Source organism: Nomascus leucogenys, chromosome 8 (genome assembly GCF_006542625.1).
Source record: "Nomascus leucogenys isolate Asia chromosome 8, Asia_NLE_v1, whole genome shotgun sequence".
NCBI classification, from domain to species: domain Eukaryota; kingdom Metazoa; phylum Chordata; class Mammalia; order Primates; family Hylobatidae; genus Nomascus; species Nomascus leucogenys.
Genome location: NC_044388.1, coordinates 59,941,519 through 60,013,607, shown reverse-complemented (window position 1 = coordinate 60,013,607; position 72,089 = coordinate 59,941,519). Strand labels below are relative to the sequence as shown.

General features: G+C 39.9%; 1 protein-coding gene across 1 annotated transcript; it reads right to left on the bottom strand.

Moving 5' to 3' along the window:
* Positions 1-25,480: 25,480 nt before the first annotated feature.
* On the bottom strand, positions 25,481-71,244 carry TMEM170B (transmembrane protein 170B). Its single transcript, XM_030817291.1, has 3 exons — positions 70,594-71,244; positions 43,394-43,564; positions 25,481-33,578 (listed from the first exon to the last, which is right to left on the bottom strand). Exons 1-3 carry the CDS (start codon positions 70,688-70,690, stop codon positions 33,448-33,450), a joined length of 399 nt encoding a protein of 132 aa, XP_030673151.1. The 5' UTR covers positions 70,691-71,244; the 3' UTR covers positions 25,481-33,447.
* Positions 71,245-72,089: the final 845 nt, after the last annotated feature.

Here is a 72,089-nt window from a genome sequence, read left to right as displayed (position 1 = left end):
TTAATTATTACTTTAATCAGTAAGGCTGAGGTTCCTTAAAGGGCAGCTTCCTTCCCTTAGTTTTTTTCATCCCACTGGCTGCGCTCACAGCTGACTGTTCTGAGCACGGTCCTGTAACGAGAGGGCACATGGCCAACTGGATCTTAAACCAGCTTTGTGCACTGTAAACAAGATGTACTCTAATTATAAAAGAGGGTAAATGGAAGAGCCCAACAGGCGGAGGAAATTAAACATGGGTACAGAGTCGGTTGACTCAGAGGTTAACTACCCATTGAAATGGAGTCTAAAATGAGAAGTGACCTTTCTTCAGCACGGTTTTCATTCCATGCTTGATCCACAAAGGAACAGATACTCCACAAGATAAAGGCACCCGTGGCTAGCGGACAGCCTTGACTTGGTTCGTTGGATTTTCACAAGCTTGCCAAAAAAAACAAGGGGGTGGGCGAAGAGCATCTGCTTTTTACAAAGAGACTGAAATGTAAAATTAATGTTCCAGGTCTTGTTTTAGAAACATGCACCTCAGAGCAGCTAGGCTGCACTGTTTCTGTCTGAAAGGTTAGGATGGCTCATTTCAACGACCCGTCCCACCCTCCCACCCTGCCCCAAATCCCCGCATTCAACCCAGGGCAGCTTCTAAATAAGCCTCTTTGTACAAAGCCAGCTTGCCTTGCTTGCTCTGGGCAAAAACTTGATAGTAGTGGCTTCCCTGCTCTCTGCCCAGTCGCATTTCCGGAAAATGGATTTTCAGGTTTCAGTTTCACCCAACTCTACCCAGGGCTTGTTTTTCTGGAAGTTTCAAGTTTTCTTTGCAGATTTTTCCTGGGAGGCCTCAACTCTTTCCCCAGTCCTGATAGCTTTAAATTCTATTTTCAGCCTCTGCACGCGATTACCCTTTTTGTTCTCTTGGAGCCCTCATGCTGACACGATGCCCTTCCTCCTTTATAATCTGTCTGTCTTTCCATATATTTATCTCCACAGGAATGTAGCACCAAAGAAAGAAAAGTTAGTAACAGAGTTTACTCCCTGCAGCCTAGTTGGCTGTTTATGTCTCTCTATACAAAGTATTCACCCCAGAAAGGAACGTGTACAGCTCTGGGCATCCCAGAAAACAAGCCATCCCAATGCCAGGTAACTCAGTCAAGCACAGAGGGAACTCATAACAGATATATTTTTCTTCCTTTGTTTTAGAACAAATGATGCCCGTAAGTGCTCAAATGTGAGTGGGGAAAAAGGAGGGTGTTAGAAGAAACAAACTGGTGTTGCAACCGTGTTTTCTTCCTTTCCCAGGGCTCTGTGTGCACCCCACCCTCATGGCAGCCCAGCCAAGAACAGGAGATGATTCTTGACTGAAGGCTCCAAAATGAGACCCCTGTTTTTTTTCTTTCCTGGGGTTCTCTGGGGACAGTGGCTGCCTGAATAGATTCTCCAGTGATCAAGAAGTCCTGTCTGTGGTGTTCTGATGAGTTCTTTGTACTCTGTTATCCATTCCAAGTTCCTAAAACGAAGGTGATGCATGTTTAACTGAGTACTCAAAAAAAGAAGCTTCTGGAAGCTGATAAAAATTGACTACTGTCAGTTTAGAGGCAGAATTCTTAGTTTGTTGTTTCTTCTTCCTCTTCTTCTTTCTTCTCTTCCTCCTCCTCCTCCTCCCCCTCCTCACCCCTCCCCTCTTCTTCCCCCTCCGCTCTTCCTCCCCCTTCCCCTCCTCGTCCCCCTCCCCTTCCTCCCCCTACCCCCCCACCTTCATCCTCCCTGTCCTCCTCCTCCCCCTCCTTCTCCTCTCCCCTTCCTTCTCCTCTCCCCTTCTCCTCCCCCTCCTCCTTCCCCCTCCTCCTCCCCCCCTTCTTCTTCTTTTTTTTGCTTATATTCTTCCACAGAATCTTTCACATATCTGTGATGAAATTTTGAAAGTCAAGAATGTGTCTAGGGACCCGTGTAATAGTGAAAACCAGCTGATTAGGGCCCTCCTGCCTCTAACCATGACAAAATCCACAAAATCGTATGTATGTATGACTTGCCCAAAGCGCAAATTCTGATCCGTCTGTCGTCACCCCTTCCATCTCCCTTCCCTCCTTCCCACTTTACCAGCTAGTTTAAGTCACCCTGGTATTACTGCTTTTGCCAGGGGATTAAATTTCTTACTGGAATAAAACCTTCTCTTCCATGCTACCCTGTGAGGAAGCACCCATCCTAACTGCATGGTCAGCCCCATACCACCCAGCTGATCTCCTGGAGATAAGCATCAACTCTCTGGTGCTGACAACTTCCCCATCCTTCTGTATCCAGTCCATCAGCCCCAGACAGGGTGCCCTGCACAGTCAGTCCTGCCACCACAATACTTTAGGTCATTTGGTACCTTGCTCCAATTTAGGAGGGCGACTTCTTGGTTACTCTGTTACTTTTCTCTCTCACCTCATGCCCTGCAATCTTGATGAACTGACAGGTGTTCTGGTCCAGCTTTCTAGGGCATGGCCCTTGTCATGTGTCTCTCTAACTACTCCCTGGTTGGGTCAATCCAAGATTTTGGGAATTCAAGACCTGGCCATTACCAAGCCTACTAACTTTTTGGATGAGCCAGTGCTCATGGGAACCTGGTTTGAATTCTGATAAGGATACTTGGACCTCAGCGTCGGTGAAGCCTTCAGGATGGGACTTGAAAGGAATGATCTCAGAAGGAAAACCGGATTCTCCATCACCCTTTTCTCATCTGATCTAAGAGCCTCTGCTCCTAAGATTCCTCTGTAGAAAGGCCTAGTCTTAAGAAGTGACTTTGGTTGGCTGAGAGACCCCAAGAAGTAATCCTCTGTGTTATTTCCAAATGGTAGAACCAAACTCAGGGTCCCAGTCAACCTCGCCTGGCACTGGAAAAAGGATGATTAGCTGATTGGCTGCTGCTGCTGGAACTCACACAGATGTCCTCTGGGTAGCTCAACATTGCACATGAGCCCAAATAAGTGCAGGGATGAAACAAAGTCAATGCCTTCTGCAGCAGTCATCCCAATGCAGGTGGATTCAGTCAACATGTATCCCATGATGGGTACATATTTTGAATCACTACAGGAAATGAAAAACCAATAGTCATTGCGGAGATAAAGACAGACATACACAAATAATAAAGGGCAGAGTGTACATTATTAATAATGATGTGTAATTACAGACCCAAATAAAGTGCTGTAGGAGCACAAAGAAGGAAGAAGTGACTTCCATTGGCAGAGAGGAGTATAAGAGAGTGGGGAGGTGGGCTTTTATCACCCAGGCCTTGTGAGCAGGATCTCAAAGAAGCAATTCTTACTAAATGAACTAAATGAAAAGTCTTTTGAGTGGCTATTTTTCTTGACTCATAGCTGTTGCTTCAGAACCTCTCCTGTCTTATATAATTACAGACTTTGAGGTATCCTGGAGGAAGGACTCCTAGGCAGGACAAATATTCTAAATATCAAATAGCCAGTAAGGCACAGACGATAGCCATGGAAATGGGCATACTGTGAACAACTGGCACAGCTGGCTGGTGCACACCCACTGATATCATCCCCACTTCCAGGGGCAGCAGGTGGGAAAGAAGAGAACAAGAGGTCAAAGAGGTTTGGGGGTAAGGAGAGGTTTAGGGGTGAGGGGTCATGGCAACGTTACAACCACTCTAGTGCCCGTGGTCTTTACTTTTTGGTTTTAAGGGAAACTTTGGATTCCTTCTAATGAGTATGTCTTGTTTTTATTAGAAACAAAAATCAACTGATTTTAAAAGAATATAAAGATTTCCATTTCTTTATATTCTGTGGAACCATACCCACAAGTGTGGGTGGCTACTATCTAAAAAAAATAAATAAATAAAAACAATCCAGAAAATAACAACAGTTGGCAAGGATATGGAGATATTGAAAGCTTTGCATGAACTGTTGGTGGAGATGTAAAATGATACAGCTGCCATGGAAAACAGTATGGCAGCTCCTCAGAAAATTAAAAATAGAATTACTGCATGATCTAGGAATCCCACCTCTGGGTATATACCCAAAAGAATTGAAAGCGGAGACTTGAAGAGATATTTGTACACCCATGTTCATAGCAGCATTAGTCACAATAGCTACAAGGTAGAAACAACCCAAGTGTCTGACAACAATGACTAGATAAACAAAATATGGTACGTGCATATGATGGAATACTATGCAGCCTTTAAAAGGAAGGAAATTCTGACACATGTGACAACATGGATAAACTTTAGGGACATCACGCTAGGTAAAATAAAACAGTCATAGAAGAACAAATACTATTTGAATCCACATATACGAGGTGTCCAAAGTAATCAAATTCAGAGAGACAGAAAGTAGAATGGAGGATGCCTGGGGGTGGGGTAGAGGGGAAGGGGGAGTGTTTAATGGTTACAGAGTCTCGGTTTGAGAAGATGGAAAAGTTCTGGTGATGGATGGTGGTGATGGTGGCACAGCAATATGAATAAACTTAATGCCACTGGACTGCACACTACAAAATGGTTTCAATGGCCAGTTTTATGTGTATTTTATCACAATTTCTTTAAGAGAAAGAGAGCCCATGGAAGAGAAGGGTGTCCCAGGAGAGGGAATGGCTTGTGCAGAGCCTGCGGGTAGAAAAGCAAGTATGTGCCTGCTCCTGTCATGGCAGGTGCAGGACCTTGCTCCGACTACACATTAGAAATAGATTGTGAGGCCAGACACAGCTTATGCCTGTAATCCCAGCACTTTGGGAGGCCAAGGTGGGTGAACCACTTGAGCCCAGGAGTTCTACACCATCCTGGGCAACACAGTGAGACCCTGTCACTTAAAAAACAAAGCCAGGTGTGATAGAATGCATCTGCGGTCTAAGCTACTCAGGAGGCTGGGGCAGGAGGATGGATCACTTGAACCCGAGAGGCTGAAGCCTCAGTGAGCTGTGCCACTGCACTCCAGCCCAGGCAACAGAGCGAAACTCTGTATCCCCCGCCCCTCCCCAAAAAAATAGACTGTAAGAGGGAGAAGTTGAAATTTTTGTTGGGTCAGGTGGTGGGGGTGCAGGGCATCGGAGCTGGCCACATTGTTCTCTGGTTGGCTGATGGTTTTTGAGGAAGGCGGGGATATGATTCAAGATGGACCTCAGGCAGCCATCACTAAGCAGAACCATGTGGGTTCATCCAGCGAAGAACAGACTGGAGGTCTCAGCCGAGCGTGAAGGATTAGAAGAACAAGAGGCTTTTTAGTGGAAATGGCAGGAGGGGAAGGATAAAAAAGAAGTTGCTCATGTAGAACAAATGTGAGGGGTGAGTCCGGTGTGGCATTATAGAGACTTGGGGAAAGAACACATTCTGATGGTTTTTCCTGAGAGGGCAGCACGGAAAGGGTAGGAAGAGGTCATCAGTTCAATCTGAAACCTCTCGAGTTTGAAGTGTCTGTCACTAGGGGCACCTAGTAAGTTAGCGCTCTGACGAAACGAATGAGAGATCAGGAGATGGCAAAATGCACCAAGCTCCCTCGCCTAGCTCCTCCAGATTCTGTCCCGAGCGTTCACCTGACCCTTCAGTTCTCCTCCTGTCTCCTTCTAAATGCCAGTTTCTTAGGGAAAGGCTTCCTCACCTCCCCACCCCATTCACATGGAGGCATCCCCGCTAGGTGCTCCCACAACATCCTGTACATCCCACACCACAGCACTTACCAGGCTACAATGGAATGGCTCCTTCCATTTTTTGGTACAGTGGCTAGCCCACAGAAGATGCTCAATAAATACTCATTGAGAAGCTGGGAGGAAGGAAAGGGCAGGTGAAAGAGGGAAGGAGATGGGAGAAAAGAAGGGAGGGAGGTTAGGAGGGAAGAAAAACCTGGAGTTTGGAAAAGAAGTGAGGTCTATGAGTGCCAATTTAGAGGCCATTCACAGAGGTAACAGATAAAGTCCAAAGAAGAAAGAAAAATAAGGCTATAATGTACATATAGAGAAAATGAACAAAGCTCATACATTTGGAAAGAAGCGGGAGTGGGAAGAGCAGGAAGATTAGGAAAGAAGACACAGGAATGATTTCAAGGGTATGAGAAAAATCAAGGCAGAGAAGTGCCACTGCAGTCGGGGAAAAACAGTTTGAAAAAGGGGAGGCTAACATGGCATGGGGAGGGGGAGGATCATGATTGAGGAAACGCCCTTTGGTCCAGGCATCCAGGAAGGCTGAGGTGGAAGAAGTCAGTGAGACAGAGTGAGGGTGAGGCTTCTGCAGGTGTGGGCTGGGAGTGGACACTCCACCTCTAAGAAGTGTGGCCCTGGGAGGGAGGAGGAAGATGTGCTGGCAGCTCAAAGGAAGAAGGGGGCTTGGGTTTTCTTTTTCCAGTGTAGGAGTCTAGGGAGATGTGAGACTATTCATAACCTGTAGCGAGAGAGTCACAGTGCAATGGAAGACACAGGTCATGGGACAAGATCAACGGAGACTGTAGGAGGACTAATGCTCAAGTTCAGGGACAAAGGGGACATTCTCCTGTAAGAGGAAGAGGAAGACATCATTCCTTAAAAGATAAAGGAGAAAGGGACAGGTAAGAATAGCGAACATTCAACGTGGTGAGACAGGTTGCAGAGTCCCTCTTGGATGAGTCAGAGGCATTTGCCAAGTAAAGAGGTCAGGTGAGGGGCAGCAGTAGATGTGCGCTGGGTGTGGCAAGAGTGAAAAAGATTTGGAAGTCCCTCTCTGGTTAAACAGGAGAGAATGTGAATATACGTGGGAGGTCTGGACCCCACAGAGCCTTTAAAATAAAAGCACACATGCCCCGAAGGCTCACTAGTTTCTAACAGCTTAACTTTGAGCGTCCAGGGAAGAGTGAGCACAATAAGACTAAGACTTTCTGAGAAAAGGAAAAGACTTGTATCCATTCCAAGAGTTGGTCCAACAGCAAAGTCAGACCTCCAGGTTGCTCCCTGCAGGGACAGCCTGCCCACTCCCAACCTTACCTTTGTAACCTGACACCTGTTCCCCCAACTAGCTTTCAACCCTGAAGCCCATGCCCCAACCCAGCTGTGAGTCTCTTGGAAGTCATGACCCCAGGCATGGCTGGAGCCAGCCTAACAGAAAGGAACAGCAGGGAATTCCCTATATGATGGATAGAATGAGGTGCGTGCAGAAAATATGTTACTACTTTAGAACTTCTTATTTCACTATTAGAAATGCGCCTTTAAGGCTGGGCGCGGTGGCTCACGCCTGTAATCCCAGCATTTTGGGAGGCTGAGGCAGGTGGATTTCCTGAGCTCAGGAGTTTGCAACCTGCCTGGGCAACACGATGAAACCCCGTCTCTACTAAAATACAAAAACTTAGCCAGGCATGATGGCGGGCACCTGTAATCCCAGCTACTCAGGCAGCTGAAGCAGGAGAATCGCTTGAAACCGGGAGGTGGAGGTTGCAGTGAGCCGAGATTGTGCCACTGCACTCCAGCCTGGGTGACAGGGCGAGACTCCATCTCAAAAAAAAAAAAAAAAAAAGAAAGAGAGAGAGAGAGAGAGAGAGAGAAAGAAAGAAAGAAAGAAAGAAAGAAAGAAAGAAAGAAAGAAAGGTGCCTTTAAAATCCAAATGGGAAGAAATAGTAACTAGGTTGAGTGATCGATGGGTTAGCTTGATGGCGGTAATCATTTCACCACGTGTACAGATATCAAAACATCATGTCATACACCTTAAATATATGCAATTATTTGTCAATCATACCTCAATAATGCTGGGGGGAGATATCAAAGTGGGAAAAGCAGTACATAAATAGGGAGGTCTGTTGTGGGCATTTGTGGATTGCCTTGACCCTCTGCCTTTTTCTAAAAATTAGCCAATATCAGCTATCCCAGGGAATGAGAGTGGTAGAAGGTGACTGGGATAGGCCATTTTGGAAAACAGAGTGGAACTAGACAGACTGCTACAGTAGGGACTTCCAGCCACAGGAACACTGAGTACTTGAGATTTTAGGATGGGAGGGAAAAGAAATGGAGATGAAAAGCCTATAAAAAGGAGAGGTAGACAGGAACCAAAACAAAACAAAGCCTTGTATGCTCCATAATTTTACTTGGAGTTGACTTTATCTGAGGGACAGTGGAGTATTTTGAGAAAGAACCAGTCAGCAGAGAATTTTGCAGAGCCCAGAGTGGGATTAGGTCAGAGTTCATTCCAGCAAAGCAATCCACCCAGGTTCAGCGGAATCAAGTTAGGGAGGTCTGGAAGGAGGACGGGAAAGAGGGAAGAAGAACGGGAAGAAGGGAAGAAGGAGGCAGGAAAGGGTGGGAGGGAGCCATATGGGAATATTTTGAGAATCCAGAGCTGGTTCCACAGACACATTTCAACATGGGAATGCCAGATGCTAGCAATGATTGGATACTGCATAGTTCAGAAGGATGAGCTGCAGGGCACCTAGGCCCCCCAAAAGTCCACCCAAGCTTGGATATTCTGACTTCCGGCTTAGCCCCCTCCCTTCCTCCCTTCTGAGTATTAGTAACATAACATTCTTTCGATAATTTTTCTTTTAAAGGAGATACTACTCTTACTAAAAGGTCAACCAGCTAAAAATATTTTGCTTGGATTTTCCATGCACTTCTGTTCATGATTGCTTTGCTTCTAGCCTTGCCTGGGAGAAATGACCGAAGCATTTTCCACCCGCAGGGAATCGTTTTCCAGGCCTTGGTGCCAATGTTTGTCTTCTCACTCTTCCTTCCCTGCTTTACCCTTTTTGGTCTTATCAGTAACTTTCGGAAGAACCAAATGAAATATTTTATTTTTAAGGAAAGAGTCCAACCTCTCTTTGACATTTTAAGCCAAAGGGCCCGAGTTCCTTTTTAGTAAACCCCTTTACGAGAGCAGAAGCAGGGTGCTGTGGCATGTAGGATGGAAATGGATGTTTTCCTTGGGGCAGGACCCCAGGTGTGATGGGGCACCTGATGGCCCGTGGATAGGACCAGCAGCTGTGCCACTGGTAGAGCAATTTGAGGGATGCCCCAAATGGTACCTGGAATTCCTACTGGCAGAATCACTTGTTTGGGCCAAAACATGGAAGATCCCTACTCAACCTTCTCTTCCTGGAATGCTCTTTCCTCCATTTCTCTACCAGGTGAAATTCTACTCATTCTTGAGATGGAGTCTCACTCTGTTGCCCAAGCTGGAGTGCAGTGGTACCATCTCGGCTCACTGCAACCTCCGCCTCCCGGGTTCAAGCGATTCTCCTGCCTCAGCCTCCTGAGTAGTTGGGATTATAGGCGCGTGCCACCACGCCCTACTAATTTTTGTATTTTTAGTAGAGACGGGGTTTCACCATGTTGGTCAGGCTGGTCTCAAACACCTGAACTCGTGATCCACTCGCCTTGGCCTCCCAAAGTGCTGGGATTACATGCATGAGCCACCGTACCCAGCCCTACTCATTCTTTAGTACACAGCTCAAAGTGTACCTGCTTGGGATTAGTTGTTTTGTTTTCTAGGTTCTCATAGCAGGTGACTCCAACCACTGTCGTGGTACTCAACTTGTCATTTATCTGCTTGTATGCCTGTCTTTCCATAGCACACCCTCTCCCCGTGAGACCCTTCCATGCTTCCAGGTCAGCCTCAGTCTGATTATCTCTGTAAAAATAAGACCTGGAACCTAATGGGTACTGTTAAAGAACAAATTATGCGGACACTTGTCATTATGGCAAGGAAGACTACATTCAAAACTATTACAACAGGACAATAGGAGAGAGAGATTTAGGTCAACCCCAAATGCAGCAAGGATATGCAGGGATTTACAGCAAAGAACAGAGTGAGGGGGAAAGTGACTAGGAATTACTAAGAGGAGACCTCACGGGGGAGGAAGATTCTGGCTAAACTGACTTAGCAGGATTCTTTGCTAAAAGTTGTTTGGGCAGACCAAGATGGGGTGGGGGCTACCGTCAAGGCCTAATGAAAAAGAGGGCTTAGAGGAGCCTAACTACATTTTGGTCATGGAGCAACTCTTTGTCAGTACCAAAGAGTTTATAAAATGAAAGGCTCTATCTCTAAGAAGTAGCTCATTCTTGTCATTTAGCCCTATTCACATTCTTCTCTCTGTAAACGATTACTGGCCATGTGACCAAGATTCTCTCTTTGACCAACTGTAGGAGGATCCTCTGAACTCTCTTCTCAACTATGCATTGACCTTTGGACTTCCGTGTTAGTCTTTGCATTGCCCAATTTAGCAAGAATCCTGCTAAATCTGTTTAGCCAGAATCTCCCATCCTTGGTATCTCACCAGGTTCCTCGTCTCCACTGTCTCCTAGGTGATATGTGATCACACTGGTCTGTCTTCAGTCAGAATCCTGCTAGGTTACTTTAGAAGAATCTCCTGTTACCTTTGATGTTTTCTGTAGGAATTTTTCATCTGCTGACCTTGTGTACTAAGAGCTGAGCCCAATCTCTCATGCCCACTGCAAAACCCCCCTGTGGTAGTCTTGACATCTACCTCAATAGTCCTGCTGAATAAAGTCGGCCTTACCATTCTTTAATAAGTGTCAGGAATAATTTTTTCTTGGACATGTTTTGTCACCAACCCTGGCTAGAGAACAAGCTGCATCCCTGGGCATTGCCAGGGGACTGGGAGGGTGGGCCTCGGGGCTGTGCTCTGGACAGGGAACCTGGGGCCATGGGTCCCTGAAAGCCAGGGTGCTGGAGGTAAGGGCTGCTGAAGACCAATCTCACCCCCATCACAATTTTGCCTGAAGCCAACCCTTGCCATCAGGATGCCAAATTCTTCTCATATCCAATGAAACTTTCAACTTGTTCCTATTTCCCAGTCAAGGAGAGTTATTTTTCTTTTTTCTTTTTGCCATTAAAAATATTTTTATTTAAATGTTAAAAAGTAGCATGCCTTTTTTGTTTCAAGGTCTTTTGTGTTTTGAGAACATCCTTCAGCCCAAAAGCGGTCCCCATGGGAATTTCTTTTAAGACTACAAAACCCAAGAATGCAGGAGTGAATGGTAGACAGCAGATGTGCCCAGGGGAGGGTGAAAGTAAAAGCTGAGTTCTGCTTATTTTTAACCTGTTTTTCTCAGGATCATCTTCTCCCATAAGGAGCTTTATGTCAATATGATATGACTTTCCACAGAGTTTATAGAACCGGGCAGAGATCATCTGATCTGTCCCTGACATGTCAAAGCTTGGAAAGAAAAAGAAAAAGGAAGGGAAGAAAAGAAAAAGACTGAGATAAAGAGGTAAAGGCATTTGCTGAAGTCCCCAACTGTCTCAAGGGACAGGACAAGAATTTCCATGTCTCATGAGGATGCTGTTGGTGGGCATGTAAACTATTACAACCACTATGGAGAACAATACAGAGATTCCTCAAAAAATTAAAAATAGAACTACCATATGATCCAGTACTCCTACTTCTGGATATATATTCAAAGAATATGAAACTACTATGTCAAAGGCATATCTGCACTCCCCTGTTTATTGCAGCACTATTCACAATGGCCAAGATATGGAACCAACTTAAGAGTCCATCAATGGATGAATGGATAAAGAAAATGAGGTATATTCACACACAGTGGAATTCTATTCAGCCATATAAAATAATGAAATCCTATCATTTGTGACAACATGGATGAGACTGGAGGATGTCGTGCTGAGTGAAACACAGGAAGACAAAACACAAGATCTCATTTCTGTGGGAAATCCAAAAAGGTCTAACTCATAAAAGCAGAGTGAATGGAGGTTACCAGGGGCTGGGGGGCAGGAAAGAGGTGATTAGGGAGATGTTGGTCAAAGGATACAAAACTTCAATTAGAGGAATGAGTTTCAAGAGATCTATTTGATAACATGGTGAATATAGTTAATAACAATACATTATACACTTGAAAATTGCTAAGAAAGTAGATTGTAAGTGTTCTCACCACAAATAAATATGTACAGTTATGTGCTAAATAACAACGTTTTGTTCAATGATGGACCCCCCCACCCCCCACCCCATGACAGTGGTTCCATAAGATTATCAAAGAGCTGAAAACTTTCTATGGTTTAGTGACATGGTGCAAGGCATTACTTGTGTTTGTGGCGATGCTGATGTAAGCAAATCTGCTGCACTGCCAGTCATATAACAGTCTACCACATACAATGATGTATGCTACATAATACTTGATAGTGGAAATAAACAACTATGCTACTGGCTTATTATGTATGAGGCTGTACTTTTTATTATGATTATAGAGTGTACTCCTACTTATCAAAAAAAGTACACTCTATATTTGCACAAGGACAAAATCTAACAACACGTTTCTCAGAAAGTATCTGTGGTTAAGCCACACCTGACTGCAGATGAGTCAATGCATATGGTAATTGGCTTGGTTTAGCCATTGCACAAAGTATACATCTATCAAACCGTGATATTGCACACCATAAATATATATTATTCTTATTTGTCAATTTGAAAAAGGCTTTTTTTTTGAAACAGTGTCTCGCTCCGTCGTTCAGGCTGGAGCGCAGTGGTGCAATCTCTGCTCACTGCAAGCTCCGCCTCCCGGGTTCCCACCATTTTCCTGTCCCAGTCTCCCGAGTAGCTGGGACTACGAGCGCCCACCACCACGCCTGGCTAATTTGTTTCTATTTTTAGTAGAGACGGGGTTTCAACGTGTTAGGCAGGATGGTCCTGATCGCTGACCTCGTGATCCGCCCACCTAGGCCTCCCAAAGTGCTGGGATTACAGGCGTGAGCCACTGTACCTGGCCTAAAAAAGAATCTCCACATCTTAACTCTTGGCCTACTGCAGAGAGAGCACCCCCTGACTTACCAGGAGCCGCAAGCTGATACCTTTTCAGATGCCTTTTATATTATTAGTTCACTCATTTGAATTCCAAGGTTCTGAAAACTTGTTTACAAAGGAGTTTTCGTGTAAAAATAACCTAGTGGTTGTCTCTGGCAATTGCAGATAAGCTGCTTTAGCTTGCATTTTGCAGAGGAAGGGAAAGGGGCTGTCACTTGTTCCCACTGCTTGACGTTCTTCTTCTTACCCTTGCACGGTGAGAGGCAGGAACCAAACTTCAGCTCACCATGGGAAACCCAGGGGGTCTCTCTCAAAGCTCCGGCGTTTCCTGACAAGGCAGGCCTGGTGAGGAGGCAGCCACCCCAATACATACTGCAGATTTCAAATAAACTCCAAACTAGAATCACCTGCCTCATTCAACTTTTTTACTGTTAACACCAGCTGGAGCTAACTCAATCTAAGGTTAAATTCAAACTTTGGATATATTATAAATATAATATATATATATAATTTGTGTTATAAATATATATATAATTTGTATAAATATACTTTAAAAGCCATTCTATATAAGTGTGCTATAAATATATGTGTGTATACACTTAGATATTTTAAGTTTTTATTTGAAATAATTTGAAAGATACGGAAAAGTTGCTGAAATAATACAAAGAACTATCATATCCTCTTTACCCAGGTGTCAACATTGGGCTACATTTGGCTAATTATTTTCTATAGATAGATAGATAGGTAGATATTTTTATTCCCCTAAAGCATTCATGAGTAGATTACATACATCATTCCTCTTCACTGCCGAATATACCAGTGTTTGCCTGAGAACAAGGGTATCCTCTTACATAACCACAGTGTAATTATCAAATTCAGGAAATTTAGCATTGAGACAATACTGTTATCTAATCTACAGTTTATAAAACATGGTTATAGCGTGCCCCAAAAGTCTTGGTACAGGGTAAGCTATTTAATGTTTTTAATACAACAAAGAAAAATGTTTTACTCACAGCTGAGATCATTCATGAGAACCTTCCCACCAATTTATAAGAACAAATTATTTGCTCCATATATTATTAATTGATCTGGATATTTTTAGTTTGCTTCTTGACCTAAAGGCTCTAGACACATCTCTATAAATCTAAGAAGGCAATCCTTGTCCTGAAGGTACCAAGTTGGTATGAAGGAGCTGAGAGTTTCTTATAAGTGCAGGTGATCAGAGGAAGTTCCAGGGGGTAAAATACAGCCTTTAAATATCTTAGCCAGACTTGGGCTTTTGGGAAAAATGAGAATTAAAATGTAGCACTAGAAATGCTCTTTATGAAAATTACCCCAGTACTCATAGGAAAAAAAAGAAAGCATAACTCACAGCCACACCAGGAAACTGACAGCAAGTCTGTAAACCAAGAGCAGGATCGTGTCTTGTCCCCAGCGCTCTCACTTGGGCAGGGGCAGGGGCCAGGGCCGCTCTCCACTGTGAGTACATGGGGTGTGTGTGAGTATGTGTAGCCGTTTTGTAGTAACGGAACATTGGTATTGCATCAATACCACTTACCTGTCCTCAGCCACACTCAGTCTCATCCCCTTTGCTTCATGCCACTGGAACACGCCATTGAATAGATGTCCCATCAGGGCCAGGCTTTCCTCCCCTATCTTTCCTCCCCTATCTCCTCCCCTCGTCTCTGCTTTGAGACTTCACCCCAACAATCAATCTCTCCCACTCTTCTCTCTCTCTCACCTTCCTTCTTTCTCCATTGGCTTCTTCCCTCGTGACTCAGAACCTACTCAAATCTTTCCCAGGAACCCAGTCCAGGTGCAGCCTCGCCTGCAGAAGGCCGCCATGCTGGGCGTGGGGCCTGGGGAAGGTGAAAGGTCCAGGAGCAGGTTCAGAGGTCAGAACCCCCATGGACATGTGATGGAGGAGACACCAATGAAAAGAAAGCAAAACAGTGCCTTCAGTCCAGAGAGAGGCTGCGATGGGCATGGCAGGGGCCAGGGGGCCGGGTGGTGAAAATTAACTTTATACAAGAGATAGGATAAGGATAGAACTAATAGGCCAAGGGACATAAATAAATGTTTGGCTTGTAATAACTACTTGCTAAGTGTCTTGGAGTTTCAAATTCTCAATACTTAAGAGTTTACTTTTACTTATCTGTAATGCCCTGGGCCTCAACTTGTGCCCAGATAAGAAACATTACAGAGAATTCCCATCAGGCATTCTCTCCCACAGTTAATGAACTTTAAAAAGAAGAAAAAGAGAAGCTACAAAGGGAATTCTTGCTTCAGGCTCTAGGCAAAACCTGCCATGTTGAGGTCAATTGGTTTCACCTCCTTCTGACCCGCCTTTTTGCACAGGAGGTAATTAGGCAGATTGGGTTTCAAGAAGTCATACTCAAGAGCCAGCCCAGGTGTCTGCTTCTGCCTGTTGACGGCAGCTAACCTTAATGCTAATGAAGACTAATGTGCTGGTGAGGTTCTCAAATCAACAGCCACCAGCAGTTCAGATTAAGAAGGAGAAATGGGCCAGGCCTGGTGGCTCACACCTGTAATCCCAGCACTTTGGGAGGCCAAGGCAGAAGGATCGCTTGAACGCAGGAGTTTTGAGACCAGCTTGAGCAACAGAATGAGACTCCATCTCTACAAAACATTTAAAAATTAGCCAGGTGTGATGGTGTGCACCTGTCCTCCCAGCTACTCTGGGGGCTAAGGCAGGAGGATCACCTGAGCCCTGGAGGTCACAGCTGTGAGCTGTGACTGTGCCACTGCACTCCAGCTTGGTGACAGAGGGAGACCCTGTCTCAAAAAGCATTAATGAAAATTGTAAAAGGAGTAAGACTTTTGCAACAGCATCCTCTCTATTGCAGGCAAACAGAGCAGCGAGGTTCAGGGATTCCAGAAAAGGCAGGCATTTGACCAGACAGCGTGCCTGCCAGTGTCAAGGGGAATGATGTTGATTAGAATGGTCTTTAGCGCACCACTTCCTTAAGTATGTCTATAGACAGGCTCTGTTCCAGCACCACAGTTACTTTATAAGCTTTAAGCCTCACGACAACCTGATGAGGTAGCTTTGAAATCACTTCAGTGAGGAAACTGAGACTCAATGAGATGAAGTCGCTTCTAAGATGATTCAGCTCCTAAGTGGCAAAGGTGGAATTCGATAGAAGATTCCGGCTGGGAAGCCCTCATTCTTTCCCACTGGGTCTAAAAAGCAGACAATAAAATGATGTTAGAGCCAACAGCTGTACCCCATCCCTTGCCTGCCCTCCAATTTCAGATGGAGGTACACTTTTCTTTTTCAAAAAGTTTCAACTGCCTGTAAGATACAATTCCAGCCCTTTCTCCTGGAGTTCAGGGCTCTGGGCTGGCACCTGCTTACCTCTCAGTCCTGCCTCCCACAGCTTCCCACTGTGGCCTCACTTGTTCTGACCTCCAATGTGTGGGTTTCTGGTGCACTTTCACCTGAGTATCCACATCTGGATGTTCTTTCTTCATGATAAGCCACTGCTTCTGCCTTCAGAAACTCACACTTGAAGCCTGCCCCACTGCCAAGTCATCTGTGAAGCTGTCCCTGACCTTCCCAGACCCCTGCAGCTGCTCCCTTCCGTGGAACCCTGTGACATTTGGTCCAGACCTCTCATTTGACATTTGCCAGTTGCAAACTTGGGTTTTATATGAGGGTGCCACATTCATAGACTACCTGGGCCATGGGTAGCGAGTGCCAGCCTTGGGTTTTGGGTCTGGGAAGCCCCAGAAGGACACCCAAGTTAGGAAATTCCAGACAGAAATCTGCCAAACATGACAGCATAGGGCCGGGAAGGTTTTGGAACCCAGGGGCCAGGCAGAGGATGAGAAATCAGGTCAGTAAATATTGGCAGGCTAAAGAAACAACACCGAGCAGTGGGATTACAAACTTAGATAAAAACTTAGATGTCAGCCGGGTGCAGTGGCTCATGCCTGCAATCCCAGCACTTTGGGAAGCCAAGGTGGGTGGATCACCTGAGGTCAGGAGTTCAAGACTGGCCTGGTCAACATGGTAAAACCCTGTCTCTACTAAAAACATAAAAATTTGCTGGGTGTGATGGTGCGTGCCTGTAGTCCCAGCTACTTGGGAGGCTGAGGCAGGAAAATCGCTTGAACCCGGGAGGCAGAGGTTGCAGTGTGTTGAGATCGTGCCACTGCACTCCAGCCTGGGCTTAAAACAAAAATAAAAAAATTAGATGTCAAAACCCACCTCAGGTGTAGTGTGATGGGCCAGAGACCTTTGGGATGGGGACCAGAATGAACCTTAAAAAATATGCTTGCAAGCGCTTCCTGGAAGACCACAGAATCAACTAGAGACATTCCTCCTATTGATGTTGATTTGTTAAAAGAGTATTTATGGAATTTAAACACAGCCAAATAGGATTAGAACTCAGAGCTTTCCACGGTCTTCAATATACACCTGGGAATTATGAATCTCTAAGACAGGAATATAGAAGGCAAGTTTTATCGAACTTATTTCAATTCCTTGGCCAGGGAATTCTTTCTCTTAAGAGCCTCTCCCGGGGGCCGGGTGTCGTGGCTCACACATGTAATCCCAGCACTTTAGGAGGCCAAGGTGGGCGGATCACGAGGTCAGGAGATTGAGAACATCCTGGCTAACACAGTGAAACCCTGTCTCTATTAAAAATACAAAAAAAATTAGCCGGGCATGGTGGCGGGCACCTGTAGTCCCAGCTACTTGCGAGGCTGAGGCAGGAGAATGGCATGAACCCAGGAGGCAGAGCTTACAGTGAGCTGAGATGGCGCCACTGCACTCCAGCCTGGGCGACAGAGCGAGACTCTGTCTCAAAACAAACAAACAAACAAAAAAGAGCCTCTCCCAGTTAGTGTTCTTTAGAACAGAGGTCCTCAATCCCCAGGCTTCAGACAGGTACCAGTCTGTTGCTTGTTAAGAACCAGGCTGCACAGGCCTGGTGCGGTGGCTCACGCCTGTAATCCCAGCACTTGGGAGGCTGAGGCGGGCGGATCACGATGTCAGGAGATTGAGACCATCCTGGCTAACACGGTGAAACCCCGTCACTACTAAAAATAGAAAAAATTAGCCGGGCATGGTGGCGAGTGCCTGTAGTCCCAGCTACTCGGGAGGCTGAGGCAGGAGAATGGCGTGAACCCGGGAGGTGGAGCTTGCAGTGAGCCAAGATCGCGCCACTACACTCCAGCCTGGGTGACAGAGCAAGACTCCGTCTTAAAAAAAAAAAAAAAGAACCAGGCCGCACAGCAGGAGGTGAGCGGTGGGCCAGCGAGCATTACCCCCTGAGCTCCACTTCACCTCAGATCACTGGCGGCATTAGAGTCTCGTAGGAGTGCAAGCCCTGTTGTGAACTGCAGATGCGAGGGATCTAGGTTGTGTGCTCCTTGTAAGAATCTAATGCCTGATGATCTGAGATGGAAGAGTTTCATCTTGAAAGCACACCCCACTCTGTCTGTGGAAAAATTGTCTTCCACAAAACCAGTTCCTCCTGCCAAAAACGTTGGGGACCGCTGCTTTAGAACACACTTAATAAATGCTATTTACGTTTAGTCTGACCCATTTGTCATTGTGGCTAACAAAGTGGGAAGATTGGAAAATTTGAGAGAGAGGAGAGAGAGCGATCAGGCTTTATTTTACCAAATTTATTACTGTATTAAAAGCTAGAATTTTTGATAGTTTTGAACAAAAGCTGTTACAAATACCAGACTGGATTAGTAACAGCCAAGATAAGCATAGGATTCTTTGAGATGTGCATCATAAAACTGGAATCCTACCAAATGATTTGAGGCATTTCTCAAGTTGATGTCTGATACTTTCCAGAATTAAAAATGCTGAATGGATATGTAAGAATAAACCAATTCTTAGCTATTTTCGGCCTGATCGTCCTCATTTTCTCTTATGAAAAAGCCCTGCTTTCATGACAGAACCTATTTCAAGGGCTTATTTTGTTAACTTTTGGGACAGTTCTTTAAAGAAACACACACACACATTATCTACATTATTCCTGTCTTAATTCTCCACCTACACCACGTGTGAAGAAATCCTTTGACACTTGACCACCTCTGCCCCCCTTCCAGAGATGGTAAAGACAAAGTTGCATACATTTCAGATAGAAATGCTTTAAAATAGAAAGTGACGCTTGTAAAGTGATACAAGTTTCAACATCAAGCAAAAATTATTTTGGGGATATTTGCCAATTTATCTCTACCTCTTGTCTCTTCCATTGTGTAGGTAACATAAGGTTGAGCTGGTCTTTATTTATGGACACGATTTTAATCTAAATTTTGGTTCAAGCTTTTTAAATAGTTTCCTCAATACAGTCTCTAACATGACACAAACAGATTCCTGATGTCATGAGTGGGGATGTTTTGACCTAATCCTGATTCTGGGGTTAATCAGCACACTGTTCATTTTTCCCATCACAACCAACAAAACTGCTCCTGATACACTTCAGACTCCAGTCTACAGGGGTCTCGAAAACATGGCTTCCCATATCAATAATCCCAAAAGTACTGTTTTCTTTCATCCTTTTTGGACTCAAAATGTCCAGCGGGCCTTCATATTTTGCTTTGATTTGGCAACTTTTCCTGTCCAGATAATTGGTGGTATGCATTGAACTAGTTAAGGTGAAACAAGAGTCTGAGAAGCACACTGCTTTATTTGTGACAGAAATAGTCTGCTTAGTTAAACTAAAAGTTGAAAAGTCTTCATGAAGCATTGTGGCAGTTTTATTCTATCAGCATTCGATTGACCTGGGTGTGTAACTCTTATGACTGGAGAGCTCCATCATGAGATAGTCCTGATAGAAGAAAATGGGACTTAACCCCTCAATAAGATCTCATGTGAACATTTGGGACTTTGTACGTCCTGTCTCTTAAAAGTCATAAGCTAAAGCATTGTGGCAGGAAAATGAGGTAGTCATGGGTTACCCAGGAAGCGACAAGTAGTATCCAAGGGGATCCCTTTGGGCCTCTAGGGATTACCTGAGTCCAGGCAATTAGGATGCTATGGCCACCTCCATTCTGCTCTTAACATGCACATCTGTTCAAACAGCTGTCCAGGTCTCATAAGAGAACTTTGTTTAACCAAGTAAATGGCTTTCTTCATTTATTAAAAGCATTTTACCTTTCCCTTAAATAAGAACAGATTATGAGGACAAAATGACATTATAGATGTGAAAATGGTTTGAGAGTAAAAGTTGAATTCCAACATTATTACAGTGATGACCCTATCAGTAATATAGGCTTTACATATATCCTCTAGGCACTTGTAAAAAATGAAAAACAGGCCAGGCACAGTGGCCCATGCCTGTAATCCCAGCACTTTGGGAGGCCGAGACGGGTGGATCACCTGAGGTCAGGAGTTTGAGACCAGCCTGGCCAACATGGTGAAACCCCATCTCTACTAAAAACACAAAAATTGGCCAGGCGTGGTGGTGGGCACCTGTAATCCCAGCTACTTGGGAGGCTGAGGCAGGAGAATCACTTAAATCTGGGAGGCAGAGGTTGCAGTGAACCAAGATCGTGCCATTGCACTCCAGCCTGGGTAACAAGAGCGAAACTCTGTCTAAAAAAAAAAAAAAGCCAGAAGTTACATGAACAGCTGAATTTAGATCAAGACACTGTGTGTGTATATATTCTTGCATGTGCATCTATGAACACATATGTTTGTGTATGATGTTGGCCAAGACATGTAACCTGTATGACTCAGTTTCTGGATCAGCAAAATTGGAATAACACCTCTGCCTTGTTGAATTGCAAAAAAGGGAAAAAAAACAGAAGTTAGAGTTTAGATTTGAAATTTTCATCCCTTCTCGTTCACCTTGCAAAAAATCCTCCAAGTTAAACAAGTTTCAAATAAATCTGGACATAGACTAAGGCTCAGAACTACATGGACATGTTAAGTGTCAAACGCTTGGAGCCAAACTGGTCCTGGCCTAGGAAAGTCTGAGAATAACGGGCCTAATACCGATGCTGTCCTGTTAAAGGTTTCAACTTCCATTTATGAGAAAGCAAAAAGAGTTGATGTGTTTTCAGGTTTACTGAAGAGGAAATTGGCATAGAGAGATTAAGTCTAATATGAGGTCTCATGGGCACAAAGGGTCAGAACCTGGGAGAAGACCCAGGTCTCATATCATCCGCCCTCAGGTAACATGCACAGGGCTTTCAAAAGTCACGAGTCTCAAGAAATAGGAATGCTTTTACGCTATTGATGGGAATGTAAATTAGTTCCACCATTGTGGAAGACAGTGTGGTGATTCCTCAAGGATCTACAACCAGAAATACCATTTGACCCAGCAATCCCCTTACTGGGTATATATCCAAAGAAATATAAATCATTCTGCTATAAAGACACATGCACATATGTTTACTGCAGCACTATTTACCATAGCAAAGACATGGAACCAACCCAAATGCCCATCAATGATAGACTGGATAAAGAAAATGTGGTACATGTACACCATGGAATACGATGCAGCCATAAAAAGGAATGAGATCATGTCCTCTGCAGGGACATGATGAAGCTGGAAGCCATCATTCTCAGCAAACTCACACAGGAACAGAAACCCAAACACCACATGTTCTCGCTCATAAGTGGGAGTTGAATAATGAGAACACATGGACACAGGGAGGGGAACGACACACACCAGGGCCTGCTGGTGGGTGGGGGGCAAGGGAAGGGAATCTAGAGGATGAATCAATAGGTGCAGCAAAGCAAACTACCATGGCACACGTATACCTATGTAACAAACATGCACGTTCTGCACATGTATCCCAGAACTTAAAGAAAAAAAAGTCACGAGTCTCCCAAAATTGTAGTTTCCTCAACCCTACATCTCCCACTCATCTCTGTACCTTCTCCTATTTTCCACATCAAAGATAACACAAGCATCTTCTTTTAACACATTTTGGAGTCACCCACCAACACCAATTCCCACAAAAAGCAAGCCAAGTGTAGTTTTATGAAAATCTGTTTGGTCCTCTTTTTTTTTTTTTTTTTTGGCAACAGAGTCTCACTCTGTCGCCCAGGCTGGAGTGCAGTGGTACCATATCGGCTCACTGCAACCTCCACCTCCCGGGTTCAAGCGATTCTCCTTCCTCAGCCTCCCAAGTAGCTGGGATTACAGGTGCCCGCCAACATGCCCGGCTAATTTTTTTGTATTTTTAATAGAGAGGGTGTCTCACCATGTTGGCCAGGCTGGTCTCGACCTCCTGACCTCAAGTGATCCGCCTGCCTCGGCCTCCCAAAGTGCTGGGATTACAGGCATGCACCATTTGGTGTCTGAAGTTCAGTCCTGATAGAAGACCCTGAGTGCAGGGGCACGTGTGTCCCCATGGCTGCTGCAGGCCACGCTATGGAAAAACAAAACTCGCGCTTTTACAACCAGAACTCTGGAGCTGAAAAGACCAACCCTCCCTCTCTGAGTTTGAACTAAATAGTTTGTCTCTGTAGCATAGTAAACAAAGCAGAGAAGCTCAGTAGCAACAGCATCTGCGGTGGCTGATGACTATGTGCACAGCTGATGGGCAAGTCCCGGCCATCTTTCAGGATTAATTTATGCTGGCCGCCTTGGCTTCCTCATCTTGTACATATCTGGTTTAGAGAATGCGAGGAATTTGCTAGCTGAGCAAGTTTATTCATCTTGCTTTCTAACTAGGCTCTTTCCCACTGAGGTATGTTTCTAAAATTTCCCTTAGCAGGCTTTGTTGCAAAAGCAGTGCGGGGTTCAACGGGACAGTTTAAATCTAAAACAAATCCTCCCTAAAAATGCACTGTTCTCTGTCAGGACAGAATCTGGCTCTGTCTTTGAAACAGACGTGCCTGAACTTATTATTAAAACTTCTAGCAAAGGCTAGAAGGACATCATCCCTCTATGTGCAGACAATACATTGAAAGAGGCCAGTGGGACAAAGGTTATTTGCTAAGCACTCACTGCGTGCAACATGAGATGTCATTCCATTTCACTAATGTGAGAACTGACTGTTGTAGAAGTTAAATGACTTGGACAAGTTCAATTACTAAGTGGTAGAGCAGGAATTTAAAACCAAGTCTCATGATACAAGGCAGATTGCAGTATGTGTGCATAACCTCAAGTTGACCAACTGTTTAACTAAATGTCACTAAGAAAGCGTAGACTGCTAAATTAGATACTAAGATGTCAAGGCTTGCATCTGTAATCCCAGCTATTTGAGAGGCTGAGGCAGGAGGATTGCTTGAGGCTAGGAGTCGGAGACCAGCCTGGGCAACACACACAGTGTGACTCTCTCTAAATAATAAATAAAATACACTAGATAAAATGATTAAATTAGATAAAACCATTATACATTGAGTTGGAATTTAAGAAAAATATATAAATCAAAGTCTAGATTAATGACTTACAAAAATCATAAACTAAAGTGATTTTCTAATTTGCAAACAACCCTGATAGGTTGTTTCTAATTTGCAAACAACCTATCTTAATAATTCTTTGGTAAGTTAAATTGGCTAGTGATGACATGAAGAAACCTTTTTTCTCATATTTAATTTTATGATGTGCATTTCTTTTGGGAAAAAAAAAACATTAAATGTATCATATGGAAATGAATCCAAAAGTAACAATCAGTTAATTTCAGTTCATAGGTAATGTCCAAGGCAAAAGCAAGGAGAAAAGTAAAATAGAACCACTGCACCATCTAGTGGCAGAACTCTTGCTTTACAAGAAAACCACCTGATGCAATTACATTTTGCAAATCAGTCCCCAGAACTTTCTGAACCTGAAGAATATTCATAAAATTGTCCAAAAGAAGAATGCCTAGTGACAATGAATCATAGAAAATTAAGAGCAGACAGGATAGATTCCTCTCCTAAGTTTCCATTTGGAAGCTAGAGGCAAACCCAATTTTTAGTCCTCAAAGAGTAGGTGCCATGGGTCCTGTTTACTTTCCCCTCTGCACCCAGAAGCTTTATGTATTATTTTATGAACTAATAAGGGTTTGAAGCCGGGCATGGTTGCACACACCTGTAATCCCAGCTACTCAGGAGGCTAAGAAGGACTGCTTAAGCCCAGGAGTTCGAGACCAACCTGGGCAACATAGTGAGCAATCCACTCTCAAAAACAAAATAATAAAGGTTCGACTGCAAAACACAGATGGTTGTAAGGACCTATTCGGTAAATCTGAAATGTTTCTCCACAAGCCTGACTAGGACTCATTCATAATGGTAAACACAAGGCTCAGTTTAAGACTAAAGCGTCTTCCTTCTAATTACCTTTCCCTGTAGTTTTGTCCAATGTAGGTGGTGATAAATCTGAAATTTACTAGCCAGGCGTGGTGGTGCACACCTGTATTCCTAGCTACTGGGGAGGCTGAGGAGGGAGGATCACTTGAACCCAGGAGGTCAAGGCTGCAGTGAGCTAATTACACCACTGCACTCCAGGCTGGGCAACAGAGTCAGATCTCATCAATCATTAAATCTGAAATAAGTAAATCTGAAATTTAATGTCTTATTTGAATGCTCAGCAAATAACAAAATGCCCAAACAAAACTGACTTATTTTTTAAAATTACAAAAATATTACTTCAAGAGCCAAAATAGATACTAGAACTAAAATAGAAAACTTTTGTGGGATCTCAAGAATTATATTTTGTCCAAGATGTTAACATTCATGGCCAGGGAGAAAATGTATTGAATAATTTTATGATTAGTGTGAATAAATAAAAAAAATTACCAAGGAAGAAGAAAATCCGTTTCCACGGAGTAATTATGTGGAATGAGTAGGTTAGTGTATGTGAAGAAACGTTTACTCCCATTATGCTTGCACAATGTTTAAAGTGAAGCTAGTTTTCATTCCAGCAAGATTGGAAGCATTTATAGTGACTGGCTCTGTCAGCTCCAATCTCCTCACAGGCAAGATAGTAGTTGAATCTAGTTGGGTACTTAGCACTTCCCTGAGAAATCCCAAACATTCAAAATATGCATAAATTTGACAATTCAAATCCTCAGTTGATAATTTTTCAAAACCACATAATTTCATCTGGTTTTTGACAGTAATGAGATATTATCTCATTACAGGTAAGAGTTCCCAAAATACTCTGTAGATATCAACACAACATAGTTGTGGGGAAGCAGGTAATAGAGCAAGAAAACCCCAGCCCGGCAATTATTAGCTCTGTGACCTTGGGCAGATTCCTACCTTCTCTTAACTTCAAATGCTTCATCTATAAAACGGCGATAAAACATATCACTTGAAGGGTTACCCTAAGTGTTAAAGAATACATAGGAAGTGTCTAACAGATAAGAAGCACTCAACAAATGGTAGATCCTTATTAATAAAATTGATAGCATGTTTCTTTAAATGGTAACTCAGAAGTAGATGCTATGTGGCCCAGGATTGATCCTAGGCAAGTCTATTAACTAGACTTTATGCCTCTCACCTTTTTTTTTTTTCTTCTGAGAGTCTCATTCGGTCGCCCAGGCTGGAGGGCAGTGGTACGTTTTCCGCTCACTGAAACCTCCGTCTCCCGTGATTTCCAGCCTCAGCCTCCCAAGTAGCTGGGACTACAGGCACATACCACAGCATCCAGCTAACTTTTTTGTATTTTTAGTAGAGACGGGGTTTCACCATGTCGGCCAGGCTGGTCACCTCTCAGCTTTTAAGCACTACCTCCTAAATCTGTAGGTAAAACTGGGCCAGAAAAATTGACAAAAAGGCAAGAGAAGACATTTGAGTCCCTAGTGAATGAATTGAAAAGATATATCACCAAGAGTCAAACACCTCATAAAGCTTTCAAAGACAGGTTTATTTATATATAAGTGCATGAAATTGAATACAGAAACTTTATTAAAATACTGTATATTACAAATTTTTAATCCAATAAATTCTGTGTAATGACATTTAAGTGCTGGATTCACTTTCAACAGTTGTTTTGTGTGTATCAGTAAAGAGTTCACCCTGTATATTACAAAGAGGAGAGCCACATGTGGACCTCAGAAATGGTCCTGTGATTAGACACTGAATGATAGTAATTGTGCATCTTTTCCTTAAAGCAATGAATTGGAACCTAGATCTTATCTTTGTAGACCTACTTTGTATAATTAAAAATAACTTGCATATGTTTATTGCTGCCCTTTGAAGAAAATGAGAATGGTGAAAAATAATTTAAAATAAAGATCAACATCTCTAGGCTAAACTGATGCTTACTGCAATTAAAATACTTAAAATTCACTGCAAAATTTGTGTTCTCCAGGAAATTATGCTATATACATAATGAGATTTGTACATGAATTGGGAAATAAAAAATTGCTTATATAAAATTAAAAATCAATAATATACAATATTTACAGCTTGTTAGGTATTATATATAAACATAGTTTTTAAAATAATCCTTCATAATGAAACTGTTTTATGTAAACATGCAGTACACATACTCATACAGTGTAGTTTATAGTCTTAACAGAAGGGGAAATTGTGTTCATGTAACACAGGGTACTTCATCAAATATGCCTTTGTTTTTGTGTATTACCCCTCCAACATTTATTCTCCTGTCTTTAAGCTTCACAGTACATTTAGTATTTCTATAGTAAAAATAAATCCCTGATGGTAAACATATTTCTAAAGGTTAAAGTGTGTGCCCTGTACTACAGTATAAAACTAACACTGTTCACTAGAATCTCTAGTTTACGACAAAACTAAATTTTAAAGTCTCACACTTAATTTTCTTAACTACATTTTTTTCCATTTCATACTTGGAAAAAGAAAAAATACGGAAAAATACAACATCATGAAAATATAGTGAAAGTAGCTGTCATCTCTCACAGTCAATGACTAAGTAACTGCTTTACACTGAACCATATGACGTTAGTGGCTACTATTCGTTAGGCTTTCGAAACTTTGAATTCCCAGTCGCGGGTGACGTGTACCAACTCACTGATGCCAATCCTGAATCTTGCTAAATCCACTTTGCACAAGTATCTTAACTTCCAAGGCACTAAGGCTTCATTTAGCTTTTAAAATCTGCCTGTGATTTACTACATGATTCATCGGTGGTCTGAGAGTTAACACAATTTGAAAGTGAGACTTTTAATACCTGTCAGGTAAACTATATTTTTGCTATTTAAATAAAGACATTTTAGCTAGTTAACTTTCAAGATAAAGTCGATTCCCTCATCTCAGAATAACTAGAGTCAGGGGCTAATATTTTTGGTAGAATCCTATGAATTTTGGATGGCTAAAACAAAAAATACTGTGAATTTCCTATTTGTTCATCTAAATATGTGGAGCTCAAGTCTGAATGTGTGTATTGGTGAGAGGGCCAAATCTTTTAAAAAAATTCTTCCATTGTAAATGCATCCAACATCAAAAACATTAAGTGTCAACAGTTAAATTATCAACTCATCTGCTATTAAAAGTAAATCATTTTTATGATGATTTACTCAACAAGTGCCACTATGTTGCTTTCTATGGAGAAAACTTTAAAATATTCCATTCCAAAAATACTTAACAATGATGTGTAAATACTTTAAAAACAAGAGAAGCTTCATTATCAGTAGTCCTCTCGAGTTAACGTTCCTTTAAACAGGGCTCTAAAAAAAAGTGATTTCTGCTTAATTCAGCAAGACAGAATAAAATTTTTAAAGTGGTGATTTTTAGTAACTACCAATTTATACTTAAGAGAAAAAGTGTTACAGTTACAGGACTCAGATGATGGATTATACACCGCAATTCCTCTTTCTGTGTATTTGTGTCAAACTGCTTTTCAGTTTCAGTTATCTACCTGAATACATTCCCAAGAAGGGTAGAGTCATGTTACTACCAAGAGTAGATACATGTGGGTGCAGTACACAATCGTAAAACATATGTATGAGGTTCATGCTCTCCTGACTTGCCTAAAGTACTTACTTTTCAGTAAGATTAGAGCTGCATAACCGTAGGTGTTAAGAATATTCTTTCCTAAACCAGCTCCTTGGATTCTATCAACAAATTGTACACGTTTAAACTATAACATACGACATCTGTATGGAAAGAGGAGGAAAGATTTTTAGGAAATTGCTAAATTCGTTCTCAAAATCAGGGAAGAGTTATTATGTAAGTTCAATATATGTGCAACAAATGTAAAGAATGTGAAAACAACTTCCCTAAACTCAGGGGAAGAGATGATTATAGTTCATAGCTCAGTTCACTCAGAAATGTGTTTCCACTAATTTAAAAGTATTATCTGATATATCTCCACATTTACTGAAAATACTTCAGATATTAAGCATTATTTCCCCCAAATTCATGGATACATTTTTAGATAACTAATTCAGCAACCTCCTTAATAACACTGTACTGCCTACACAGAACAGAGCTCCTTAAGTGAGAAGAGCAAACCTGTCACCACACACACACAAAATGCAATACAATTTCAAAATGCACGGTGGTCAGTGAAGCCTCACATATAAAGAAACACAGCATGTGTAAACATGCAGTATACATACTCATCCAGTATAGTTTATAGTCCTAACAAAAGGGTGGAAATTGTGTTCACAGGATGTAGGGCGCTTTGTCAAATATGTTTTTGTTTTTGTGTGTTACCTCTCCAAATGCTATAATTTTTAATCAAATAATATCCTTTTTATCCTGAACAGTCTTCTTCCAAGATGTTATAACAAGGACAGGAAGTTAAGAAAGATTATAAAACCATTTGATTATTGGTCCGTTTTAACAATTGAGAATTTCACCCGATTATTAAAAGAAATAGTAATTTACCCAGTTACCCAAAAAGTGTTACCAAATTTCTCTGCAATTGAAATCTGCTAGAATTTCTTCAGTAATTTTCCTCGTCCCTCACATCTTAAAAACAAATAATGACTGCAGAGATTCTGATTGAGACTGAGAGAAAAATCTGTAGTGTCAAGAGTGAAGTGGTTTGAGAATATTTCAGAAATTGCTCCAGGCATCTTGTTACTCCCTGAATTATATAATGAACATAAATTTAAAATAATAGTACTTAAAGTTAAAAAAAAAATAGGCTGGGCGCGGCGGCTCACACCTGTAATCCCAGCACTTTGGGAGGCCGAGGTGGGTGGATCCCTTGAGGTTGGGAGTTTGTGACCAGCCTGACCAACATAGAGAAACCTGTCTCTATTAAAAATACAAAATTAGCCGGGCATAGTGATGCGCACCTGTAATCCCAGCTACTCGGGAGACTGAGGAAAGAGAATCGCTTGAACCTGGGAGGCAGAGGTTGCGGTGAGCTGAGATCATGCCATTGCACTGCAGCCTGGGCAACAAGAGCAAAACTCCGTCTCAAAAAAAACATAAATAAAAGAAACAAAATAACAGCTAGGGCTTAAGCACCCTTGGCCCGTGGAAGAAAGGACTTGGTAGACACTGAATGTCGTTCTATTTATCTACAGAATTGGCACTACACTGTAGAGCCAAAGGTCCAGGGCCAGCAGAAGAAACAGACATATAGAAGACAGAAGGGTTATATATCTCTCTTACTTTTCAAGAAGAATAATTAGCAGATAGCAGAAAGTCAATGATTCATTAACATGGCTGAATGAATCCAAGGGAAGTGGGATTAGGTAAAGGAGTCAAGGCTGACTGCCTCTCTACCCTTTTCCTATTTTAACCAGTGGTCAACAGAACTCCTAATTTAATCCTGCTTGCACTGGCCATTTCAACCACCACCAATTCACAAAAGGTTCTTAAAGATCTGCTGATTTTAAAAAAAAAAGGTGAAAAGGAGATGAAGCAAGATAATAAAAGAATGTTTTTAGTTTCTTTCCTAAAGTATATGTAGGGAAAATATAGAAATGAAAGAAAATTGATGAATTTTACAAAACAACATATTCAATTGGTAATGCAATTGCAAAATGTAATTTTAAAAAAATTCTAGAGACTATCAATCGATCACTTACTGTGAAATACATACTGCTTTGCCATTCATAAACAATCTCACGTAATCCTCACAGTAACTACAGGAGGTATTAGTCACATTTTACAGAGTATGAACTGAGGCTCAGAGAGCTTAAGTGATTTGCTCAAGGTCAAAACGCTGACAAGTGACAGAGTCTTAATTCAATCTGTGTTGCTGGCTTGGAGTCTCATATTCTCTTCACTATGTCACAGCCATGATATCTCAGTTATGGAAATTCCACTTAGTGAATGAACCAGGAAAATGAGAATTTGGAGGGATAACAGGATAACTTTCAACTAAAATCAGGAAGCAAAATGTTGTCCCAAACTTTTTAGGATTTAAAAATCATCTTGCTAGCTTTTGGTGGACTCAAGGTAAAGAATTCCATCTTGGTAATTCTTGTATTTCTTACTAGAGAAAATACTTGGCAGAGCACTTTACATAGTGGATCCACAAAAAGTGTTTTACAAAATAGAATAATTTGGTGTATGAGTGGCAGCCTAGGTACATCAATGTGGCAGCCGCACTTTCTTCATTAGAGGTTCTTTAAAGACCTTTTCCACAACCTTCTGTGATTTCAAATTATCCCGTTCCTTATATCACAAATACAAGATATACAGGCCAACTCATTTCTTTATTTCTCTCATTTAAAGTACAGACAAAACCCTTATACTTTTTTGAGCAGTGAAATGTATGCTGCAAATACTAAGAAAGTATATTGGGTAACAAACCGTAACACTGTTTGGTAAACATTAAGATCTAAAGAATAATTCAGCTCCAGGCCCTGAATATAGCCAGCATTTAGGATTTCATTTACGGTAGGCAAGGTAGGCTATTAGCTTGGAACTGTCCCATGGGGAAGACTCCTGGTTCTCCTTCTTTTAAAGTTTTAAGCATTATTTGCAGTTTATTTGAGGCCTCCTGACTAGCTGTGATCTATGGGCATTTTTAATCAGTATGTTAAACTATAATTAGTTTGGGCATGCAGGAGTTCCTTCTTTGGGGAGCGGATTCACTATAAACAATATTTTATTAAACATTTTTTAAATAAAGGAGTGTCCACTATAGAGGATCCTCCCTCCCTTCTTGCATTTGTCACGAAGAAAATGTACTGCTAAATCACATATAAATTTTAACAAAGTATATAACCCAAATAAATCAATAAGGACTTTTGTCATGTCCCAAACAAGGGTCTCCAGCTCTATTAAGTGAAGAAAATTTTCCCAAAATTCAAAATTTTCAAACATCCTCAAACCTATTTAAAAGATAATTACACTGAACAAATTTTCCACTAGAACATGAAAGTGTTCACTGAAAAAAAGCTCTCCAAGTAGACTGTATTCATATATAGCAGCTCTCTATATACGTATATAATGATATATATATGTGTGTGTATATATATCATTAAACATTTCTTGTGTCTATAGGAAAGCTACTAACTTTTTAAAAATCTCAGCGTATAAACAGCTATTAAGACAATTCATAAACTCGAACTATTCAACTGCATCTCAAAACAAGAGACAGTTGCACAAAATCTCAATGGAAATAACTGAAAACAGCAAAGAAACCAAAAATAACCCCTAAAATTAAAAGTATACACATACACACACAATTCATAATATAAAGCAACTTGATAATGAGATAACTGCAGGACACTCTACAAACTAATTATTAACCGTTCAATTATACTTTCATTCTAGAGTAAAAACAATAGTTTAAATCTCTTTGGTCCACACATTAGTACATTTAATGTATCCAAGTTCTTTTCTCGTTAATTTTGGATTATGAATCGTGCTCCATATTACTTCACCATAACTTTCTTAAATCATAAAATAACCATATGTTAAAATAAGTATTCATTCTGTAGATCTGAAACAATTTCCACATGCTATTGGTAATTCCTCTGGAAGAATATGAATGCTTTAAATTATTGACAGAATAGCCAAAGTAAAGGAAGAACACAATTCAAGTCTGGCAGAAAAGAAAAAATCAGATTGACTTGGAAAAGTTATGCCTAAATTTAATTTGTAAAAACATCAGGAATATAAAGAACACATGAAACAATTTCAGGCTTGTACATAATAAAAATAATCAATTTTAAGATTTACTTCAAATATCCATGCATAGTTGCTTATTATTTTTTTAAAACAAATTTCCAAGCCAGTGTTAGTAAATCCCCCAAATTGGCTTCCATATTGGAAAAAGTACTGCCTCTCCAACTTCTCATTGATAAGTTGCGGATATACTCTGCTTCTGGGTGGAGAAAAAGTGGTATGGGTAACAAAGTTCTTAAATTTGAATGTAATATAACAAAGGCCTACTTTTATAGTAAATTGGATTAAACAGCAAGGCTACCAGGTTATTTTTTTATTATCCTTAACTTCATATTCTCTGCAATGTCTCCTTTGAGTTAGCACATTATAACTGTATCTGGTGCAAAAAAATCTCATTAAGAGACCAGTTCAACCCTACCTCCTGTACTCTTAAAATTACGTATTGCCAGAACCTCTTAAAATGTTTTATATAAAGGACATTTCCACTTTTGATATATGCCCTCACAGATTCTTCTAGTAAACTTAAATCATAACTTCATATCGTAAATCAAGAACTGAACAACTGAATTACTCAAATACACGCTCAGTACTGCATTGATATGCTGAGACTAATTGCCAAATTTTAAAATTACCTACTATATTCCCCAATTTTTACTTGGCAAAATTATGATGTTGCCACATGTCCAAAGTAAAATAGTTCATTACTCTTCCTATGTAACTTACTTGTTACTTATTTCTACAAATGAGGTCTTTATTTCCAGAGCCTAATTTAGGCCACTCTCTAAAAACAGTTAATACTCCAGAATGAAAGACTATTTATGTTTTGTCAAAAATCAAGATATATGCAACACGTAATATAATCCCACTGAGATACTAGTTATAAAGATGTTTTGTCCATGAGATACAAGGCAAAAACTTTCTTTAGAAGGGTCAAAGAATGCAACATGCATTTCAGACTTTTTCTTACAAAACTTTTAAGAAAATTTTCAAATTACATTTTTATGACGCACAAACTACAATCAATGTGTATGACCCTTCAAGTTTCTGAATTTGTATAAGAATATGTATGCGTGAGGGAAGCTATAAAGGGTGTTATTTAAGTTAGTGAAAAGTATGCACCCTATAGAGCTACTCTGAGTTCTTAAAACAGTTGAGCTAGTCTTCAGTTAAGAAGACTTTTCTTCCACATCAATTAAATAACAATAATACCTAAACATATTGAAGCCCTAAATCCCAGAAACGCACAACATTAAAAACCAAATAATTTCTCTCATATTAAACAATTCAGTATTTAGCACTCAAACGGGATTTAGTGTTACAGAACAAAAATCTTAGTACATTACCTGAATTCATGTCAAATATGTTCACAGCACTCAGCTACATCTACACTTGCAAATTGTCACATGATCAATGTTAACAAAAAGAAAAGAGTTTGGCACATATATCAATACCTCGAAACGTCCCTGTAACTTAACACAACACTGTTAGGAACGATGATTTCAACACCAATGTTAACCTGATAGGCAGCTAAACAAGGTGCTTTTTCTTGTAACTTTACATAGTGTCTTAATGCACCTTGCCTGAGACAGAGGCACATAAGGTGCAGTGCGGTAGTGCAATCACTTGAACACCAGAGGGCAATCTTTCCACACAGCTCAAGGTCTTCCTTATGCTTTGACCTGCTCAGTCCACATTCTTGCACAATTTCATTTCCACTTGTTAACAATGCCGTTTTCAGGGAATCTGTACATCTGTTTCCTTATGTGAAGTAAGACATTCCCACAGAAACCTCAAAGTGTAGCGAGGATCCTTGAAAAGGAGATGATTAATGTCAGAACAGTCTGTCCAACACCCCATACCAGCGCTTCCAAAGGGGCCATGTTCTTCCCAGCTACTCTGTAAATGCCCGCTACTGCTGCACCTTAGGAGAAACAGGAGAAAAATGAAGGGATACAGTCACTCGTTTTATAACACACTGCATGCTGCACCTTAAGAGCTCTTTTCATTTCATCAAAACATAAGTCACCATTTTTTTATCATTTTATCCACTATGAAAAAGTTTCCCTGTGATTGGTGAAAGTTACAACTTACCGTAATACACTTAGCCACTTATTTGAAAAACAGACTTTTCTATTCAACCAAAAGATATATATTTATGGTATATGCTGCATACTTGATAGCAAATATGTTCATAAAAAATGAATAATTCATTATTGCAACCTCTCACCTGGGCATCCAATTAACTAGACCTCTTTAGCATTTTTGTAAACATACAATATACCATACTGATAATTACAAATGATAATGCAGAAAAATAACAATTTAATGTAATTTCTAAATTATTAATAAATATTTTAATATTAAAGGTATCTTTTCTGAATAATATGAATTCTTAAATGTCATGTAAAATATAATACCTGACTAATCCATCTCACAATCTACCATACAAAATAGTTCATTACTTTTTAAATAAACCATCCAACTCTAAGTTATTTAGAGACTAGTATCTTGACGTCTAATAAGAATGGAAAATGAACTTGACACTTATTCTAGTGAGGTTCCTTAGGTAATGTACACTTCTGAGAATGGGAGAATCTCAGCGTATGAGGAACCTCAGTGCCCATCTGATTCAACATCTGATCTTCACAGACCATCCATAATGATGTGGTATCTAAGTGGATAACTTTAAAAGTACATTTAGGAACCATAAAGGAGGAAACATTTAAATTATAATATGCCATCTCACAGATGGAGATGGCCTGAAAACTATTTTTCTAGAAAAACTGTCTATATATCCTAAAATGGTTAGATAAAAGAACATAAGACAAAGATGAGAAGTTATCTGAAAATACTGAATTGACAATTACAATTAAGATTGAAACCTAGTCATGAAAATTAGAATATAATTTTTACTTGTCAACTTAGAAAAAAATTAGCTAAAGACTAATTCTTTGTACTTCACTCAGAATCTTCCAAATAAAAGTTATTGTATTGCTCTGTAAGAGATGTAAACAGGAAAAGCAAATTATTAACCTAAGCCAAAGACTTTCATATACATGTTTTAAAATAAAAGGAAATTAAAACAGTGTACTTACCATATACTATGTATTTTGCTAGGAACTTTATAAATATTATCATATTTAAATATCATACCATCCCCTCAATATTATCGCCTAATTTAAAGATGAAAAAAACAGAGGTTCAGAGAGGTTCAGTTACTAGCCCCAGGAAATACAGCAAGTACAAGAGCTGGGATTTTTCAATCCAGGTTAGTCTGGCTATAAATCCTGAAATCATTCTATCACTTCATATTTATACTAAGTGAAAATGAGAACGAAGAATTCAGAGAATGATAAAGTAGCTAATAAGCATCTCAAAACTCCTAGTAGCACCAACATTTACTTAACCAAACAATAAAATCACTTGTATAATTGGTCACATATCCAAATTTTAGAATTAGATGACATTCTTTAAAAATATTAAGTATCCTACACCTTTGTCATCAGAAATTATGTTAAACTAGAGTAATACTCTTTCTTTTTGGATTCATCCTAGATTTATATGACTATCTTCCATTTTAAAAACTACAATTTGGCCTCCATCCCTCTGATACTAAGTTTTCAATCATGATCCACAACAAGGGGAAAATCGAAGCAATTACTAGCTCAGGCTGCCTGTGAAATGGCAAACAAATGTGTCAATTCAAACGTTCCATGCTCATATAAGGTGAGGAGCATGGGTTGTGGAGCTAGGCTCCTGGATTAAAATCCAAGCTCCACTACTAAGCAACTGTGTTACACTGGGCAATCACTTAGCCTCCCATGCCTTGCTTCCTCAACTGTAAAATAGGTGGGCATGAAGATTAAGAGATGACACTTGTCAAGTGCTTAAAATAGTGGATGATCCTAGTATGTACTCAACAAATTTTGGCTAGTAGTCGTCATAGTAGTAAAGGATAAAGATAATTCCAATCAGTGATTCACCATTCAATAAATGGTGTTGGAACGACTGGTAGCCATTTCAAAAAAATAAATTTAGGTCCCTGCTTCACACCATTCCCCAAAATAAATTTCAGATGGATTAAATAACTAAATGTTAAAAACAAAAGTACATCTAAACTTTAAAATGTAAGAGAATTATGTTTATGATCCTAGGAAAAGAGATCTTCTTGAGACCACAAAAAAAGAGTAAAACCCATAAAGGTTTCACATCAGGAACAGACTGGAAAAATATTTGCTATATGCAAAACAAACTGATGATTAATATTTAGAATACAAACACACACATATACATGCATAAACACGCATAATCAATACAGCATTTCTGTAATCAAACAAAAACAAAACAAATGTCCACCATCAGTTGGAGATAAACTATATGAAGTCCATACCATGAACCCATACAATTTCAAAAGGAAAATATAGATTTGTATGAACTGAAATAAAAATAACTTAGATATATCATTTAGGTAACAAAGAAAATAAAACATAAAACAATACATATTCTCTACTAGTACATACATACATATGTATGTGTGTATGTATGCGTGTATGTATGTAAATATGTATGAGTGAATGTAATGCATCAACAAATATCTGGCGGATACATACCAAACTGAAAATAGGGCTTACTTCTGAGAAGAGCACTAGTTGGAGAGTGTTGGTCAAAAGGGACTTTGCTCTATCTATGTTTTGAGTTTTACATAATGAATATAATCATATATTACTCACATAATAAAATTTTTAAAATCTAACAACTTCTATACCTAACTTGCCTAAAACGTCCCTAAAATTCCAAGAAACTTTCATCTTAAATGTCCGGATATGAAAGATATTTCATTTTAAATGCCAGGGTATCTTTCAATCCTATTTATCAAATAAAAATATTGGTATACAATGAAAAAGTTAAATAAACTCTTGATTTAAAATAGCAGGGCATAAATATATTATGGAATATAGTAGGAAATAACTATATTCCTTGTATGCAGCTATAACTTATTCATTTTCACTGCCATACAGAATTCCAAGTATGAATATACCACAATTTATTTATCCATTCTATGGCAACAACATTGCTTTGTTTTCGGTCCTTTACAATCACAAACACTGCTCCTGTGAATGTTCTTGTCCATGACCCCTAGCACACACATGCAGTCAAGAGTTTCTCCATGATCCACGGGTAAAACCAGAACTGCTCAGCCCTGTGGTATGGGCCTTTTCAACTTGACTAGATAGTGCCAAATTATTTTTCCAAATTAGCTGTACCAATGTATATTTCAGTTACTCCATATCCTCAGAGGCAGGTGTCTTTTAATTTTTTTTTGCCAATCTAGTGGGTAAGAGATATTATCTATCTGATTAATTTACAAATCCTTGGCAATTAATGTGATTGAGTTTCTCTTCACATATTATTAGCCATTAGGGTTTCTACTTCCATGAAATGCTTAAGTCCTTTATTCACTTTTCTACTGGGTTGTCTTTTAATAACTTGAGTCACAGGGTTTTTAAAAAATATATAGTCTAGATATTAATCTTTTTACAATTATATGAAGTAATATATTGTTTTATTTATTTATTTATTTTGAGATGGAGTCTCGCTCTGTCACCCAGGCTGGAGTGCAGTGGTGCAATCTCGGCTCACTGCAAGCTCCGCCTCCCGGGTTCACGCCATTCTCTCACCTCAGCCTCCCGAGTAGCTGGGACTACAGGTGCCTGCCACCACGCCCGGCTAATTTTTTGTATTTTTAGTAGAGACGGGGTTTCACCGAGGTCTCGATCTCCTGACCTCGTGATCCGCCCGCCTCGGCCTCCCAAAGTGCTGGGATTACAAGCGTGAGCCACCGCGCCCGGCCAAATATCTTACCCCAGTTTGTTCTTTAGTTTTCACTCTCCTTAGGGTGTCTTGCTGAACAACAGCTAGTTGAAAGAGTACATTAAGATCTTTATTTTCTTGGTGATTTATGAGGCTAATATATGCAGGCATGCAGAGAAGTGGGATAGGGTTCTTGAAATAAATAACACATGTGGATCTGCCACTGTGAACAGTGGCAAACATGATCAATTAGAAATAAGGAAAGATCCCAAAAGAAGTGGAGAAGGCAATATTGCCAAGATGATCTGAAGGTGAGTAAAATATACAAAACTACAAGGATGAAGGGGAACAGGAGAATCATCAGTAGACAGAAAACACTGATTAACAACATAAAGTGCCTGCAGATGGGCATTCCAATAAAAAGTGATGTGATCTGCCCTGCGTATTTCCTGACAGAAAGCAAATGATAGCCTGTAGTCCTAGCAACTCAGGAGGCTGAGCTGGGAGGATCACTGGAGCTCAGAAGTTCAAGGGTACAGTAAGGTATGAGTGTGTCACTGCATTCCAGCCTGGGCAGCAGAGCTAGACCCTATCTCTAAAATGGAAAAAGAAAAAAAAAAGCAAGCATATGATAAAGGTTAAGGGTGAAGAGGCACAAAGAGCTATGGGTGGAAAAACAGAAAAAAAATAGAACAAGGTTAAGGGAAGAATTAGTTTTAATAATGTGTTGATTATATCAGTTTGCATAGTTAGATCGAGGTTGGCAAACTACAATCCACAAATCTGGCCCACCCACCTATTTTGTACAGCATGCAGGTTAAGAGTAGTTTTCACTTTTTTAAAGTGATTTGTTAAAATCCAGAGACTAACATTTCATGATACATGAAAATTATATGAAATTCTGATTTTAGTGTCCATCAATAATGTTTTCTTGAAATACAGCTGCACTCATTTCTGATATTGAATTATCTTTGCATTCCAAGAACAGGAATTCCTAAGGTTCTGGTGTAGCCCTCATCTTGTTTAGCAACAAGATTACGCTGACCTCTGCAAATAAGCTGTGCACAGCTTTTATTCTTTCTATTTTCTGCAGTAACTTGGATCAAATATGAACTAGTTGTTCTTGAAAGTTTGGTAGAATTCTCCTGTAAACCCGTTTGGGCCTGGAGTTTTTTGGAAGAAGGGTCTTTAATATTGCAATTGGCAAAAATAATTATTTTCCTATTCATATTTTCTACTTCCCCTTATGTCAATTTTGACATTTTATATTTAGGTATAGCTGTTTATAAAACTATTTTATTTTCATAATTCTCTATCTTTATTATTGAGATTTAGTATTTCTTCTATTATGCTCTGTATTTTACTCTTCTGCCTTAACCCTTTTTTCTTAGTTTGCCAGCAGTCTATTCATCTTATCTCTCCAAAGAACCAGTTTTTTGTTAATCTTTCATAAACCTGACTTACATCTCCACACCAATAAAACTAAACAATGTAATCAAAAGATATCCATGTACAATAGCCATAACAGGAGTTTAGGAATTAACTTCACAAAAAATATACAAACTTCCTATTGAGAAAAGCATTTTTAAACTCTAATAAAAGACATAAAAGATGATCTCAATAAATAGAGATACACTACATGTTCGTGGGTGATAAAATATGCCAATTCTTCCCAAATTATCCTCTGTATTCAGTTAAATCCTAATAAAAATCATCATACTTTTTGAGCAATCCAGTAGACATAGTCTAAAATTTATATGAACGAATAAAGGCCCATCAACAGCTGTTAACTTTGAGAAAGGAAAGTAACAAGAGGGAGCTATTCCTGACAGATATTAAGATATACCACAGAACTACTGGGATTAAAAAAAAAAAAGTGACCCTTATACAAGAATAGATAAAAAGACCATGAATCAGAATAGAGTTCAGAGACAGATCCCTGTACTTTGAGAATACAATACACAATAAAGGTGGCACTACAAATCAATAAGGAAATGATGAATTTTTTAGCGTTTGGCATGATAAAAACTGATTTACTATATGGCAGTGGGGGAAAAAACACATAGAATCCTATCTAATACCTAAAACAAAGGTAGACTCTACATGGAGGATAAATTATGGCCTGAATGCCCGATGCCTTTTTTGTAAATAGAAATAAAGTTTTACCGTAACAGGCCATGTGCATTCATTTACATATGTCTATGGCTGCTTTTGCACTACCTTGGCAGAACTGAATAATGTGAAAGAGACCACTAGCCTGCGAAATCTAAAATATTTATTACTTGGCCCTTTACAAAAATGTTTGCCATTTCCTGCTACAGGTGAATTAAAGACCTTAATACAAAAGGAAAAACTGTAAAATTAATAAAATATATCAGAATATCTTCTAGCACTGGAATGGAGGATAACTTCTTTAATAAAATCTTTATAAACCATAAGGCAAAAACCCTTTCAGTTGATCACGTTGAAACTAAGGATTTCTGCTCCGTAAATGATATCATGGATGAAGGTAACTGATAAAAGACTGAGATAAATTATTTGCAAAGTCCAAAACCAACAAGAGGTCAATATCTCTAATATATAAAAATATCTGTAATTTAATAAAAAGGAAACAAGAATACCAAAAGAAAACCACAGAATTTAAAGAAGCAATCTGTAAAAAAGAAAACCTAAATATATAATAAACATAGGAAGAGATGCTCAAATTCATTAATAATCACAGAAATGCAAATTAAACCAACGATGAGAACTTACTTTACACTTTCAGACTGGCTAAAATTAAACAGCTAAAATTAGACATTATATAGAAACCAGTTTCTCCCAATTCTGGTATTAACTAAAAACATTATATAAAAAATCACTTTAGTTTCAAAATAAAATCTAAGAAGTTGCAAAATATAATGAATATGTAACTATATTCAGTCAGCATCTTACTGAATATAGGTATTTAGCAATCAATAACTGAAGATACAGCTATGAGTGCACTAGTATTCACAACTTGTATTAAGAAAAATATCACTATTCACATTGGCTAGTTTTCCTAATTCACCTGTTTGCAAGTCAGATAATTAGCCAGAAAAAAATTAAATGTTTTATTGCTAATATGGACACAAATTTTTACTTGGAATTGTGTCAGACTTATATTAAGGATTTAAAAATATAACACTGCAGTTTCTAAAATCACTGGCTTACTTTATTCTTGACTGAATTGAAAATGGGTTATATATACACACATATCATCAGAGACAAATGGAAGAATTCCATTTCTAATGCTCTCTTTAAACTTTTCCAATAATATATGCAAATAAATACATATATATATATATATATACACATACCACTTAAACTTCCAAACAGGCTGCTCCTTCTTCCTTCGTCCTCTGTTCATGGTTGCACAATTACAACAGTGGCCATGTCAAAAACTACTGGCAGCCCCTTTCATATCTCTTTGTATGCCACCACAATGAATAACTAATTTAGATTTTTTGTCCTTTGTATAGTTCTTACATTAACTCCTTCCTTCCCAACCTACGGCCATTACTTTAGTTCAGAACCTGGCCTCAAGTTTAGATTATAGTTAATGCCTCTTAGTTCCTCTTCCTTCCTCTTTATTCTCTCTCCCTATCCCCTCTTCTTTCTTTCCTCTCCTCCCTCTCTTCCTCTCTCACTCCTCCTATCCATCCAACCTATATGTTTTGAGTATCAGTTATGTTCTAGGTACTGTTTTATTTTTGGGGATCGAGCAGTGATGAAGACAGACCAGGTCCCTGCTCTTTCAGGGTTTTCTCTTGCTTATTTACATTAATTCTATATTCAACTATAAAACAAAATTTCCCACTGAACTGCTTGTCCCTTGCCAACTGCATTCAAAAATATCCATTTGTTTTCCATGGCCTGCAGAATAAAGCCCAAACTTCCCAGACAGCTTTCCAAGGCCCTCTGGAGTCTGGCTCAGTTCTATCTTTCCTACTGAATCTGGTACTACTCCTATTAAGCAGACCATGTGCTTTAGCTAAACCTGAGTACCTGTTTAAAACCCTGTCTATGACAAAGCATATGAGGTAACATCCATATCATCAAATTATAGGTTGAATGCAGAAACAACAAAAGCAACTATAAAAACTTAACACAAGATAACAAAAAATAACAATTGAAGGATAAGAAAACAGACTCCTCCCCATTTCCCACAAGTATTTTATGGTTGTCTTATTAGTGCCATAGGACATACCCAGGGACATGGGAGTAGGGCTTTCCTCTCAAGACAAAGGATGTCAATCACTCTGGAAAGGGTAAAGAAGGGAATCCCTTGCATGATAAAGATAAGGTTGCCTTCTTATCTCTGAGGCAAGAGTCAACTAGAAAGGAAGAAGAAACTGTCAGAAAGTCCCAAAACAGATCCAGTGGTAGCAGTGAGCTGCCCCTGACATATGGGAATAGGCCGGATGTGAAGGGCAACAGACACATGTACTATGCATTGGCAGGCACAGAATCAACAGCAGCTCAGAGAGGCACCCGGTTTCTGGCACAACCACACTAAGCAAGCAGATGTGGCACACTCCAGTCTCAACAGGGTGCACACCTAAGCTCTGCTCAACCAGCGGCTGCAGAAATTGTTACAGTAGGTAGGTTGTCAGGAGTGGGGCAGGAGAGGGCTACCCTCACCCACCAGGAATGTCAGGTGACCATCAGGTGATGGTCCGGCAGTTGTCACACTAAAATGATAATTGGTCACAGGCACCAGGGAGAGGCAATTTCCCAATGGATAAAAACACTTGAAATTGGTAACCAGTAGCTTCCAATAAAATCTCAGGAAATGCGTAAGTGGGCTCAAGCATGCGCATTAAGACAAAATGGTGGAGTATGACCTTCCGGGGCATTCCACTGGAAAAGGGAAGAAAGCCTCAGATGAGCATGAATACAACTTCTTAAACACACTGCGCATGCTCGCCTCCCAAGTGTAAAGAGGGCACCGCGCATGCGGGTGGCTCACCCTAAAGGAAGAATGAAGGAAAAGGGGTGCAAGACAGTGGAAATGGGCCAGCGAGTCGTAGGATCAAGGTTAAATGGGGCACTTGACCTCCAAAGTGCCCGCTTGGGTCTCTTCCAAGTGTACTTTCCTTTCTTTCCTGCTCTAAAGCTTTTAAATTCCACTCCAGCTCTGAAGCTTGCCTTGGTGTCTTTTTCTGTCTTATACCCCTCAGTCGAATTATTTCCTCTGAGGAGGCAAGAATTGAGGCTGCTGCAGACCTGTATGGATTTGCTGCTGGTAACTTGGATACCTTCTGCTGATAACAAAACCATAAACTAATTCTTTGAAGTCAAGGCTGGAGTTTGGGCCTAAGTACAGTGTTAAGCAGAGAAGGCCAGAGGGAATGAACCCAAAAACTTGTCTGAAAAAGCTCATGAGGCAGCACAGCAGGAAACCTGCAAAGCACTAGAGGACACTCTAGCACAGCTCATTTCTAGTAGGCCATAATAATGTGTATATAAGAAGAAAGTGCAATTTTATTTTGTAGTCACAGGCAGATGACATTAAGGACCTCAGGGCTATACTTTTGCTTATGATAATTATCACTGACATATTTTTATGCCTTTCCTTTTTCCTAGAAAATGAGCAACTTGAAAGCAGAAACTATAATCACAGTGAATTTTCCCATTCAACTGCCTTGCCTCTTGCCAATTTTTATGAATTTTTCTATTTCCCTCAAAACCTTGTAAAAGGACTCTTCACATAGCAGAATTACAACAACTATCTGTTCAATGAATAAATCAGCTCATCTTTATCTTCTAGGTGGAGTGTGTTAAGTGTTGAAAAATAATCTACATAAAAGATCTCACTAATGTTACATGTATAATAAGAACACAGCTACCAAAATGGTAAGTGCATACAAACTTACATCCTCAGACAAAAGAAAATCAACTTACTGGTAATCATCGCTCCAGTTACAGAAGCCAGAAATCCAATGCTGACTGCAATGACAGAGATGACTCTTCCCTGCCTATGCCTCTGCAGCATCACAAACATCAACACTCCTGCAGCACCATGGACAAACAGAGAAGAGAAGAGAGCCCAGAGGAAGATCCAGTACCACATCTCTGAAAGGAAAAGCAAAGTGTTAATAATCTGTTGAAACACAACTTAGAAAATTCAGTTTAACAAATAGTGAGCACCTATGGTTTGGGAGGTTAAATGACATAATACATAGAAAAATGCTTCACACAGTACCTGACACAAGTAGCACTGAATACATTATAAGTTTTATCATCACCGCTGATGCCTGATGGGGAAATAATTCCTTCCATGGCTTCAAAAGGTTAACACTATACTTTAATTTCTTCTAAATGCCCCTATTATATAGCTATCATCCATCAATTTTACATTAAACCCCGATATATTTGTAAACTTCTTAGAATTATAAAATTAGTTTGAAATAGAATCTTTTATTTTCTACCCTAAATAGCAGTGTTAAGAATGTTTTTAACTACCTTGTAATTCTAATTCAAATCATTCCAGAAATCAGTCAATGACTTTTACCTTTTATCTTTAAGAATTTCAGTCATTTTCTCCTTGTGGCCCTGAACTTGATATACTAAAAAATCAGTCAGATAAATTATTTCCCTCTAGTCATCTTAGTGTTCCTTATCCAGAACTTTTCAAGCTCCAATATTATCTCCCCACTGTGACCTCAATTGACTGTTCACTGACATCTCAGCTTAAGAGACAGTGGACAAGCACACTCTTCATTCTCTGTCTCACATTCATTCCCATTCCTTCTGGCCACCCAGCTGCCTCCCAGTCACTCCATATAGTTCCCACAGATGTCCTTGCACTGACTCCTCCCTAACCATACTGTAGTAAGGTTGGAAAGAAAGGCAATCGATCCAAGCTGGGCCAATCGTTCCCTTCCCCTGGGACTTCTGGTTTGGGACCAACTGAGTGTCCTTGCTCTTTGGGTAGCTGAAGCTGAAAGGCTCAAGATTTGTGAAGCTACTTCATCGTCGCATGATGAAAGCCACAGTACAAGAAGGAAAAAGATCCATCAAAGACAAGAGAGAATCAAGTCCCTTAATCAGTTATTTCTAAGGCCTGACTCATTACCATCCTTAGATTCAATGTCACATCCCAGTTCCCATGTAATAAAATCCCTCTTTTTACTTAAACTATTCAGGTAAGGATTCTCTCACTTATACCTGAAAGAGCTGACTCTAAAATATTTAGATGTCACCTTGAGGATCATCCTTGATATGCAAACATTCTATAATACAAAGTATCTCATCTGTGATTTGGGCTAGGTAGTCACTCTCTATCAATTGTAAAAGAAAAGCCAATAAAACAGTCATTAAATAATTAAAATGGATGAATCAAAACCTATGTATCCAAATATCATTAAATATGGATATTTACTGTTGGTAGGAATGTAAAATGATGCAGCTGCTGTGGAAAATAGTATGGAGGCTCCTCAGGAAGTTAAAAACAAAACTACCATATGATCCAACAATTCCACTTTCTGGGTATATACCCAAAAGAACTGAAAGCAGAATCTCAAAGAGATATTGGCACACCCATGTTTATCAGTATTATTCACAATAGCCAAGAGGTGATAGCAACTCAAGAGTCCCTGAATGGATAAACAAAACACAGTACACATACAATGGAAAAATTACTCAGTTTTAAAAGGGAAGGAAGGAAATCTTATCACATACTACAACAGGAATGAACCTTGTGGACATTGCGCTAAGTGAAATAAACCATCACAAATGAATACCATATGATTTTGTTTTTTTTTTTTTGAGGCAGAGTCTTGCTCCATCACCCAGGCTGGAGTGCAGTGGCGTGACCATAGCTCACTGCAGCCTCCATCTCCTGGGATCAAGTGATCCTCCTGCCTCAGTCTTCCCAGTTGCTACGACTACACATGTGGGCCACCATGCCTGGCTAGTTTTTAAAAAATATTTTTGTAGAGACAGGATCTGCCTGTGCTGCCCAGACTGGTCTAGAACTCCTGGCCTCAAGTAATTCTTCTGCCTCAACCTCCCAAAGTGCTGGGATTATAGGCGAGAACCACTACGCCTGGCCTCAAGTTGTAACCTTTAAAATCAACCAGTAACCATAGCCAGTGAAGTGTTTCCTTGAGTTCTATGAGCTGTTCTAGCAAATGATGAAACCTGAGGAGGGGTCAATGGGAACCCCCGACTTACAGCCAGTCAGAAATACGGGAAGCCCAGACTTTCTACTGGTGTCTAAATGGGAGTCATTTCTGGGACTGTGCCTTTAACCTGCGGGACTGGATGCTAACACCAGGTAAATGTCAGAACTGAACTGAACTGTAGGACACCCAGTTGGTATCCTAGAGAATTGCTTGGTGTGGGAAAAAAACTACACATCACTTGTCACACAAGTGATCTGTGTGAGGGAGGAGAAAACAGTGAGTGCCTTTTTTTGGCGGGGAGGGGGGCCAGGTGTGGAGTAACCTCAGCTCATTGCAACCTCCACCTCCCGGGTTCAAGCGATTCTCCTGCCCCAGCCTCCCAAGTAGCTGGGATTACAGGTGCCCGCCACCATGCCTGGCTAATTTTTGTATTTTTAGTAGAGATTGGGTTTCTCCGTGTTGGTCAGGCTTGTCTCGAACTCCCGACCTAAGGTGATCTGCCCACCTTGGCCTCCCAAAGTGCTAGGATTACAGGCGTGAGTCACTGCCCCCAGTCAACAGCAAGTGTGCTTCATCAGTTATGTTTTTACTAATTTTTTTTAAAAAAGTAAAAAATTTAAAAGCATGATATAAATTTGAAAAATAATTAGGTCAAGACCATAAATGACTAAGAATTTATAACAAAACAAAAACTCCTTAAAAAGGAAGGAGGGTATGTTTATTAAAAAGCAACATGAGCAATCTTTGCGGTAATGGATTTCTTCTTTGACTATAGTGGTGGATATACATGTATGTGATACAATCATATAGAACTAAATACACAATAGAGAAGAGTACAAGTGTACAAGAAATACTAGCAAAGTCTGGATAAGGTTGGTGGATTGCATCAATGTCAATATCCTGGTTGATATATTATACTGTGGATTTCTGAGATGTTCCTGTTGGGTAAACTGGATAAAGGGCACATAAGCTCTCTATGTATTGGTTCTTACAACTGTGATTCTTATAATCTCAAAATAAAAGTTTAATTTAAAAAAACGAAAGAATAGAAAGGTTTTTTTTAAAATCAGCTTTACCCTGCCAAATTCTTAAGAACTGGCACGTAAAATGGACTCATGCAATTTGAAATTACTTCAAAGAAGAGACATCTGATATATTTTACAGTGTGTGTTAAACTACCATGCCTGCTTCTCAATGGCATACGAGATAGATGCTAGTGATTATGGAAAAACAGACAAAGCTTGCCTCTTAGAGGCTTTTCTCTTCCAGCATTCAGGGAAACAGTATTTCAGATCATTACTCTCAAACAAATGGCTTCAACTTATAATAAATACATTAAAATTTAAAAACCCCAACTTGCTCAGAAGACATTTGCATATTGAAAGATAACAGTTTCCCTAAGTGAACCTAATAAAGTGAGAATATAAGGGAGTAGAAAATGCGGGTGTATATTTTCATCAAGGGAGCTCTTTTCTCAATTTACCCTGAGACAAGGAAAGGCTCTGCAACAACCACAGACTCTTCAATACAAAAGTCAACAATCCGCCTTGTACCTCGAGCCCATTTAAAAAAGTTCTTATAATACAATTAGAGGAAATAATTTATTTATTGAATATATTTAACACTATGAACAGGAGATTATCTGACATTATAAAAAAAGTAGTGTTGTTTGACTACTGAATATGTAGCTATGATCTCAACAATAAATCTACCTAATAGAAGGCAAAGTAAAATTTCAGTTTAATGTTTTATAAAAACCAAAGGTATCAAAATAATCATAAAATTAAAATAGAACCTCAAATGGTCCTCCAATGACCAGTCCAGGATTATTCCTTCATCAGACTGAACATGAACAAAGTACCCTAATGTCAGATTTACTTTTATATTTCTTTCTCTCTTTCAAAAAATCATACTCTTTATGACGGAAAAAATGATAGAAAACATAACCTAACAGTTATGTTAGGTTTTGTGTTATTACTATTTTTTTGAATTACCTGACAGATCAACATAACCTCATGAGTGAACAGGGACTCTAAAGATTTTGATCAACTCTGGATAAGCAAGACTGTCCAAGGCCCAATCACTATCAGCAAATACATGAAACCTACTGGATTAGTTCAGGTGAAGAGAACCGCAGGATCCTAAGGACTAGAGCAAAAGCAGATGCCCATGTTCCTGGGAAGAACACCTAGTAAAAAGACAGGAGTGGAATATCACAGCCTTTTCTTAAACTGTCTATGCTAAAGTGAACACCCAGAGGCTCACAGTTTTCTCTCTCCACTCATACCCCACCTCATCCAAGCTTCTAGCAATTGGGTAACAATGAAGGGAGGAAGCCAGAGAGACTTTGCTAGTGCTGAAAAAATACAAAACAAACATTTAAAAAATGTAATACACAAAACAACAGAAACTTTGAAGCATCTCATGCCTATAATCACCATAATTCTCTGGAATGGAATATCCCTTCTTCCAGAACGTATCTCAGAAATTCCTTTTATAACATTTCCCCACTCAAGACTGTCTATAATCCTCACCTTAATTTTGCCTGGATTGTTGCAGTGTGTTACTTTTTGGTGGGGTAAAAGGCAGCGGAGTTATAATCTGTTCCAGCCTCCAAACAATACTAGAAATAGCTCTGCTCCCAATCTGTAACTTTCATCAGCTCTGGTTGCCAAGCCACTAAAAAATTATCTTCTGTGCTTTTGTTTTTAATCCTTCAACATTATTTATGAAAAATGAATTTCTCTAGATGTCTAGAAAATACTGAGTAAAAACAAGTCAAAGAATGGTACATATTGTATAATCCTATTTGTTTAAAAAAGTACATTTTCATATCTGTACAGAAAACATATAACCAAATGGAAGAAGACCTAACAATGGCTATCTTTTAGAGATAAGATATGAGATGAATGATACCATTTTATACATTCTTTACTATTTTAAACAACTGGTCTGAAATATTTTACACACATTTTTACCGCAAATATAATATTTTTAGAAATTAGTTTTTCATTCTTTTTTTTTTTTTTTTTAAGAGATAGCAGTCTTGCTATGTTGCCCAGGCTGGACTCTAACTCCTGGGCTCAAATGATTCTCCTGCCTCAGTCTCCTGAGTAGCTGGTACTACAGGCATCTGCAACTATGCCTGGCTCTCATTCTATCCTTTATCAAAGGAGGAGATTTGGGAGGCCGAGGTCAGGAGATCGAGACCATCCTGGCTAACATGGCAAAACCCCATCTCTACTAAAAATTTAAAAAAAAAAATAGCCGGGTGTGGTGGCGGGCACCTGTAGTCCCAGCTACTCAGGAGGCTGAGGCAGGAGAATGGCATGAACCCGGGAGGTGGAGCTTGCAGTGAGCAAAGACCATGCCACTGCATTCCAGCCTGGGCAACAGAGCAAGACTCTGTCTCAAAAAATAAAAAGTAAAAAAAATAAAAAATAAAAATAAAGGAGAAGATGCTCTACTAGACCAATGGTTCTCAACTTGAGCTGCTCATGAGAGTTACTGCATACTGGGTATGCAGTAGAGACAGAAATCACTACTCTAGGATAAAGTTACATAACAGGTATTTATTTAAAGCTCCGAAAGTCATTAAAACAACAAAACCTATCTCATTAGACTAATTATTTTTTTAATCCTCAAAAATACAGAGAATCCAACCTCTCTACTAAAAGTCATTAGCAAGGCAATACTGAAAACTTACTATACACTAAACATTCTAGAAATCAGGCTGAAAATACCATTTATATTATATATATATATATATTTTCTTTCTTTATACCATCACCTTCTTTACAGAAATGGTTCATATTACATATTTAAATAATCTGTGTCCTAACTGGGTTATTTCAAGCTTTTTGTTATACCAACAAATCTAAAGTGTAGAACTTGCTCCCATTTTCTAACAGCAATGACTTCTGAATTTGGGGACATGTCCCACATAGGGGACTTACTAGACTCTCAGAGAGATGATACATTTATAATTTGGAAAAGTGCTATATAGATCAAGGGTCGGCAAAATATAGCCCATGAGCCACATCTAGATCTAGTTTACCACCTGTCTCTGTATAGTCTTCAAGAATGGTTTTTAGATTTTGAAATGATTTTTTAAAATCGAGAAGCTGGGCACAGTAGCTCATGCCTGTAATCCCAGCAGTTTGGGAGACTGACTCAGGAGGACTGTTTGAGCCCAGGAGTTCAAGACCAGCATGAGGCCCTGTCTCTACAAAAAATTAAAAAATTAGCCAGGCATGGTTGTACATTCCTGTGGTCCCTCACTACCCAGGAGGCTGAGACAGGAGAATCACTTGAGCCCAGGAGGTCAACGCTGCAGCAGTAACCCATGATCATGCTACCACACCCCAGCCTGGGTGACAGAGTGAAACCCTGTCTCCAAAAAAAAAAAAAAAAAAGGAAAAAAAAAATATATAAGGAACAATAATTTTTGACATGTAAAAATCATAGGAAACTCAAATTTCAGTGTTTATAAAGTTTTATTGGAACAAACACATTCATAGTAGTCCATGACTACTTTCAAGCTACAATGGCAGAGCTGAGTAACTGAGACAGAGATTATATGGCCCATGAAGCCAAAAATATTAATATTTACTACATTTCTATTTAAGTAAAATAAAATACTATTGCTAAAAGTAGAATACTGTATTTACAGAAAATGTCTGCTGACTCCTGGGCTGGGCTTGGCTGTCCCATCCCCCATTGAAAATTACAGTCAAGGTAGTTTCACATATTATCAAGAGTTGGCACTTTGAGTGTTCAATTAATGACATTTCAATTACATATGTTCTAATTCCTCAGTTTCTGCAGAGTACAGTATGCAGGTGATGCTATGGGGTACATAGCCCTGTGCAAGGGTGTGGGTTGTCAAGAAAGGTTCCAAGAAGAGTCATCGCCAAACATGAATTTTTAAAAAATTAACAAGATTTAAACAAATTAGATAATCATGTTGGAGGTGCGATAAGAGTGGGGAGTGGGAGGTGGGACTTGGCTATATGCTGGAGTCACCTGGGAGAGCCTAAAATAAATGATGATGCCTTGATACCACCCCCAGACATTCTGATTTAATTGGTTTAGATGTAGCTTGGACACTGGAATTTTTAAAAGTTGCCCAAATTTAAACGTTTCTTATGCTCCTGTACAGCCAAGAATGAGAAACCACTGCTCTAAAACACAATGTTCAAATCATGAAATTGTATATAATCGAGAATATGAAATTGCAAGAACTCTGGGTTTGACTAAAACCAAAAAATACGGTAAGATGAGGCTGTAAATTACAGTGGTATGTTAGAGCCAGAGTAATTTTTGGTGAAGAAAGGGGAGAGGCTTATAGACCATATAGAATGAAGAATTTTTGTGAAAATTGAAGATTATGGGGACTCAATAAAAACTTTAAATAAAGAAGTTATAGAATCTATCTCCTTTTAAAAAGATTACTCTGGTAGATATGGAAAAGTGGGACTGGATGGAGATGAGAGACTATAAGAATATTTCAAGAGTACAAAGAGATTAGCCAGGTGTGGTGGCATAAGCCCATAGTCCCAGCTACTCAGGAGGCTGAGGCAGGAGGATCGCTTGAGCCCAGCAGTTTGAGGCTGCAGTGAGCTATGATTGTGCCACACTGCACTCCAGCCTGGCCAATGGAGCGAGACCCTGTCGCTTTAAAAAAAATAGTAATGATAATAAATGAACAAATAATAACAATTTTAAAGAGTACAATGATAAATTAAGGCCTGGATTTTTGTACTGGACTTGGGATTGAAAATAATTTGAGAAATATTTAGGAGAACTTGCGGATGGCTTGGATGATAGAGATGAGGGAGGTGTGACGTCTCGCCTCTCAGATTTCTGGTGTGAACAACTGGATAAGTGATAATTCCATTAGGTTTGGGAGTATAAAAAAGTACATTTAGTCCATCTACCATACTGTTCAAACGCTGGTGAGAAGCAAGCAGTAAAGAAACTAAAAGCAGGAAAATACCAAGTACAAAAATGTGAAGATTACCTGCACAATTACATTACTGACCATGTTCTAAAAATATCTAAATTTCTTTTTTTAAATTATTTTATTTTATTTTTTAATTTCTGGGGTGCATGTGCAGGATGTGCATCTTTGCTACATAGGTAAATGTGTGCCATGGTGGTTTGCTGCACCTAACAACCATCATCTAGGTATTAAGCCCAGCATGCATTAATTTCAGGTTTGTAGTGTCCCCAATTTTTTCCTAAATGCATGATTTTGTAGAATTTAAAATCTATGATTACTAAAACAGTTCAGTTATTCTATTTAAATTTTAATATAAAAAGTTGCAAAAAATGTCACTCCCATCCAATGAGAAAAAGATAAAATTATACAATCGTAACTTTTCCTTAGCTCGTTAGTGAGGTGAGGATGCAAAGCAAGGAGTGGGGGACATGTGTTACCTAGTAAAGCATAAGAGCAGGCGGTGGGCAACATACAAGTGGGTAAGAAGAAATCAGCTACAATTTTTACAGACTGTTAAAGACCAAGCATGGGTTAACACATCAACCTTGAGTAAATGACACAAGTGACAGACACAAATGCACACTCGCTTGCAAGTGCTTTTCCACAGGTCATTACTGAGTGCTCCCTGGAAAGACTGGATCATAGGCCGGAGACTGGAGAGAGCCACCGCTGGTGGTGTAGGCCTGCGGGAGGTGACTGCTGGGGAAACACAGAAATCTTGCTTCTTGCGACCCTTCCCTTATTCAAGGCAAAAGCCTTAGCCATTAGGGGAGGGCAGCAAATCCTGTCACCCTAAAGGGACAGGCAAAGCTCTAGTAGAACTCCAGTTTAGGGAAGGGTAGAAGAATAAAACCTCTATTCCTGGGAGAGAAGTAGAAAACCATCCAGGACCCAGGACCCAATTCCAAGCAGAGGTCTGTTACTGCCAATGGAAGGATGAGAAACTCCTAAGAACAATCACAAATGTAAGAACGGTTTGGCCACCATGGTTCAGAAAGGCAGGAATGCTGACAAAGACCCACCTCCTGAGATCCCCATGCACAGAGCATGCCTAACACAGAAACAGGACAGCTCCCCTCAGGAGCCTAGCGGCAAGTAACAAGCATCAGCATTCCACCACTGGGGGCAGGCTAGTGTGTGGAGAGAGACCCCTTCTGAGGCATAGTTGTGAAAAAATGGCTAAAAGCTACAATGGAGCATTGCCACTGAGAATAACCCTGCAGTACAGAGCTCCCACCCTAAGCACAAGGCAACAACAGCAACCTTAGAGAATGTGAAGCATGTGGTGCACTGAAGGTAACCACAACAACAAAATTCAAATTCAGCTCAACTCCTAAGTAGATTAAATCAGTTCTCACACTATTGGTCTAATGGAAGCAACAGACCATCTCCAGACATGAACACGATGTACCTCAGTCTTTAGTGAGACTTTTTCAATCAAAAAATTCAAGAAGCACACAAAAACAGGAAAAACAACTCACTGTTGAAAGATAAAGCAATCTACAGAACCAGAGTCAGAGATGGCCCAGTTTGTAGAATAACCAGACAGGGACTTTATAATAATTATTGTTAATATGTTAAAGTCTCTAGTGGAAGAAGCAGACAACACACATGAACAGATGGGGAATTTCAGTAGAGATGGAAATTCTAAGAGCCAAATGAAAATGCTAGAAGTTTAGAAAAAAAGATATGGAACAATTTCAAATGGTTTAACATATATGTAATTGGAGTCCAGAATAAGAAAGAGACAACGGAGAAGAAAAGATATTTGAAGGGAAAGTTGCTGAAAATTTTCCAAAAATAATAAAAGTCATCAAACCACAAATCCAAGACTCTCACAGAATCCTAAGATAAATACCTCCCACTTCCAAGAACCAAAAAACAACAAAACAAAAATAAACCACGCACACACATACCTAGACACATCATAGTGAAATGCGTGAAAACCAAAGATAAAGGGAAAATACTGAGAGTAGTCAGAGGTTAAAAGACATATTACAGTGGAACAAACATAAAAAGTAAAGGAAACTTCTTATCAGAAATTTCCGAGCCAGAAGACAACAGAGTGACATCTTTAAAATATTGAAAGGGGGAAAAAACTATAAAGCCAGAAATCTATATTCAACAGAAATGTCTTTCAAACTAAAGGTGAAATGAACATTTGTCAGAAAGAAAAAAGCTCGGAGAATCAACTGCCAGAAGATCTATGCTACAAAATACACTGAAGGAAGCTCCTTAGACAGGATTATGATACCAGATGCAAACTTTACACCAAGAAATAATAAACAAAGGAGGCTAAAATGAAGGTAAACATAAAAGACATTTTCTTCTTATTTTTAATCACGCTAACATTTCAACCAGACTTAAAAATAAATTGTATTTATCAACTGGCAACCACATTTAATACATAAGTTAAAGCTACTGTAGATATTTAATAGTTTTCTACTTTTGCCTCTTAAGAGAGAGCAGAAACATTATCTTTTAAACTTAATTGTGACACCTTCAAGAGCTGCTTTAACACAGTGCCCATCTTAAAATTCATGGCAATACTGTTTATTGCCCACTTACACTAAGTTACCCTTTTGCTTGCTAATTATATAATTTCAAACTGTAAATAACAATACCTATAATTAAACAGAAGACAATTCTTAGAAAAACAGGTTTTTAATTAAAACCAATCAAAATATCATTTGCTTTAAAGAAATCAGGTTAAGGCTATTTAAAATAGTTCAAAAATTGCTCTGTATTTGAGCCACAGCACTGTCTTCCTAAAAGATGCCATTCAATTTGTTCTTCCCTGTAACTGATTAACTGAGTAATTAATCAATTATAATTCCAGTGATTTTTACTCAGATAAAAAGTGTAAGGATTAAATGTCAAAATCTGAATCTAGTATGAAATTATAACAGTAACTATACAACGGTTTTAATTGTTATTGTGTGCCCTCAAGTATCTTAAATTATATGTATCATACAAAAAAATATTTTTTTGATTCATGTTTGTTTGAATCACCAACCTAAAAAAACCTTCTCAATGAAGAAGGATAAAATGTTTTACAATCTCATGATATAACATTTCCATGGGATATTTATACTAAATACTGAAAATTAAACTTTTTACACCAATGAGCATAATTTGTAATGAAATTCTCAATATAATACATTCCTGAAACTAAATATAAATAGGTGACCAAAGGAATGACCGATCAGGAAATACAATCATAACCAGGAAAACTGCAAATAATGCAAAGTCAAGTCACAGTAATTACACCTTAAATAGCATTCAGACTAACTGTGAGGAAGTAATTATGCTGTACTGGGATTAAAAGAGAGAGAGAGATAATTTCATAACTGGAAGGAATCTTTAAATATTGAATCAAGTTTCCTAAACCAACTTTCAAGAAGGCCTAAGTCTAAGAGGTCAGAAGTGTGCAGAGAGCAATGATTTTCTTGGTCCTAAACCTTACTCTGCAAATAAGTATATTAAAAGTCTGAAGAAGTCCCACTTGAAAAAGAAAGTTGCTTAACTTGAAAGATTAAAGAAACCAGTTTATGTGCAAATGCACACATTTTTTCTTAACTCCTAGTAAAACCTCTAAACTTTTTTTCTAAACTCATAAAATTTCTACATCAGCTCTCCCTTAATCAATATGAAAACTATTTACATTAGATAGTATTATAAGTGAGGAAACAGGCCTGGGAAATATGTGACTTGTCTAAAGTAAAAAAAACTAGCTAGTAGAAGTTGAGGCTAAAAAATTTCTTGACTCATACATTCAAGGATCCTATTACTTCTTTCAAATCTTTATTTTTAGAAAAAAATTTAGCAGAACGCCAATTATCCAAGAAGGGCGGTGGAAATTCCAATAGCTGCTCACCTAACATATTTACATAAACATTTTTAATGTTTGATTCTCCCATATACTTCAGATTTAATATAACTAAAATGTTTAGAATTTTTAAGATACAGTAGACCCTTGAACAATGCAGGTTTGCAGTGCACGAGTCCACATACATGTGGATTTTTTTTCAATTAAACATGGAGCAAAAATATTCTAAGGATGCAAAACCCACCTACAGGGAGGGTTGACTTTTCACATACACGGGTTCTGCAGGGCCACTGCAGGATTTTGGTATATGCAGTGGTCCTAGAATCAATCCCCCATATATACTTTGAGATCAAAATAGACACCTCTTTATCAACTAAGACTGAAACTAAGATTAAGGAAGCAAAGTTACCTACAGGTCAAGGGTTCAGGGCCCAGGCGGCATGGCGAATTTCTAAAGTCCTATGGCTCTAAACTCCCTGACAATAGGAGCTATCAAGGCCACCCCTTACTGATTTACAACCCAGACCACAACTCTGATTAGACACAGGACCAGCCTTATAAACATTCTTTTCTCATAAGCAATTGTAGACCTTAAGCCAGTCTCTACCAGTTATACTATACCACAGAGACTGTGCACAGACTGCCTTTGCATCCCATAGTTCACCTTCTGACATAGTCAAATTCTACCTCATTTTAATGCTAAAACCTTGCCCCAAAGTAAACAGAGAATACATGTTACACGTTTACCCACTGAGCATGCACTCGGCTCCTCTCATAAATATGTATAGCTTTTCCCCCAAACCTGCTGAATATGTATGACTCTATTGTGTAATACAAACTGAAAGGCAATAAAACCCAACCTCAACTTCCCTTCTATGAAGAGACAGTGCTTTCTGCACATGCACATGGCAGAGACTCTCTCTTCCTGGTTTGCCAATTGATATTGCTGATAAAATTATCCTTTCTACTATTTAGCCAGCCTAGTGGTCTTTTGGATGACAACACTGAGGGATAACTGTATTATAATTTAATAAGGATAATTTTCTATGGCTAATAACCGCATACAAATGAAGAAAACATTCTCAAAAGATAAATTTAATATAAACTGTTAAAGGACAAGTCACTTTAAAAAAAAACTGAGTTATCATATGCTCTTGGAAATAAGTGAGTCATTTATACTGAAATTTTAATAAGTCTAAGTCTCCCATATTAACACTTATACACCACAAGATAGCTATAAATTGATCACAAAAAAAAATTTTAAAAATATCGGGTGTTCCCAACCACTAAGCTCTCAATAACAAAATCTCCTTTAGAGTTGGTTTACAAGGCAGCATCCTAGGCCTTGTTCTAAGATCCTAATTCCACATATATCGACTGGAGCCATGGATCTGTATGAACAGTTCCAGGTGATTCTGATACGTAGGCCTGGAAACCATGACAGATTCATGTAATTCATGGCAGGGAGTGACAGAAGGAACTAACTGTATAATGAAAACCCAGTTTCACATTACTGATGAAAACATCTTTGCTTTCCAAGGCACCCAAGAGCAGCAACGCAATCATGTCCTGGTAGTACCAACCCATAGGCAGTTCACCTCTCCTGCCTCTCCACCCTCCCATGAACAGGCTCCTCCTCCACTCTCTACCTCTTCTTGTGCTGACTTCACAGTTCCATTGCCTGGTTCTTCCTGAACTCAACAAGCCACACAAGAACTACTTAATCTAAAGGTTAGCTTCTCTAGATCACTGAGCTCCTTGTGGATAATGACTGACATTTTCACTTTTGTTCATCAGTGTTTACCACAGAGACTGGCACATAACTCATAATCAAGAAATATCAGGATTAATCCTTGAAAATGCTAGACTGTGCTATTTAAACATGATTTTACATATCAAGACAGCTTTCTGCTTTTTCTAATCACCTTGTTTTTACAGACACTTCATTCCCTCACCTGCTATGATGCCCCTAGTCTTCCCTTAGCCTCATTCCTTTCTCCCCATACCCACCTTTAAGACTGTCTTAGCCAGCGTCCGGCAGGCCCCCAAGAGTCCCCACCACACCCTTGTGCAGTCTGCTCGCACAGTGTTCCAGAGCTGGTCTGTGTATGACCAATAGAATACAGCAGACATGATGGCATATCACTTCCAAGATTAGGCTACCAAAGACTGTGGCTTCTGTTTTGGTTTCTCTTTCTGTGTGTTTGTGTCTATGTGTGCGTGATCTCTCACTCTGAAAAAACCAGTTGTGAGTAGCCCTATGTGGAAGGCCTCCCACCACCTGCCAAGAGCCACATGAATGCCCCTGGGAGCTGACTCCCCAGCCCTAGACAAGTCTGCAGAGAATGCAGTAGTCCTGGCTGACAGCTTGACTGGACACTGTAAGACCCTGAGCCAGAACCATCAGAGACTGTATGAGAAAATAAATGTGTCTTGTGTTAAGCTGCTAAATTTGGGGGTAATGTCATTCAGCAATAGATAACTAATACAAAGATGTATAAGTTAATACTCAAGAATATAAGCTTCTTGAAAATAGTTGCTGTGTATTTATCTTTGTATCTCTGACAGCACCATGTCCACCGTAAAGTACTCAAATGTTTGCTCAACTGAACAGCAGTTGAGTGGTAATTTTTCAAGTCATGGCTTAGACACTCTGTAAGCAAGGGCAAAATAATCTCTGCCTGTTTCCTCACTTTTACAAACCGAATTAATAATGGTGTCTACCTTGTGGGATTATTGTGAGGCTCAAATGAAATAATACACGTAACATTCTTAGAACAATGCCCAGCACATTAAAAGGTGTTAAAGAAATGTTAACTATTAAAAGTAAAATTTCTAAGAGGGAAATATATCACTTTCCTTCCTTAGTACCAAAACCCTGGGTATACATTTTTTTATATAAGAATTATACAATCTGTCACAGTAAAGCGTTAATTAAAAAAAAAAATTGGCTGGGCACCTTAGCTCATGCCTGTAATCCCAGCACTTTGGGAGGCTGAGGCGAGTGGATCACCTGAGGTCAGGAGTTTGAGACCAGCCTGACCAACATGGTGAAACCCCATCTCTACTAAATAAAAAAAATTAGCCGGGCATGGTGGTGGGCACCTGTAATCCCAGCTACTTGGGGACGGAAGCAAGAGAATCACTTGAACCCAAGAGGCACAGGTTGCAGCGAGCCAAAATCGCGCCACAGCACTCCAGCCTGGGTTACAAAGTGAGACTCCACTTCAAAAAAAAAAATTATATAAGCCATGACAGGATTATGAAAAAAATTAGAGGCAGGGCACAGTGGCTCACGCCTGTAATCCTAGCATTTTGGGAGGCCAAGGCAGGCAGACTGCTTGAGTCCGGGAGTTTGAGACCAGCCTGGGCAACATAGCAAGACCCAGTCTTTATTTATAAAAAGTTAGAAAAATTGATGTACATATAAGTATATGCGATAACATACCAAATGAAGCGGAGGAATGGAGTATGTTAATAAGCTGTTAATTGATCTAGTAACCTACATTCCTCAAAGCTATTTGCATTTTTTCAAGTCCTACTACAACAAGTAGATATATGCTCTTAGATTATATTCCACGATTATCATAACAAGCAACTGGACTTCAGTAAGAAATTGTGTTCTTCCTATTTGCATAAAGTTTGGTGAAAAAAATCTTTTTCTTTCAAGGCTTAATCTAGTTAGCTAAAGTCACAAGATGGAATGTGACAATCTAATGAGGCCTTTTTTTTTTTTTTTTTGAGATGGAGTCTCACTCTGTCGCCCAGGCTGGAGTGCAGTGGTGCCACCTCGGCTCACTGCAAGCTCCGCCTCCAAGGTTCACGCCATTCTCCTGCCTCAGCCTCCCGAGTAGCTGGGACTACAGGCGCCCGCCACTACGCACGGCTAATTTTTTGTATTTTTAGTAGAGACGGGGTTTCACCATGTTAGCCAGGATGGTCTCGATCTCCTGACCTCGTGATCCACCCACCTCTGCCTCCCAAAGTGCTGGGATTACAGGTGTGAGCCACCGTGCCCGGCCTGAGGCTTCTTTTAAATGTGTTGGCCACTGTTTATTCTGTGATTATTTTATTGTTCATGTAGTCACTAAAAATAAAAAATTAACCTATCACACCTGATATAATCACATATTAAATAAATTTATATGCTCACTTTATAGAAAATGAGATGCATGCAAAATGCTTTATATAGTGTCTGATACACGGTGAGGGTTCAATAAATATAGCCATCAGTAGACTTATTCATCTGCTACTACAATAAGTTCAACATGCTACACTCTCTGGGCTCTCCTCTTACCTCTGACCACTCTTTTTTTATTATTATACTTCAAGTTCTAGGGTACATGTACACAACGTGCAGCTTTGTTACATATGTATACATGTGCCATGTTGGTGTGCTGCACCCATTAACTCGTCATTTACATTAGGTATATCTCCTAATGCTATCCCTCCCCCTTCCCCCCACTCCATGACAGACCCCGGTGTGTGATGTTCTCCACCCTGTGTCCAAGTGTTTTCATTGTTCCAATTCCCACCTATGAGTGAGAGCACGCAATCTTTGGTTTTCTGTCCTTGCGATAGTTTGCTCAGAATGATGGTTTCCAGCTTCATCCATGTCCCTACAAAGGACATGAACTCATCCTTTCTTATGGCTGCACAGCATTCCATGGTGTATATGTGCCACATTTTCTTAATCCAGTCTATCATTGATGGACATGTGGGTTGGTTCCAAGTCTTTGCTATTATGAATAGTGCCACAATAAACATACGTGTACACGTGTCTTTATAGCAGCATGATTTATAATCCTTTCGATATATACCCAGTAATGGGACGGCTGGGTCAAACCGTATTTCTAGTTGTAGATCCCTGAGGAATCGCCACACTGTCTTCCACAATGGTTGAACTAGTTTACAGTCCCACCAACAGTGTAAAAGTGTTCCTATTTCTCCACATCCTCTCCAGCACTGTTGTTTCCTGACTTTTTCATGATGGCCATTCTAACTGGTGTGAGATGGTATCTCATTCTGGTTTTGATTTGCATTTATCTGATGGCCAGCGATGATGAGCATTTTTTCATGTGTCTGTTGGCTGTATAAATGTCTTCTTTTGAGAAGTGTCTGTTCATATCCTTCACCCACTTTTTGATGGGTTTTTTTCTTGTAAATTTAAGTTCTTTGTAGATTCTGGATATTAGCCCTTTGTCAGATGGGTAGATGGCAAAAATTTTCTCCCATTCTGTAGGTTGCCTGTTCACTCTGATGGTAGCTTCTTTTGCTGTGCAGAAGCTCTTTAGTTTAATTAGAGATCTCATTTCTCAATTTTGGCTTTTGTTGCCAATTTCCTTCCTTAGTTTCAATTCCTTGTCCCCATCCCTACCTCCTCTCTCTTCTGTTTAGGTTTCTTTTCTACAGAAAACATATCCCTAGAAATTGTGACTCCTCTTCATGAACTATCTTACTTTCTTAGACCTTCCTTTCAACCACTAAACAAAGATAAATACATTTTATTATCACAGTTAATATTAAAGAATCAAAATTATAACTCAAGCAGTCCCAAGACATATCCAGAAAATGGTTCAGATCGAAGAAATGTCATCTGGACCTTGGACTTGCTATTGCCAGAGGATATGAATTTATGGTTCAAAAATAATGAGACAGAAATTAGGAAAATAAAAACTTAATGACAAATGGTAAACACAAAAAAAATCCCTAATGACAATTTTGGTTTTTAAAAATTATAGCATCTTCATTCTCAATAAGATATACAGGTAAGCCTCCTAAGAAGTTAAATCCTATGAAGGCCGTATCATACTGGCACTTACTATTTGACTCTGTACCTATCAAGGATAAAGACTTTTCACATTTTTTTAAAAAGTAAAATGGAGGTCTGATACAAATACTGAAAAGTAGCATATATCTTTAGGGCACATTTACAAAACATAAATAACTCTAAGTAGACATTTGAAGTAACTTTTTCTACTGAAACTCACCTCCTATAATAGAGCCTTTAGGAAGAGGAACTTAACCTAAAGGTAAGGTAGAATACAGAGTAACCCCGAGAGAAGCATGCCTTCTTGGGAACGCTACTGAAGGAAGGTGCTGACTATACCAGTATGAATGTGAACAATTCCAAATATATATACTAAATATTCACTTTCTTTTTTCTTTTGACTGACACTAAATATTGAAACAAAAATGACTTAGCAACTATAATGCCTAAAAGGGAACTATGATGTAGTATGTATATGTGCATGTGTATACATATCCTAAATATACATATATACAATACTCTTCATTTAAATATTGAAACAAAAATGACTTAGCAACTATAATGCCTAAAAGGGAACTATGATGTAGTATGTATATGTGCATGTGTATACATATCCTAAATATACATATATACAATACTCTTCATTTATCTGCAGTTTCACTTTCTGCAATTACAGTTACCCACTATCGACTATTGTCTGAACATAGATAAGTATAGTACAATACAATATTTTGAGAGTGAGAGACCGCATTCATATAATTTCTATTACAGTATTTGTTGTTGTTAATCTGTGACTGTGCCTAAGTTCTAAGTTAAACTTTATCATAGGTATGCATGTGTAGGAAAAAACACAGTACAGGCATGTGTTGCCTAATGACAGGGATACATTCTGAGAAATGTGTCATTTGGCCATTTCATTATTGTGCAAACATTATACAGTGTACTTACACAAACCTAGATGGTATAAACTAACATATATTCCATTCAGGCTATATGGTATAGCCTATTGCTCCTAGGCAACAAACCTGTATAGCATGTTACTTTACTGAATACTGCAGGCAATTGTAACACAATGGGAAGTATTTGTGTCTCTAAACATAAAAAGGTTAAGTAAAAATATAGCATAAAAGATTACAAAATGGGTATCTGTAGGGGGAAGTTACCATGAATAGAGCTTGCAGGCCTGGAAGTTGCTCCAGGTGAAATTGTGAGTGAATGTGAAGGCCTCAGACATTACTGTACGCTGCTGTAGACTTTATAAACACTATACACAGGCTACACTAAATTTATTCTTAGAATTTTTTTGTTCCTCAATAATTAACCTTAGCTTACTGTAACTTTTTTACTTTATAAACTTTTAACTTTTTAACTATTTTCTAATAACATTTAGCTTAAAACACAAATACATTGTATAGCTGTATGAAAAATACTTTATATTCTTATTTTATACACTTTTTCTACTTCTAAAATTAAAAAATTGTTAAAAACTAAGACCCAAACATACATATTAGCCTAGGCCTACACAGGGTCAGGATCATCAATATCACTGTCTTCCACCTCCACACTTTGTCCCATGGAAAGTCTTCAGGGGCAATGACAGGCAGGGAGCTGCCATCTCCCCTAAGGTAACAATGTCTTCTTCTGGAATGGCTCCTGAAGGACCTGCCTGAGGCTGTTTCACAGCTTGTTTTTTTTTTTTTTTTTAGAGTCAGAGTCTCGCTCTGTTGCCCAGGCTGGAGTGCAGTGGCGCAATCTCGGCTCACTGCAAGCTCCGCCTCCCAGGTTCATGCCATTCTCCTGCCTCAGCCTCCCAAGTAGCTGGGACTACAGGCGCATACCACCACGCCCAGCTAATTTTTTGTATTTTTTTTTAGTAGAGATGGGGTTTCACCATGCTAGCCAGGATGGTCTCAATCTCCTGACCTCGTGAACCGCCTGCCTCGGCCTCCCAAAGTGCTGGGATTCAGCTTTTTTTTTTTTTTTTTTAAACAAGTAGGGGTACATTCTAAAATAATGATAAAAAATCTAGTACAGTAAATACATAAACCAGTAACACAGTTGTTTGTTATCAAGTATTATGTACTGTACATAACTATATATGCTCTACTTTTACACAACAGGCAGTACAGTAGGTCTGTTGACACCAGCATCACTATAAACATGTGAGTTACATGTTGCACTATGACATTAGGACGGCCATGATCTCAGTAGGTGATAGAATTTTTTTAGCTCCATTATAATCTTATGGGGTCCTTCTTTGACTGGAAAGTTACATGGCACATGACTGTATATATGGGGTTCAGAAATATCCACGGTTTCAGGCATCCACTGGGGGTTTTGGAACATATTGCCCTTGAGTAAGCGGGACTACTACTACTACTACTACTTACTACTAGTACTACATACACACACACACACACACACACACACACACACACACACACACACACACACAATGAGAGAGAGAGAGAGAAGCCTTTTAACCTTCATTCCAGGTTGAATTCCCAGCCTCCCAATGCTTATTACCAATAAAAAGAAGGGAACACCTGCCCCCACATTTGCTGCTGACACAGAAAGACCAGCCTGAAGCAGCCCTCATCTTTCCCCAGGGACCAATTATCCCTTTCCTAACACCAGCCAAGTTTTGCATTTATACTGGGATTTACAGACCCTGCCCTTTTCTAAATAAAAATTCTTCTCTAAACTCTTAGCAACCAAATTTGGGTCAGAACACTAAGCTGGAAGCCAAAATAGTTAAAGAAAATAAAAGTGAAGCCAAAAAAAAAAACCATTTAATTGTAGATGTTTTTAAAGTCAAGCTACCTAAAAAACTGTATATACAATATTGACTCTCATTTTAGATTGGGGTTGGGAATTTAGAACATATTCAAAGAAAGAAAATCTATTTGAGAAAGAAAGGAAGCTATTTATCTCTCTATTTCAGAAGCATATAACTGACACAGTTAAACAATTTAGGAATCCTGTGAAAAACACACTTAAAGAAGTGATATGTACAGAAAGAGAACTTTGGCAATGGTTATTAAGTGACAGAAATGGGGTTTCTAGGGATTAATATGCTCTATATGGAATCCCCATACAAGTGTCTTCCAAAGTAGGGGAAATAAATAGCAGGCTGAACTTGGTAGGAGTTCTAAAACTGGCTAGATAATAAATATGGATCACTAGCTTTTACAAAGGCAATGGCAACTTAAAATTTTAGAAAGCCTCATATATTACATTTTCCAGTGTATTTTATTTTCTGGACAAATTAGTTCCATTCATACATCTTCAGGCTCGCTGATGCAAATACTTACCAGGGTACTCTTAAGCACAGGTTGAATATCCCTTATCTGAAATGCTTGAGACCAGAAGGATTTCAGACTTCAGATTTTGCAATATTTTCAGGCTATTTACGATTCAGCATCCCTAACCTGAAAATCTGAAATCTGAAATGCTCTAGTACTTCCTTTTAGTGTCATGTTGGTACTCAAAAAGTTTAGGATTTTGGAGCATTTTGAATTTCAAAACTTCAGATTAGGAATGTTCAACCTGTACCGTGATATTTATTCTCTCTCGACCTGCCTGAGTTAACAAGCTATGTAGGAGAGAAAGGAAAGGCAGAGAACAAAGGGCCAGGAAACTCTGGTTCCAGTTCTGCCTCTGTCATTAAATAACTGATCTCAGCCATGTCACTTCACTGATGGAGTGATATTTCAATATTTCTCAAATTAAGTCGTTCTGGCTGTAAAATGTAAGATGTTTGTAGTTCTCATGATTACTTTTTAGGAATTTATTTTTATCGAAGTAATATATAAACAAGACTACTTTCTAGAGGTCAGTCTCTAAAATAAAAAGGTCAGTATATTTTCCCACTTCACCTACTGGAATAACACACAAAGTGAAAAATCACATCACATCTCTTTGTACATGGGAAAAAAACACTAGTGACAGCATACTTCCCTTTCATTTGGTATCCAATTAATCAGAATGCCTATTAAGCAAATTTGTGCAAATCCTTCACACAGTTATTTCTTAAATCCAAGTAGTACCAGTTCTAGACTATGCTCCTTTCTATTAGTTTCATTTCCAAGTTTATGATGACGACAAAAATGCCTTCAGACTTAACAGTATATGTTATCATATTATGAAAAAAGATATTGACTTTTTCACTATTAGCTATCGGATCTAAGCAAGTTACTCTTTGCTCAGTATCTGAATCTGTAAAATAAGAACAATAATCTCCCTCAGGATTGCTGAAAAGATTAAACAAAATATATGAAAGCACTATACCCAACACAGAAAACTACTCTCAATAAGCATTTGCATGTTTTAAAGGTATGTATAAAAATGATTTATATGAGTTGCTTAAACACTTCATTCCTCTTTAACAGCATATTCACTCCAAGAGATGCAGCTGAGAAACAATGCAATATAGAATGTTTAAATCAAGCAACTGTTAAAATTTTAAAAATTCACCTCAATAAACATGTATTTATCATTTACTATGTGCCAGGTACTATAATGCTAAGAATTCAAAGGTGAGGCAATGGACTGACCCTCAAAAAGCTCACAGTCTAGAAGAGATAAATACAAATTATAACGTAATTGAAAAACATAATAAAAATGTGTACAAAGAGCAGAAGTAGCAAGATAAAGCAAGAAATTAATTTTGCTTGGAGGAAGTAGCTGAAGTAGCATGGTAAAGAAGAAAGAGGAGTCTAGAGGCAAAGACTTGGGTCTAAAGCCCAGCTCAGTCATATACTAGTTGTAAGATTTGGGACAATTTAATTTACCCCACTGAGTTTCCTTTTAAATGTACTTTGAAGAGTTATTCTGAAGATTAGAAATAATATATGTAAAGTGCCTAACACACAGCAGCCATTCAACAAATGACAATGTTTCAGAAGTTGTGTTTACTCACCTCTTTTTAGTAGACTAAGTTGTAAATGGCACTGTAGGTAGCATCTGTTAACTAATGATTAAGATACACATGGAATTACTAAGGTCACTGGCATGGAGAAGGCCACAGTGAATCCCATCAGAATATTATCACTTATAGACTGCCACTGTTGAGAAGACATGTGGTTCCTAACATGTGGTACACTCAACCACTAGTGAAACATATTTCTAATCTGTTTCTTTCTGCATTTTTACCCTGACACCTAGAATTTCACATATTCAGACAGTAATTATTTCCTAGTAGAGGTTCCCATGGTCCTCAGTCCCACCTCAGTCCTAGTTTGGGATGTTCAGCATATCCTTTATGAAATGGTAAGGTCCAATGAGCAACTGGCATGTATTAAGATCATATGGAAAGACAATTGGAGCTAACCCTGGATGAATAACTACTACTATCAGCTTAATGGTTGACTTGTGGAACTGGAGGCAATTATAATCATTAGAATCTTACTTATTTAAAAATATTGTTGAAGCTGGCCAGGAGTTAAGTTACATTTACTCTATGGCTCCCAAAGCTAACTTTCTCTAAAAACCCTTTGATGAGCTAAGCCAGTGATTAACATCTACAGGCATACCTTGTTTTATTGTACTTCACTTTATTTTGGCTTTTACAAATGGTAAGGTTGAGGCAACGGTGTCAAGGCAAGTCTATCAGTACTATTTTTCCAACAGCATGTGCTCACTTTGTGTCACATTTTGGTAATTCTCACAATATTTCAAATTTTATTATTGTATCTTATTATTTTATTATTGTATTTTATTATTATAGTTATCTGTGATAAGTGATCTCTGATGTTACTATTGTAATTGTCTGGGGGTGAGACAAACTGTGCCCATGTAAGACAGGGAACTTACTGGATAAATCTTGTGTGTGTTCTCACTGCTCCACCAACCAGCCATTCCCCAGTCTCTCTCCCTCTCCTCGCGTTTCCCTATTCCCTGAGATACAACAATATTGAAATCAGGCCAACTAATAACCCTACATTGGCCTCTGAGTGTTCAAGTGAACAAGAGTCAGATATCTCACTTTAAATCAAGTGCTAGAGATGATAAAGCTTAGTGAGGAAGGCACGTTCAAAGATGAATTAGGCTAAAAGCTAGGCCTCTCGTACCAAACAGCCAAGTTGCAAATGCAAAGAAAAGTTCTTAAAGGAAATTAAAAGTGTTACACTAGTGAACACACAAATCATACGAAAGCAAAACAGACTACTCTCTGATATGAAGAAAGTTTGAGTGGTCTAAATAGAAGACGAAACCAGCTACAACACTCCCTTAAGCCAAAGCCTAATCCAGAGAAAGACCCCAACTCTCTTCAATTCCATGAAGGCTGGGACTTGAGAAAGCTGCCAAAGAACGTTTGATACTAGCAGATGACAGTTCTTGAGGTTTAACAAAAGACACCTCCATAACATAAAAGTGCAAGGTGAAGCAGCAAATGCTGATGTAGAAGCACAAATTATCCAGAAGATCTAGCTAACTGATGAAGGTGGCTATCCCAAACAACAGATACTCCATGTAGATTAAACAGCCTTATATCAGAAGAAGATGCCATTTAGGACTTGCACAGCTAGAGAGAAGTCAATGCCTGACTTCGAAGCTTCAAAGGACAGGCTGACTCTTCTTAGGAGCTAATGCAGCTGGTGACTTTATATTAAAGCCAATGCTCATTTACCATTCTGGCGCCCTTGAGAATTATGCTAAATCTACCCCGGCTGTGCTCTATAAATGAAACAAAAAAGCCTGGATGACAGTACATCAGTTTACAGCACGGCCTACTGAATATGTGAAGCCCACTGTTGAGAACTGCTCAGAAAAAAAAAGACCCCTTTCATTTTAATGAGTATTTTCTTCAATGACAATGCACCTGGTCAACCAAGAGCTGTGATGGAGATGTCCAAGTAGATCAATGTTGTTTTCATGCCTGCTAACACAACATCCATTCTGCAGACCATGGATCAGAGAGTAATTTTGACTTGCTAGTCTTATTATTTAAGAAATACACTGTGTAAGAAGGCTAAAACTGCCAGAGACAGTGATTCCTCTGATGGACCTGGGCAAAGGAAATTGAAAACCTTCTGGAAAGGAGTCACCATTCTAGATGCCCTTAAGAACAATCGTGACTCATGAGAAGAGGTCCAAATATCAACCTTCATAGGAGTTGGAAAGCAATTGACTCCATTCCTCCTGGATGACTTTGAGGGGATCAACACTTCAGTGGAGGAAGTAACCACAGGTGTGGTCGAAATAAGCAAGAGAACTAGAATTAGAAGTGGAGCCTGAAGATGTGACTGAATTGCTGCAGTCTCATGATAAAGTTTAAATGGATGAGGAGTTGCTTCTTATGAATGAGCAAAGAAAGTGGTTTCTTGAGATGCAATCTACTACTGGTGAAGATTATGTGAAAACCGTGGAAATGACAACAAAGGATTTAGACTATTACATAAACTCGGTTCATAAAGCCACAGCAGGATTTGAAAGGATGGACTCCAATTTTGAAAGTTCTACTGTGGATAAAATGCTATCCAACAGCATCCCATGCTACAGAGAAATCTTTCATGAAAGGAAGAGTCTATTGCTCTTCCTTAGTGGCAAACTTCATTGTTGTTTTAAGAAAACTGCCATCATCCCAATCTCCAGCAATCATCACCTTGATCAGTTAGCAGTCACCAACACAAACACAAGACCCTCTACCAGAATAAAGATAACGTCCTTGCTGAAGGATGTTAGCATTTTTCAGCAATAAAGTATTTTTAAATTAACGTCTGTACTTTTTTTTCAGACATAATGCTATTTCACATTTAAAGGCTACAGGTAAAATGTAACTTTTACATGCACTAGGAAAACAAAAAAATCATTTGACTCACTTTATTGCAATATTTGCTTTATTGCGGTGTTCTGGAACCAAACCTGCAATATTTCCAAGGTATGCCTGCACAAATATATGTTAAGTCCCCACTTTTCATTTCACTTAAACAAAAACTGGTACAGTTCAAATACCAAACAGTGGATAAATGCAAGCAAAATCATAAGTAAGATAAAGCAGTCTACCTCTAAATTCAACTGAATCATGAGATGGTCTTTATGTCCATTTAGTTTTCCAGAATTATAACAATATGTTCCTTACCGGCAATTACCATGTAAAGCCAGTCTGTTTCAAGTTAAATAACCACAGCTTAAAAGTGAGGATAGCATGAAGCAATCCAGAATCTACTTTAACCGTATAGTCTCCATTCAAAGAAACCAGTGTCCTTAAAGTTGTCTTTTGTGGTATATAATTCCATAAAATTTTCTTCTATGAATCTTTGTATTCTATACCATGCCGGACTTTATATATATGTTATATATATGAACATAGGTTATATTTGTAAAATACTCATAACACTCTTAACCAGTTTGACAAAATGCATTTTGAAATACTAATGTTCTATTGAAATTAACTGCCTTACACATTTTCAAGAACTAAAGCCTGAGTATGTTTTTAAGATTTTTTTTTCCTCTGAAAAGCAGGCACTGAGGAGCCACCAAATCGCAACTGAATTTCTTTCTCGTAAATTCTACTTCAGAGAATAATTTTTAAATTCGGAACTCAAAGTATAATGTAAGCATTTCCACATAACAAAACCAGAAGTTTCTTCACAAAGCAAATCTACAGACTGAATGAAAATATTGTGTGTTTTATCACTCACTTTTACAAATAGAAATTGATGTTATAAGGCCAATTCCTGACAGCCTTAATAAATGACGGGAAATACACAAAATTATCAAACGTCTCAGAAGCAGCAGCTGGAGGCCTGAGGGAAAGAGACAGACAGACAAAAGGAAATGGGAGGGGAAGGAGATATATGAAGCTAACACGCTTAGGCTGCACTAGACCTTAGCTCAGCCCCTGACCCACTATAATTTACTCAGTTATCTACATCGCCCAAAAAATTAGCGGTTGAAAAGTAAATCGACCATTGTGGGCAGTGATTTTAGGTCCTACATTTGGCTTGAGATTTGCCAGAAAGAAAAAGAGCTAAATCAGAAAAAGATGTAAATAGCAAGAAGCGATGTGTGTGGAAGGGGGAGGGGAAGAGGGTAATGGAATAAAAGCGAAAGGCGCTCAAGTCTCAGCACTAAAGCTACTCCGCGCGTACTACAGAGGCCGGGCCGCCGCCGGGAGCTCTCCCCGTGCAGGGCAGGAGCGGGGGTCGCGGATGCTCCCCCTGCGACTCAGGGAAGGGGGTGGCGGGCGCCGGCGCCCCCGGGACACGCGCAGAGTGGCTCCGATTAACACCTTCCTCGCCGGGACCTGGAGCTCCGAGCGGGGCGCGCAGGGGGTGGGGCGGCGAGGAGCGTGTCCCCTCCCGGGGAGGGAGAAGACAGGAGAGGGGCGGACCGCATCCCCGTCCCCAGCCCAGGCGCGTCAATTACCCGTGAGGTTCCTCAGCACCGTCCCGTGGGCCCAGAGGCTCAGGACCTGCTGCACCGACAGGTTGATCATGGAGTGGTCGCCCCCCTCCGCCTTCATCTTCCCCGAGGGGCGCCCGCCGCCCTCTCCTCGGGTGCCGGGCGGCGGCGGCGGCTGCGAGGCTCGGGGGGCGGCGGCGGGTGCGCGGCTCCTCCAGGCCGCCGCCGCTGGTGGAGGCTGCGGGACGCCGGGCCGGGCGCTGCTGCTGCTGCAGCCGGAGGGCCTCCGTTGGGGGGCCGCTCAGCGTGTCTCCCAGGCAGCCCCCTCCCCGCCGGGGAGACATTGAGGACGGCGGACGGAGGAAGGAGGGGAGGGGGCCGGGCGCCGTCCCCGCGCGGCCCCCGAGCGAGGACTCGGGGCGGAGGAGGCCGCCGCCGCTCCCTCTCAGGGGCAGCGCCGCGCCGCGGGGGCCGGACACGCGAGGAGGCCGAGGTCACGCCAGGAGGCCGGTGCTGACGGGCAGCCGGCAGGTGCAGCCCCCGACAGGGCCCAGCTCATCGCCGCCGGAGGACGGAGACGCGGGACCGGCCGGAGGCTGCGGCGGCACCTGCCGCCCGCCTGCCCGCCCTCAGGTCGCCGACACTCGAGGAACCGCCCCCTCCACCCGCAGCCGCCGGCGGGCCGCTCGTGCGCGCGCACGCGCGCGCCTCTCAGCGCCGGCCCCTCCTCCCCTGCGCTCCCCGGAGCCGCTGCGCATGCTCACTCCCCCGCTCCCCGCGACCCGCCGCCCTCCGACAGCCGGTCGGCCCCAAACCCCTCCTTCTCGCTCTCCCCTCGCGCTCCAGCGCGCGTGGCTGACGGCGCCGAGCGTCGGCCCGCAGTGGGGCGGAGGGAAGCGCGGTCTACGTCACTGGCGCCACCGCCGGGCCTTACTGCTGATTGGGCGCTCCAAGGGAACAGCCTCCACGCCCCCCACCCCCGGACCCCGGGCGCGCGCCCTGAGAGACCTGGAGACCTGGATCCCTCGCCCTGGCCCGGCTGGGTGCGCGCGGTGCGGGCGGCGTGGGCGGTGCGGGCATTGCGGGAGCCTGCGCTCCAGGGGCAGCCCTGACCCAAGGTGGGGCTGTTGAACTCGGTGAGGTGGATGCTGTGACAGTTCAGATTTTTGCCTTAAAATGTAATGCTTTTGATAAAGATGCTTATGTATAACTTTTTTAAAAAGGTGTCACTATCTCAGCATTTAGATATATTAATTTGCGGGGTGTTTTTTCTGAGCCCGAATCGAATGACCTGGATAGGTCACTTACTTGCAGAATGCATGTTAAAACCCCTAAAACACAAACAGACCCGCGTTATCATTCTGCTAATCCCTCTTCCCGCAGCAAGAACTTGGGCCTCCCAGGGTTCCAGGACCTGCCTGACATTACCTGTTTACTCCAGGCTCGGCAGGTGTAATCCTCAAGGCCATCGCCGGCTCTAGCCCCCCTTTTCTTTGGTGGTAGTATGCTTTTATCTAAGT

Excerpts from the sequence above, each read along its gene's own strand:
- TMEM170B (XM_030817291.1), bottom strand. The coding sequence starts at position 70,690 with ATGAAGGCGGAGGGGGGCGACCACTCCATGATCAACCTGTCGGTGCAG. Across the intron at positions 43,565-70,593 it reads GGTGCTGAGGAACCTCACGG|AGATGTGGTACTGGATCTTC; the intron begins GTAATTGACGCG and ends TTTTCCTTTCAG. Across the intron at positions 33,579-43,393 it reads AACTGGAGCGATGATTACCA|GTGCAGCAGTAGCGGGCATT; the intron begins GTAAGTTGATTT and ends GTTTCTCCTAAG.